This window comes from Leptidea sinapis, chromosome 15 (genome assembly GCF_905404315.1).
Source record: "Leptidea sinapis chromosome 15, ilLepSina1.1, whole genome shotgun sequence".
NCBI classification, from domain to species: Eukaryota; Metazoa; Arthropoda; class Insecta; order Lepidoptera; family Pieridae; genus Leptidea; species Leptidea sinapis.
In genome coordinates this window covers 12290617-12362705 of record NC_066279.1, presented here as the reverse complement: position 1 = coordinate 12362705, position 72089 = coordinate 12290617, and the positions used below count along the sequence as shown (strand labels likewise).

The following is a 72089-nucleotide window of genomic DNA, read 5'->3' as shown; positions in this document are numbered from 1 at the left end:
TTCTAAATTGCAATAGGGCTCCATATCGAAGGATTGAAGAATAGGCTTAGTTCTGCAGCATATGTGGTTAAGAAAATTAGACGGTTAACTGAGATAGATATGGCGTGACTAGTATACTTTAGTTATTTTCATAGTATTATGTTGTATGGTATATTGTTATGGGGCAGTGCGGTCGATATTAATATGATCTTTGTCCTGCAGAAGAGGGCTATTTGCACGATTTATAACCTAGGTCCTAAAGAATCATTAAGAGAAAAATTTAAAGAAATAAACATTTTGACTGTTGCTTCTCAATACATTTTTGATAATGTTCTGTATGCTCAAAAGCACATTGAGGAATTTTCTAGAAACTGTAACATTCATAATAATATCACGGGGAACAAACATAAACTTGTTATGCCTACTACTTGGTTGGGTCGAGTTAGTAAGTCTTTTGTTGGGCGATGTATATGCTTCTACAATATGAACCCAGAAAATGTGCAAAACAAATGAGTTACAAAATTTAATAGAATTGTTAAAAAATGTTTGTGTGGGAAAGGTTACTATAGCATAAACAATTTTCTTAATGACACCACGGACTGGGAATAAAGCGAACACCCTCAGGCTCTTTAATTATAAATGTTTATTGTAAGATATCACATTGTAATCCATATTTTATATTAAAAAAAAGCCCACTGAGTTTCTTGCGCCCATTCTTCTCAGGTGTGAGGTAGTCTCTTTTGAATGGGTGGTAGTTTTTGATGTTCAATAAGTAATTATACATCCTATTTGCAGTAAAAATATTTGAATTTGAATTATGCTTGTCACTTTGAGACATAAGATGTCAAGTGATGACTCCTTGATGGTTTTCTTTTTCCAAGAATGTGAACTCCAAGTAGGTAGGAATGCTGGCTGCAAAGTGGAAAGCACTGCATTAATGTTGAACATACTATTTTATTTGTTAATATTTGTTTTATTCTACTACTTACACAAAAACTGAACTTGTCTTTTAGCATTTTGGCATCCTTAGTATTCATAACATTATAATTTAAACTAAACATACAAAGGTGTGATATATTATTTGTAGAATGAAAACACAATATCATGACGTTTGCCACTTTTTTTTTTTTTATGTAATAGGAGGTCAAATGAACGTACGGGTCACCTGGTGTTAAATGATCACCGCCGCCCACATTCTCTTGCAACACCAGAGGAAACACAGGAGCATTGCCAACCTTTAAGGCAGGTGTACGCGCATTTTTTGAAGTTACCCATGTCATATCGTCCCGGAAACACCGCACAAGGAAGCTCATAACCTACATAATACTTTGTAGACAGAAGGAATACCTGCACTATTGCCTAGACTAGCTTAAACAATTATGACTTACTAATTATCAATGACAGCCCCATCTGCAGAGGCTGTCTGGTTGCGGATAAAAAAAATTGATGAGTGGCTGAGCAAAAATCATCAAAAATAAGATGTCACTCTGAGAAAGATTGTGAACATCACAGGAATGTTTTAAACTTCTGGATGGAGCTGGTTTGGTTGAAGTGATATGCCTACCATACATGCAAAATGTAGTCAATCGGGAAGTCTTATTACAAATGTGGGAGCCTCATACCATAATCAAAAAAATTTGTATCCCTATGTCAATTTGGCGAATGGTGTTCTAAGGTTAAGTTTGTGGTATGGTAGCTGACGCAGCAAATGTTGTATTATACAAATAATTTAAAAAAATGGGAAAATTTTTTTTTGGGCTATAAAACAATATATGTTGGCTGATTCACAGTCCTACCCAATATGCACACAAAATTTCATACATATATTTCATATATCACATACAGGAGTTTGGTAACATACACCAAAACACAAGAAGTTTATATAATAGATTTACAATAATGTTTTTCACAGGGTGACATGCACAGATGTGCTGCAAAATGTTGTGACGATCCACAAACCTCTCTTGAAAGAGTACATGGTTGCATAGAAAATTGTACAACATCATTGAATCAAGCCAATAATTATGTACAGGTAACTGAGAAAGCAAATATTTTGTTTCTTATTTATTTTGCCATCTTCAATCAGCAACATCTGCTGTATGCAGATTATTTTTGGACATTTAATAAAGCAAATGATACTTATTTTTGTATGCATGTTGCTGTTGTAATCACTTTGACATTTAAAAATTATATATATTATATAAAAAGAGACCAAATGAGAATGTAGGTCAATTTTTTGCCCTGTGCTGCCTCGGGGCGTAAAAAGAATAGGGTAGTCCCAGGTCCAAGGGTGTCGTAAGAGGCGACTACGGGCTTTTTGAAAGTGGGAGAGTCACGCTGCTGTCTTATGACGTCAGCACAATCGGGCCAGACTCGTCCGGGTTACTTACCACACTCGCACAGAATACCGGCGTGAAGTAGCGGTCTAGTGCCGCTATGTTTCGCATAGGTTAGTGTCGAGGACCGGAGGCCATTCCCCCCCCCCCCCCCCCCCCCCCCAACAAAATATGAGAGCGGTCCTAAAAAATAAATTACCCCAGGAGGGTACCGGCTCTTGTAGAGCCGGAGAATCCCTCCCCGAGCATTCGCGCTCGGGCTGCCCCTCGTATTCTGGGGAGGGCACAGTACCGCGTATGTCACAGGACAAACAGGGCAGCACCACGGCACCCCGCTCCACGCTTAATGTGGACTTTTGTAACATCCGGGGAATTCACTCCAACTTAAACGCCGTCCACCACCACCTTGAGACGGCGCAGCCGGCCTTGTGTTTCCTTACGGAGACGCAGATATCTCGACCTAGCGATACGTCATATTTAACGTACCCCGGGTACAAAATTGAGCATAATTTCATGCCTCATGCCGGGGTATGTGTGTACGTTAGGGAGGATATCTGCTGTCGCCGTCTCGGCAATTTTGAGGGTAGGGGCAGTTCTACTCTCTGGCTCCGCGTAGATTTAGAGGACCGCGTCCGCATCTATGCGTGTGTCTACAGGTCCCATAGTGGTAACGCAGAAACGGATCACCTCATGGGCTACGTTCAAGCGGTATTTGATGACGTGCTTGCTCAGATCCCCTCCGCTGAAATCGTAGTCTTGGGTGATTTCAACGGGCACAATGCCGAATGGCTTGGATCACGTACCACAGACTACGCAGGGCGATCTGTGCATAATTTTGCAATGGCGTATGGTCTGTCCCAATTGGTTGAGTCGCCGACGCGGCTCCCGGATGTGGATAGCCACATGCCGTCCTTATTAGATCTTCTGCTGACTACACATCCCGATGGTTACCAGGTCTCTGTCGACGCCCCTCTCGGAACGTCCGACCATTGCCTGGTCGGGAGTGTAGTGCCTATCCGACGCCAACGTCGCAGACCACCAGCGACCCGCCGCGTTTGGCACTACAAGTCAGCAGATTGGGATAGGATGCGTTCCTTTTTTGCATCCTACCCTTGGGGCAGGGTTTGTTTCCTTTCAGATGATCCTAGTGCCTGCGCCGTTGCAGTAGCCGATGTGGTACTGCAGGGCATGGATATTTTTATACCAAGCTCTGTAGTACCGATCGGTCGCAGATCACAGCCCTGGTTCGATGCGTCAGTTAAAGCAGCATCTGACTGCAAAAAACAGGCGTATCGAACTTGGGTTGCGGCGCTGGGCTCAAAGGATCCGAACTGCAAAGTTCTGAAGAGGAAATATAACCGTGCCTCCAGATTTTTTAAGCGGCAAATCGCCCGTGCGAAATCGAAGCACGTCGTCAAAATTGGCGAGCAGCTTTCCAGTTACCCGACCGGAACACGCAAGTTCTGGTCGTTGTCGAAAGCTGCTCTTGGTAACTTCAACCAGCCGTCCATGCCGCCGTTGCACATGAGGAATGACACCCTGGCCCATACGGCAAAAGAGAAAGTCGACCTTCTGTGCGCTCTTTTTGCCTCCAACTCGACTCTTGACAACAACGTAAAAACACCGCCAACCAACCCGCGGTGAAAGAGCTCTATGCCTGAAGTACAGTTCAGAGAGAAAACTGTTTGGCGAGCTCTGTTTTCGTTGGACGTCAGGAAGTCGAGCGGGCCGGATGGCATTTCTCCAATCGTGCTTAGAACGTGTGCCCCTGAGTTGACGCCGGTGCTAACGCGTTTATTCCGGCACTCTTATTCAAAAGGCGTAGTCCCTGATTCATGGAAGTCAGCCCTTGTCCATCCGATCCCAAAAAAAGGAGACAGTTCGGATCCGGCAAACTACAGGCCTATTGCTATTACCTCCCTACTCTCCAAAATTATGGAGAGCATAATTAACCGCCAGCTCTTGGTATACCTTGAGGGTCACCAGTTGATCAACGACCGGCAGTACGGCTTTCGCCATGGTCGGTCGACTGGCGATCTTCTGGTATACCTAACACACAGATGGGCGGCGGCTATTGAAAGCAAGGGGGAAGGCCTGGCAGTTGGTCTGGATATAGCGAAGGCCTTTGATCGTGTATGGCACAAGGCGCTCCTCGCAAAACTTCCATCATTTGGGCTTCCCGAGAGCTTATGCAAGTGGACCTCCAGCTTCCTCACTGGGCGCAGCATACAGGTCGTTATCGACGGTTATTGCTCGAATCCCAAGCCCGTGAACGCTGGAGTGCCCCAAGGCTGTGTGCTATCTCCCACGCTGTTTCTTCTGCATATCAATGATATGTTGGACACCGCCAACATGCATTGCTATGCAGACGACAGCACTGGTGATGCCGTATACACGGGCCATGCAGGTCTCTCTCGGGAAAACGTCGACCAGTGCCGGGTGAAACTTGTGTCTTCTATCGAGTCCTCTCTCGAGAAGGTCGCGGAATGGGGTAAGTTGAACCTTGTCCAATTTAACCCCCAGAAGACTCAAGTTTGCGCGTTTACCACTAAAAAAACCCCATTTGCCGTATCACCGCTCTTCGAGAACACTTCCCTTAAAGCCTCGCCTAGTATCGGAATACTGGGTCTCGAAATCTCGAGCAATTGCCAATTCCGTGGCCATCTGGAGGGCAAAGCCAAACTGGCTTCAAAGAAACTGGGCGTCATAAATAGAGCACGGCAATACTTCAAGCCGGCCCACATTCTAGCGCTCTACAAAGCGCAGGTCCGGCCTCACATGGAGTATTGCTGTCATCTCTGGTCTGGCGCACCCCAGTATCAGCTCGATCCATTTGACCGCGTGCAACGCAGAGCAGCTCGAATTGTCGGGGACCCAGTACTCTGTGAACGGCTGGATCACTTGGCGTTACGTAGAGACGTCGCTTCATTGTGTGTCTTCTACCGCATTTATCACGGGGAGTGTTCCGAAGAGCTGTTCAACCTGATTCCTGCCGCCGAATTTCACCTTCGCACGACACGCCACAAGTTACGATATCATCCCCACCATCTGGATGTGTGGCGGTCCTCCACAGTGCGGTTTTCAAGGAGCTTTCTTCCTCGTACCACGAAGCTGTGGAATGAGCTTCCTTGTGCGGTGTTTCCGGGACGATACGACATGGGTACCTTCAAGAAAAGCGCGTACACCTTCCTTAAAGGCCGGCAACGCTCTTGTGATTCCTCTGGTGTTGCAGGAGAGTGTGGGCGGCGGTGATCACTTAACACCAGGTGACCCGTACGCTCGTTTGTCCTCCTATTCCATAAAAAAAAAAAAAAAAATATTGTGTGTTGGCCTCCTCAATGTAACATGAGCGAAATTCACAGTCTGACATCTCTCCAACAACCCCTTGCTGGGCCCCTGTTTCATATAAAGTTAAGTTTCCATGCAATAAAATTTGTGAATAATTTAAGTTAACATAGTCCTGCAAAATTGTTTGGACAGTTTGTCTGCAGGATCAAGTCTTTAATCAAGAATTTATATGAGTGTAATCAACAATAATATTGATAACAATATAATAAAAAATCTTATTTGAAGAAAAAAATAAACTTAAGAAATACTGTCAACACTGCGTTGACAGTATTTCTTAAGTTTATTTTTAAATTTTCTCTTATTGAGTTCTAGTCGGATGTCCTCAGGCAAGCTGTTTGATAAATATAGTTGGCGTTTTTTCAAAGTTCTAGTACTGTGCTACCGTAGTCGTTAATAATTCTAGGTACCTCAAACTAACCAGTGATATAGACCGAGTATAGTGATTGTGCATAATTTGGTTATGTTCTTGATTGCCATGATTGTTAATAGCTACTAAGTACTCGATTTTTTTTTTTTTGAAATTATAATAGGAAATACTATTTCATTATAAAACAATTATACCACAATCAGTGTATCATAAGGGCATCATTAATAATAATCAAGTTTAATTCTTCTGCATCAAATTTGAAACATTTTTTTTATAGGCATTGTGAGTTATGTATAGTTAATTGTTTGCATTATTGACAACACCAGGAAAAAAGAATCATAAATGTCAGAAAAAATAGTATTAACAATGTATATAAGACAATATCAACCTGCTAACTAGTTTTTCATATTAATAACAATGATGCAAGCTGTGGTGCTTTAAAATTATAAACGACCTATTAAGTTTTGGTTTTTAATTATGTATATTTATTAGTAGCAGGTAAGGCAGTAAGTTACCGATAGTTAAACATCTTGTATATTGACAACTAACATAAATTGTATCTCTCCACAGAATGAAATCAATCACTTACAAAATAGATTGCAGAGGTGTGTGATGGACTGTAACGATTCAGCGAGGGACAGACTTGGACCGGATCCTAGTCAGGAGACAGTAAGACTCATGATTTATAAAATAGAAATGCATTGATTTGAGAGTTCCAATTTTAAGAGTAGGTTTTTTTTCAATATCATCATCATGATCTCTGCTGGAAGACATCCATTGCTGGCTAAAGGCCTCTCCCAAAGATGACAATCAGTCCCGCGCTGCTCTCACCCGACATATTCCGGCAATCTTGACCAGATCATCTGTCCATCTTGTGAGGTCCCTACCAACACTACATTTTCCAGTACTTGGTCGCCATTTGAGGACTTTTCTGCCCCAACAGAATAGTATGGTGTTGCACCAGAATAGCACCACCCCATCTCGCGTGTGTGTCATAAGAATCTTCCAACCATGGTGATTTTGGCATAACCCCCCAAATAATAAACATGACATACAATTTTTTAATGTAAGAAAAGGCAAATGGGTACCATCATGATGGAAAGTGAAAAACCAACCACCATGGACATACTCTTCAATACAGGTCAAGAGTTTTGTTGCCGTTTATTCTGAACTTATATATTCTCTACATGCCACATGTCCTCTTCATTTCATTCTTAGTATTTCCATTTCCGAACCATTCACATTTCAATAGTATGTTTAAGTTCGCATATTGTTTAAGTTTTCTAGCACCTACCAACCTATAGCCTGCCTTATATAATCACCCAGGCTAGATTATAGAATTTTTGTGAAACTCCATAAAATTAAGTATTATAATTCAAGTCAAGCCAAACTGTAGCTGTAATTTGTATGGCCTTATTATAGGGGTAAAAAAATCATGTAGTTCTTGTAATGAGAAGTGGAATGCTGCATATACAGCAGTTGACAGAATATTTCATTAAGTGGCTGTGTGAGACAAAAAGTTTCCTGTATATTTGATGTGATGTTTTGGTAGGTTCGGTTGACAGCTTTTCAATATCAGATAATGAACAAACATTTTTAACAAATTCTAATTAACTGTTACTGTTCGGTAACTGACAGGAATATATCTTAATAGTAATAATATATTTATTTGCTTACAGATTGATAAATGCACTATAGACTTCGAGAAATGTGCAGTAAAGTGTGTTGACAAACATATTGGATTACTACCTGGAATGATGAAGAGTATGAAGAAAGTGTTGGCCAGCGGAAAACCCCCTCCAGTCTCAAACGAATAATCTATCTAGTACCTGCATCTGTTATAGTCATCACTCTCAATGTTAGAGCGGTATTGCCGATCGTGCGCTCTTCCTCGCTCTGTTAGGTTATACAAAACATATTGATTTGAAGGTACTGTTAATACGTATTATAATAATGTAAATGTTTTCACTCACAGAAATGAAGTTAAGCTTACCAATATCTTATTTCGTGATGCGAAGATACCTTTCTTTAGAAGAATGTTGTATCACATGGGGCAGTGTGACTTTTGTAATCATTGTGAAAGTTTACATACAGACAAAGTGCAGAAATCAAAATAAAAGAAAAACTTGTTTGACATGAGAACCTATTTTTATTATAATAGCAATGAATATAAAATTTTCTGTATTTCTAGAATTCTAGAGAAAGTATACCTACAGTTAAACTTTACGTTAATAGCGTCTGTAGCTTAACTGTCGAACTTTATAACCAGCGTCGCATATCGTTCCAAGTACTGTGGTACGGGGAACGCAGGTGTTGTCAAGCACAAGACCACGTTACAACAACAATACGCGTTTATGAAACCTTTTCATTATATTTTTATCCTTTGCATTTTTGTATGATATATTGTATCATACCTACACTGATAAGTAATTTTTTATTGTGAAATCTTGGCACTATTCTATTCTTCTTCTGACCAAGGGGCACCACATGTCAGCCGCTGTCACCTTTAATTTTTTTTTAATTAGATGATAATGGACAAACACAGATCACATAAATAAAACAGTAAAGTCCGTTGTAATTGATTTAAATTCAGATACATTGTATTATTAGCCTGTGCTGCATATCATATGTTTTGAGTAATAAATGAAAGTATATTATAAAGTTCTTCGTAATGTCGATAGATTATTGTAAATAATATAAATTATTGATTCTGAAAATAATATTTTTCAATAAAATGGCAATTCTTCATAATTTTTTCCTTGACAGTACCTAACCTGATTATAATATATTTTTTATCCACCTGTGTCGGATAATATATTTTTATAATCGAACTATAATTATTAGTACATACAATTAGGGCGAATCAACATGACAACTGGCTCGAATGACGCTTGTGCAAAGTACAGTGTGCAAAAAACTTTTTTCCATTTAAATTTCTCATATGAAAACAAATTATAGGTATATTTTTTCAACTTTTATATAATGTATATTATTAAATTGCATAGATGTACCTGTTTTAGGTAGTAACTTATAGTTGTCATTCTATTTATATGGAAATAAAACAAATAATAAATACTTATTCGTGTTTTTGGTTCGGATTTAATTATTTACTTTAAAACTTTATATTTTTACTTTTACGCTGAATCGCCACTTTTTTTTTAAATTCTGCAATCAGTCCCCAAACTATGAGCAAATGTGTTGAAATTTTGTGGTAAGAGTGGTCTCCATCGAACTTTTTTCCCTTTATCTTAAGTCCAATTCGACAATGCTATTTTGCTTGAGTCTCTTTGGATGCTTTAAAGTTAGTAACTTCACTGCCAATGGGGTTGGATGAATTGCTAACGTTCTTTGTAATTTGAAGATAAGATAAGATATTATTTTAAATTTAAGTTCTTCATGAAGTTCATTGTTTTTTAGGAACAATGGGGCATTCGATATTTCTAAGGATGCCATTTTGGGCTCTCTGTATTATTGCAATGTTGGAGTTGCATGCTGATCCCCAGAGCTGGATACCGTAAGTCCAGATTGGCCTTAGAACTACCTTGTATATAAGGATTTTGTTATCTAGACTTAGGACTGAGTTTCTTCCGAGCAACCATTGTAATCCTCGATACTTATGGTTGAGTTGCTCTCATTACTTTTGAAGATGTGCTTTCCAAGTAAGCCTTCGATCCAGGTGCATACCCAGGTACTTAACAGACTCATTGTGTGGCGTCTCCTAGGTGAACAGGTGGACAGTCTCCTGGTCTGGAGCGACAGTAACGTAACCCACGTTACGAGACTTAGATGTACCAGCTTTAATTCGCCATTTTTTGAGCCAGTCTTCAATTTTGTCTAGTCCACACTGGAGCTTTTGTGAAGCGTGGTTGCAATTATTATTATTATTGCTTGTTATTACTTGCAAGGATAGCGGTGTCGTCGGCGAACGTAGCGGTTACTACATCAGGTGTTTCTGGCCGGTGACATGTGTAGATTGTGTACAGTACCGGACCCAGAATCGATCCCTGGGGTACTCCTGCCTTAATATCATAGAACCTAGTTGTGTATTCCACCGTCTTTGACTTGGAATATTCTTTCTGAGATGTATGATCTAAGCAACCCATAGAAAGGGTTTGGCAAAAGGCTGCCAGGCAGTATTCTCTTTTCTCTAATGACTTCCTAATTTGGTAAATAACTCTATGTACTTGCTCGATAGTGCCATGCTCTTGTCTGAACCCAAATTGGTGATCTGGGATTATGGATCCTTTTTTTAAGATTGTTATCATCCTTGAAAATACAATTTTTTCGAAGAGCTTAGACATTACAGGTAGGAGGCTAATCGGTCTATATGAGACAACTTCATTGATAGGTCGTAGAGGTATGAATCGCCACTTTCATTAATTTCTTCTATTCCAGATATGGTATATCGCTACAATGGTCATCTTTTTCACTTTCTGAAGAGCTTTTTCTACTCTAAGAGATTTTTAATTATTATCTGCATGGTATTTTTTCGAACTCGAAAATTTATCCTTTATCCTTTCTCGCGTTCAAAAAAAATACCTTGAGTAAAATATATTGACTGTGTATCGTTTTTTCTACCATTTTATTAGAAAAAGAATAGGTATTTCAAGAAAAATGCCCAAACGTAACAATGACAACAAAAATTTAAAAAGACACGTGTAACTGTAACTGAGATGCTATCGCTACTGGCCTTGCAAGGCGACTGAGGGGCGCCGCGCAGGGAAGCGGGGGATGCGTCGAGTTCGAGCCAGGTGTCATGTTAATTCGCTCGGCTGGTATGTATATGTATAAAAGTTTGTACTATTTTCAATACCTACAATTAAAACTATGAATAAGCATGTATTCTTGATAAATAGTATATTGTAATTATCGGAAGATAGTGTGCCAGATATTTGTTGATTGCTATACACAGGTCGTAGAAACAATGGGAGAGTGTAAACATCGACCCTATAATCCACACTCCTATTAACTAAATATTCGCAATGCAAACAAATCAGAAATTAAACCGAGGTGAGCGGGTCTAAGAAACTGAATGCTCATTGGTCAGATGTGTATGCGGTTGACTTCTGAAATTGTTCGCCCTTTACTAGGCGTGTATTTGTTATAGGGCCGATGAGTATATGTACAAATATCAATACCTCAGTTCCAAAGAGTTAATAATTTTGAAATTGGTTGTCAAATCAAATTCAAAAAAACAACTCGAAATGTTACGGAATATAACGAAAATATCCTAGACTTATGAATAAATATTGGAAGTAATAATAAACTGGATTCACTTATCGGCTTGTTTTTCTGTGGTAATGGTCGGTTATCGTTTATGGAACAATTTCTGGTAATGGCAATCTTACTGAATTTCAGACTTGTTGCACTTTGGAATTGAGGTAACGTTATGTTTATAATAATTGGACGTAGTTCCTGAAAAACGTTCCAAGCCACAAAAACATCACATTTTAAGGAATTTGTGTTTAAAGTTTAATAAATATTAGTGTATTCCATATATGTGGGTTGGGCTACTAAATCATGATGTCATTTAAAGAGTGTATGGCTGCCATTTTTTGTCAGTCCGTTAATGTGAATTACGTGACCAGTTTTGTGTTCTTAACTCAATGTCGACAAGATTGTGGTTGTGTTTTTCTGAAATTACGTCCAATTGAGCTTGTTAGAAATAAGCGTTTTGTAAATACTGCATTTTTGGTGAATGTTATATAAAATCATTAAAGTTATATAATTATTAAAAAGTTTTATTTTACCTTTATGTGGTGACGGTGAACGTTAATAGACAACAGAAAAATATGACGACCTGCATATCCGAGTGGTAAGCGATCCTACCTACTAAGCTAGATGTCCCGGGTTCGAATCCCGGTAGGTGCAAGCATTTATATGATGAATATGAATGTTTGTTTCCGAGTCATGGATGTTTAAATGTATGTATGTATGTTTATATGAATTTATGTATGTTTAAGTAAGTATATTGTATTAAATATATCGTTGTCTTGTAACCCATAACACAGGCTATATATGCTTAATTTGGGGCAAGATAATTTGTGTAAAAAGTGTGTCAATATTATATATTATAGTATGTAATAAGAATTTAAACCAATGTACCACCTAATTATTAGGCGTCATTAAACACATGAGCGTTGGCTTTTTCGACTCGTTTACGAAATTTTTGAAGGTACCCATGCCCAGAAAGTTATTTCCACGTTGGTTGTATGTAGTAGAAAGTTCATATATCTTTATTCAAAATAGGATATGATTTCACTTATTGAAAGAACGGGCGCGAGAAACTCAGCAGACTTCTTTTTGTTCATAAAAAATTAATATTTAATAGCTTCAGGCTGTCGCTCCATCCCCAATCTGTGGTATCATTAAAAAAGTCATTAATGTAATAGTAAACCTTTACCACATTTGTGATTTGTGTAATTAATTCCAGAAGTGAGGGTTATCACTTTAAAAAAACAACAAATTGTGTAGATTTGCAAGAGCGACATCTTAAGATGATGACTTAAGTCAATTTCCTGATATGCAAACATTAGGGTTGAGCAGGTTATCAACTGTAAAGTAGATCCTATAGATGAAGCCACAAATTGATAGGTATTTTCCTAGAAGTGATCACCTTAAAAAAAACATAAAAAAATGTTTAAATTCTGCCACCACCACTTCGAAATTTGTACTCAAAGGAATGTTTTAAGAACTTGCAAAAACTAAATTAAATACATCAATTGTAGTGAGGATGGGTATCATAATGGATATATTTCATCTATATTATATTAAATTACTCATGCATTTTTTATATATATTTTTATTATATACTTGTGTAGCTAGTGGGGATGTACGTTAATGCGTGTATCCGCATCATTACGTGATAATTATATATTTTCTTTTTAGATTTATAAATTTATTAAGTTCTGAGCTTTGTTTGTTAGATATAGGATACGATAAATATTTAAATATTATAATTATTTTATCACACATTACTGCCTAAATAGCTTGCACGGAAAAAAATATATAGGAAGTTCATAATATCAGTGTTAGGAAAATACGTCCTAACGTTTGCTGAGAACTTTCCTTTTTGCGAATCGCGCTGCTGCCTCGTTTGTTATCATTCTAGTTATTAAATAATCCTTACATGTTTTAAAGTATTAATATCTCTTTTTTTATTGTTTTTTAACATTTGTATTGTTATTTTTTATTTTCTTTATACAATGTTAATTTTTCATATCTATTGTACTTGTAAAAAATTTGGTGGCAGTTTTTCGCAAATAAAACATTATTATTATTAAATTCCTTTGAACTTCGTAATACATTTGCTATGAACATTTTCTGGGATCTTGTTGTAAAAGCATATCTATCGCCCCACAAAAGACTTACAAACTCGACTCAGCCTAGTAGGGGGCATTATAATTTTATGTTTGTTCCTGGGGTTAACATTGAGAACCGCTCTGTGTGGTGCGAGGGTGGAATTCGGGCGCCAGGAATCAGGTCCAACAGCTTTTCGGAAAACTCCCCGTGATAAATTCTGTTGAAGACAACGAAGCGAAGTCTCTACGTAGGTGCCAAATGCTCGAGCCGTTCATTTCAATTTCAAGTTCAATTACTAGATTTTTCTCCGACTATTCGAGTAGCTGAGCATTTAATCATCTTAAATCGCTGTGTGTGAACCCACTGTTATACGATATATCTACCTAACATATAGGTTTGTGAGAGTACGCAGTATATGCGTACTCTCACAAACCTACAAAAAAAAAGTGCTCAGCGCGTTAACAAGTGGTTACACCATTCTAAAAGGCTAACATACGTGTCAATATTAAGTAATTTCTAGACCGAATTCTTTGAATTGATTGTTACCTAATTATTGTTTTGCTTATAAATTTAGTTTTGTAATTGTTACTTTTATACCTGGGACAAAACTGCCACTGCAACATGTATTTTGTAATAGTGCTATTGCTCTGTGGTTATGTGAGTATGGAAGATCATAAACTTTTTTATGGTTAACGATTTAAATCTCCGCCCGGCGTGTTAAGGATATCCTTGGAATCCATATTGCATTAATAGAGGAATTCTTAGATTTTCAAAAGTTGTAGGCTGAAATTCCTAGAGACGGGGCTGTAGGTACCTATATAGAAATCCTAATAAAATGCTTCTAGAAGATTGTTTGATGTGACTTTTGTGGAAGTAACGGTTAGTAAGAGATGTAAAGTCCCATAACGATTACTCTAACGAAATAAAAGATACAAATCGATTTTAACCAGTATTAACCATATAGTAACAGTTTGTATTCATTAATTCTATCAGAAATAGATTTTCAAAAGACCAAAAAGTAAGGCACAAGAATGCTAAGTAATGTAATACCTAATATTTTAAACGATTTGCCAGATAACCTATAAAATTTATATAAATTGAAAGGAAAATGTTCAGACTTAATAAAAAAACATATTTAGAACAACAACCATATTTATGTGTAGACTAATGTAGATATTAAAATACCACTATTTAATTATTGTAATGTAACGCTGAAATCGCGAGCGACAACTTACCCAGATAAACCCTTTAGGGTTTTTCGTGGTATTTTGATGTAGAGAATTTATTGTATGCTTTGTTTTGAACAATAAATGAAAAAAATAGGTGCCTTAAAGGTCGGGTAGATACACCCAACTATCTAAAATGTTGGCAACGCTCCTGTGATTCCTCTGGCGTTGCAAAAGAATGTGGCCAGTGGTGATCACTTAACATTAGGTTACGTGTCAACTTAAGATGTTGTAGTTCTTTATTAGTCGCCCTGCCTACTGAGCTAGAGGTCCTGGGTTCGAATCCCGGTAGGTGCAAAAATTTATATGATGAATATAGCTGTCTGTTTCCGAGTCATGGATGTTTATATGTATTTATCGTTGTCTTGTACCCACAGTACAGTCTATGCCTAGTTTTTGGCAAGATAATTTGTAAGTATAAATGTGTGTCAATATTATTATAATTTCTATGTTTAATATATTATTTATCCTTACAGGCACAAGCTCAAGCAACTCTCTGCGGCAGTTCATATAACAATTGTCAATGTCAAATACCATGCCAGTCCAAACTAAGCCGTTTGCCATACGGCTTGGCGCAATCCGGCTGTGCTAATCAAGTATTTGACAGCTACGAATACATAACAAACCCATACCTAGCGTTTGAAACTCTTGAAAAGCCATGTGCATTACCCATTGACTGTTTAGGAGCATTTCCAGTTGAATATTCAATTGTAGACACTTCCTGCGGATGTCAATGCCCGGGCGGAAACGGATATCTAAATAGCGGATGCGGATGTCAGAGTATTCCGCCATTGGCGCCGGTTATAGGCTGTGGGAAGTATTTACGTCAAATAACATTGCAGCCGCCGTTTTTATGACAATTATTCTTCTATATGTTGTTGTTTTATTGAAGAATTAAATGTTTCTCACTTAATATTGTTTTTATTAAATGTTTTATCTGTTAAAAATGTTATTTCTTCGTAATTTTAAATTTAAGAAGGTTATCTTTGGGGGAGGCATTTATCCAGCAGTGGACGTGTGCCGGCTGAAACAACGTTGATGAAGATAAAAAAAACTTACATTGGGTACTACAGAGCTCGTTAAATTTTATTAATCGTACGCAGAAGAGTGCTTGTGGATGTCTTGCGAGATTATTAATTTAAATTTTCGAACAAACAAATTATATATTTAGAAAAAAAAATATCACCCTTACGTGGGCGCTACTCATCTACGAATTCTGATGGCTACATCTCAGCGTGTGTACCTACGCTAGCTCGCGGCTACTAGATTACTTACAGTATGATACGAAAAGATATTATGGAAAATTGATTTATTTAGGTGCATTATGTATTTTTATTTTTGAATTTGTTTTTTTATGATTATGGTTAATTAACTCTGCCTTGGACGACAAACGATTCAGGAGCATGAAAAAGGCGCCTCATAAGCCTTTGCATAAATATGTAGGATCTATATACTAGTGGGAGGCTCCTTTGCACAGGATTCCAGCTATATTATGGGTACCACAACGGCGCCTTTTTTTGCGGTGAAGCAGTAACGTGTAAGCATTACTGTGTTTCGGTCTGAAGCGTGCCGTAGCTAGTGAAATTACTGGGCAAATGAGACTGAACATCTTATAACTAAAGGTGATGAGCACAATTGTAATACCGCTCAGAATGTTTGGGTTTTACAAGAATCCTGAACGGCACTGCATTGTGATAGGCAAGGTGTATCAATTACCATCAGCTAAAGGACATGCTCGTCTCGTCCGTTATTGTCATAAAGAAATCTAATTAAATAACTTTTTTTAATAAATACAGTTTTGTTATAAATTAATCTTTAATAAATAATTACTTTAATAACTTATAATGTAGGTGGTGGTATTGGTATTTTTCGTAGAAAATGATTTCTAGACTGACTTGGTATTACTGGCGGAAGAAAATTGGATGTCGGAGGGGCATAAGCGGATACTGGTGAAGCCGCAGGTAAGAAAGGACTGAATAGTGGTGTGGAAATTGCAGCACACGGTTCCCGGACTGGCACAGAAATTGGCATCTGTAAAAGTTCAGGTGTCGTAGGAATTGGCAATGTTTCCAATCTCTGGCATGGACAAGCCGGTTGGCATTGATTTCGTATCGTCATCGGCTTTGGCATGGCATTCGTGGTCAACACTTCTTGCATCAATGGACGATGTTTGGCCAGTTTGATCATTTGCATTGCTCTCTCTGTGTTTGCGGGGGATATAATGTTTTGTATAGCCGCCATCATAGCTTGCTGACTTTGAGGCCGTTTTGGGCATTTTGCTTTTGATTTCTGCAGTGCTATTACAACTATTAATATGGTGCATATCTTCATATTCATCTGAAACAATAAACTCTTCATTAGTATTTCATCTGAGAAGTTTTTAACCTCGCACATTACTCAGCTGTCTTTTGAATCAACTGAGCATGTAAAGTTTTACAATGACCTTCCAAAACACACTACGGAATTGGATTGGATTTGATTTAGGATTGAAATAGATTCTTTGATAATATAAATTTAACTTTTATGCAAAAATCTAATGTAAAAGCACAGTTAAAATTACACGCGTCTTAACCTTCCACGATCAGCAATTAGTGCCCCCGCGCCGCGGTATGCCATAGATCGGCGCCATTCAATATTGGGGCCTTTGGCATAAAAAGGCCTTTATTTTCTCAAAATTGATTCCTTTAGAATTCTTTTTGAAAAAAACTCTTCAAATCTTTACAAATGGCGCTCTGAGAGAAAAGAAGCGGCGCAAGAAACTCTCCTAGCATTCTGTTTTTGCGCACTTTTCAATAAAAATATACAATATTGTACAGTAATTTCTATCGCTGTAAAATAATCACAATCTAGTCCCAGGCTGTCTGATCATTTGGATATTCAGCTGTGGAGTAAAAGGATTTACGACAGAGCCATTTTTTTTATAAGACATTTAAATTTATTTATAGATAATGCCTGAACAGTGGCTGGGACTTTTTTTTTAAAGTGTATACATTTACCCTTAAAGCTATTATGTATCTTATGAAGCCTACTAGAGTTACAAGCAATCCCTTATTTCTAGTGTAATAATAATGAAAATCACTATTAAGAGCAAAAAGGTGACGATTTTTGTGAACGTATATTAAATTAATAATATTTATTTCTTTAAATTTTTCCTTGAGAGACTGTCTATAACCAAGTTGATATATAGCACGAACAGCTCTCTTTTGCAGAACACAAACTATATCAATGTCAGCAGCATGACCCCATAGTAAAATACCGTACGTCATGATGCTGTGAAAATAACTGAAGTACACTAATCTAGCGGTCGCAACATTCGCGTACTATCTAATATTTCTAACGGCAACTCAGAGCTGAGTCTATCTGCTAGATGGGCAATATGTGGACCCCACTGAAGCTTTTTATCTAACGTGATACCCAAGAAGACCGTAGGGTCCACAAGTTCCAATCTCTGGTCATTTATAATTACGTTGGTTTATACCTCCGCTGTGTTTGGTGTAATGAACCGTAAACACTTCGTTTTTTTATTGTTTAACTGCAGATTATTCGTCTCAAACCAACGCACTATCTTTGAGAGTGCATTGTTTACCTCGTCATCAATATCTGCACGTCACTTCACTTTAAAAATAAGTGAAGTATCATCAGCAAACAATACAATCTCATGGCTATCATCTACCACAAACGGTACATCGTTTATATACATAAAAAACAAGAAAGGACCGAGAATAGAACCCTGCGGAACACCTATTCCCTCAGGTTTACCCGAAGACTTATTCTAGTCTATATAAACGAGGGGAATATGACATCACGAAATTGATAGACTAAAAGAAAATTATGATGACGTAAAATAGTGCGCTTTCTAAGATAATACACTGGCTTACAGCTGATAATTTACTACTGAATGCTAAGAAGAAGAAATGTGTAAAGTTTACAATGCCCAATGTTAGGCAGGTTGATGTTACCGTTAAATAATGAAGTAACGCAGCTCGATAATTCAACAGTATTTCTTGGCATCACTTTGGATTCTAAATTGCAATAGAGACCTTATATCGTGGCTTTGGTTGGAAGACTTAGTTCTGCTGCATTTGCAGTTAGAAAATTAAGACATCTTACTGATATGGAAACGGTGAGATTAGTTTATTTCAGCTATTGTCATGTCGTATGGCCTGCTATTGTGGGGATCGCGGTCGATAATAAAACAATTTTTGATTGCAAAAAAGAGCTATTCGTGCTATATATACAACCTCGAACCGCATGGCTTACTACGAGAATAATCAATTATTCTATAATACTTAATAATGACTAGACAAGCTATGCTCATGACTCTAGCAAAAACTGCGAAAAAATTAAGTTACTCAAAATTCCACTTTATGCTGAATATACCATTATAATTGTTAATAGTTTCTCAAATCTTTGAATAGTAAAATTAATCTTACCTTTGTTGAATATGAAATATCTAATACTGATGTGAAATAGATTTAAAAATCAATATATAAAGGTAGGTTATCGTAACGTAAAGTAATCGCAAAATAATGAAATTATTTTCTGATTATATTAAGTCATAATTACTATCAACTGTTATAGAAAGTACTGTTATCTATAGACCGTTCTGTTGTAAGCTTCTGTGGTTTTATGACCTAATATTATCACTGATGTATTGTTAAAGATTTTATTAATCAATCTTTAGACTTGATCTATATTGTTCTGTGATCACTTACTACTGAGTAAGTACTTTACTTCAAGCCACCGCCTGCATATAAAGCAAATGGAATATAACTGTCTAATACGATTTATTTATTTACTTTATTAGAACCAATAAACAGTAACACAATAATATTTAACAATAACTGATACATATAAACCTTAATTATTAATTTTGAAACCAACTACATTAGCCACAGATAAATTATATGACTTCTGTATAGGTTCAATACTATGAACATACTTTTCATAAAAAGGATTCCATATAGAGACTGCGTATTCTAGCTGACAACTTATCAACGTATTATATAGATAAAAGTAAGTAGTACTTGGTTTTTTAAACTGCTTACTCGATCTTATAACAAGGCCATTCATCTTAAAAGATTTATTACAAACATTATTAATGTGAGTATTTAGGGTCAGTATACAGTCTCTAACAATGTCTGCTTTTTTCAGAACTGAAGCATTAAGTTTGTAGCAATAGTCTGACTGACTGATTTTCCTGGTAAAGACAATATTTATTTTTATTTATTTATTACACTTTTTTGACACCACATTAACAAAATATAACTTAACTACTAACAAACATATGGTACAAATGGCGGACTTATCACTATATAGTGATCTCTTCCAGGCAACCATTTGTAATACAATACATTTGAATTTGTTTATACTGAGTTCAAGTTTATTCAATTCACAATAAATAGAAAGCCGATCGAGATCTTCTTGTAAACGTTGGTGATCTTCAAAGCTGTCAATAATTTGGTATATTTTGAGGTCGTCAGCGTACAAAAGAAGTTTGTGAACTTAAAACATGAGTGAATGTCATTAATAAACAGGATAAACAGAAGCGGCCCTAGAATTGAGCCCTGGGGTACACCATATTTTCAAAAAGGTCAGTCACACAGGTAAATTGAGTTATATACTAGTCTTTCGAAAAGTTTAGACAAAGTGGAAAGAATTGAAATAGGACGATAATTTTCAACGTCCTTTTTAGGGCCCCATTTGTGTAGAGGAACTATGCGGGATATTTTTCCAGATATCGGGGAAAACAGATTCACTTTAACATTTATTATAAACAATATACAAAGGTTGACAGATTGCATTTGCTGTGTACTTCAAGAATATGGGGGGTATGTTATCATTACCTGAGTCTTTAGAAATATCCAGCCTTGGTAACTCATTTAGTATGTTGTCTTTGGTTACTTTAATATCGCATAGGTTTACTACGGAATTATTTAGGACCTCTGTATTAATCATATATATTTTAAAGTCAAATGTTAGAGTTAATGGTCCGAAAACAGATTGGAAAAATTGCGAAAATAAAATATATACGTCGGTAGGAGATTCAGCTGTAACATTATCGTAAATTACTGAATTTGGAATACCAGCTGATTTTTTTTGTTCAAAACGTAAATCAAGAAGTGTATAACATTAGTTTTGATACTGTCTTCTACAGCGTTTATATATTTGTTATATGCCTTATCAATTTCTATCTTTAGAATTTCTCTAAACGATGAAAATGGTGCCTTATTTTGATCTAGCTTTCTGATCGCTAATTCTACGTCCTGTTTCGAAAAACCATTTATTGGGGGATCTAACTGATGTGTTTCTTTTAGAAGTTTAGTTACTGATACAGTCTGAGTAGATCCGTGATCAGGGTTGGGTTAATAATATTTGTCCCATGACGAGATAAATATTAGTTTTTACTTTTTAGATACTTCGTATTAAAGTACTTGTATTGATTGCAGGGTGGGTGGGTGTGTACAATTATTTGCAGAATTCTCCAAGGTCTCATGCTGGCAATACAAACAATATTTGCTAAATGGGCACCACTCCTAGAGCGGGGATGACTTACAGCATTTGCTTACGGAGGTAGCTATTTTTGCTTGAAAGTTTATGCTATATTATTACTTTTATACCACTGCTCCTTGGATTGGCACATTCGAGTGGTCACATAAAATATCGTTTACGTTTCATTAATCACGTCTCATCTATTTTATTTTTATTGATGGCTGTCCTAGTTCTTGTGAACTTCGACAACACCTAGTACCTCGCCAAGTATTCCTGCAAGTGCAAGTGCAAGTTTTCGTCAACAGTGAGAACGGTGACAACGGTGACAAAGGTGACAAAAGTGACAACGGTGACAACCGTGACAGCAGTGACAACCGTGACAACGGTGACAACAGTGACAACGTTGACAACAGTGACAACGGTGACAAAAGTGACAACGGTCATAACAGTGACAACAGTGACAACGGTGACAACTGTGACAACAGACACAACAGTGACAACGGTGACAGCAGTGACAGAAGTGACAGCAGTGACAAAAGTGAGAGCAGTGACAATAGTGAAAATATTGACAACAATGAAAACAGTGTACTTGTCCAAAAATTTGGCGAAGTATTGGTCAAGATTCGATGAGCTCTGATCCAAGCTCCAATGATCCAAGCGCCAATAGCAAACATTAATTAAAAACCTCTATTTGCTGTTCAAATGAATGTACCACATTAATTGGACGTTCCAAATTGAACCAGCTGATATGATGATTTATCAGCTGATATGATGATAAATCATCATATCTCTATCAGCTGGAAGACATCCACTGCCTGTTAAAGGGCTCCCCGAAGGGAGGTTTTCCATTATTGCCGCGGTTGACAGGCGGGTTGGCAACCGCAGTATATGATGCTGCTTTCCTGGAAGATGCTGCTGCCCATCCTCCGTTCTTTGTATCGTTTAGTCGCCTCTTACGACACCCACGGCAGGAGATGGGGTGGTGCTATTCTGGTGCGACACCACACGAACAATTTAACGTTATAAATGTCCAATAATATAATACCTATGCGTGTAGACCATTTCAAAAAATAGATATTACGAAATATATAAACCAACTAGTTATGTAAATAATTTGATAACGACACAACAGCCTACATAAGTAGGCGTTTATATCCAAAACACAAACATCAAAATGTCTCCACTGCTGTTTATCTTACCAATTTTGTCATGCGTAAGTAATGTTTTTATTGAATAATTTTGTTTTACAACGTCAAATAAGTATTCTAATTAAATTATGTATATGTCTAGATAGACTGTGACAGCTGTGAAAACGTCGAAAAAAATTGTTTTCATCGGTTGTCTAGTAGCAAAAGACTCTTATCTTTACGTATAAATTATTTATAGGTATATTATGCTTAGGTAAGCATATATGGAAGATGCGGGATTCGAACCCGCGCCTTCGGGTCACGGATATACCAGCTAAGCCAATCATACGCATACCGCATGATCCGTAAATCTTGGCATGTTTGTTCAACTCTCAGGTTGTGGCTCCATCTACAAAACCCAACCCTACTAAATGCATATTTGGGAATTGACTTGAGATGTCGCTCTTTCAAAGCAAAACAGTTTGTTATTTTTTTTAAAGTGATATCCCTCAATTGTAGGAATAAATATAAAAATTAAATATTAGATTGAATTTCGGTATAAGTTAATAACGTGATTGCTAAGTTTAAAGCCACCTTAAGGAAAGACCTGGGGGCTTACTCCTAAAATCGATATTCGATATATTGTGGCATTAGTCGTGGCATTAATCCTACTCTTAGTTACATCGTATTCAATGTCGAAACGATGATTGAACGAATGTCCTAACCCTACTTTTAGTTGAAAATGTCAGAGACGAATATTCGAATTTGACAAATAATCAAACGTCACTGTTACGATAATCTCAACGACACCTCCTAGGCTGTCGTTTATTAATTTATTTATTTTATTTTATTTGGGAAACAAACAGTACAACTTAATACACTTAAAAAATAAAACTTAAAATATAAATCACTGACCAATAAAAGATTCCACAATTAAATAGTACATAGAAAAATGCGAGCAAATTAATTACAATTTAAAAGTGCCTATTTGTAATGAAAATAATAAATATTAATTAACTATATTGAATTGAAAATAACAAAATATTTATAGAAAATTATAGATGATTTTAGTAATAATATTAATAATAATAGCATACTTTTTTAAGTTAATAAAGAGATGCAATATTATTTAATACTAATGAGAATAAATTAAAACTATGACATTTTCTTAATTTGTTTAATCAACTTCTGTATCGACCCTGAAAAGTAATCAATTGAACAGAATTCTTTGTTGTTACATACTAAACAAGAAAGATGAATGAAGGCATTTCGTGCATAGTTAGTGCGTGTAGTATGTAAATTAAATAAAGATTTAATTCGCGAAGATTGTCTTGGACATCGGAAATTAAGACAATTAAGAAGAAGTGGAGGGTCAATCATATTATGAAGTAATTTTAGCAGAAATGTTTGATCCTTTGCCTTACGTCGTTGCTATTATCGCTTCAAGTTGTATTATTATATTTGCCATACAATATACATACTTAATAAATATTATTAAAATAATTATATGAGATTTATTATTCAACAGGATGTTTTACTTCCAAGTAATTTAAGTCATTTTCTTGATTGTTTAGGCGTAGAAAGTAATGCAAATGGCCGCCTGAGAAAAAGGAAGTCGACGAGAAGGGTTGAGTTAATTTTTTTTTAAATTTTATTATCTGCAAGGCATTTTTGAATATTTACATTTTGTGTAAATGATGCAAATTGGTGGTGCAGAGTCTGGCATGGTCCTTAGCGCTTAAGCCAAGCCTAAGCTATGTTTTGACTTTTGACACTTAACAGCGACATAGCACAGATAATATTTAGTTTTTCAAGGTTTGCGCATAATTCATTCACTCTAACATCGAAAAAAAATCAAAATTAGTCTATGGTAACGATGTGGTTACGATAAACGAAAAGGAATACGAACATTTGTTAGAGTAGGGTATGTGCGATATATTCGGAGTATTATCGTATCGTTGCGAATGTATCGTTGTCGATTTTGCAAGTAGACCTCCAGGCCAATCAAAGTGTCAAACGACAGCTTAAATTCGCCCAAACTTCACCGACTTTACAAAAAAGGATAACAGCTGTCACTGGCTGACACATTGTACACACACACGTAATAGACAAACACCCTCCTCATTACGGCGAGACTAAATTTAAATGTTCATGTGTGCTAGTTTTATAGATGTGTTTGTGAGTTAGTGAAGTGTGTAGTATTTTGCTTTTGGTTGCAATCCCTTTGGCAATTGATAAACGGCGTCATTTTCACGTATACAATATTTTATTTTCTTACGCATATTTTATAAAATTCATATAATCTTTAGTAAATAGAGTGTTTACTGCGTATATAAAATGTAATATTTAGTATGGTAGTGCAAATTCAGCTGTGTATAATACCCTAAAAATTATCTGTTATTTTTTTCATATTTAATATCCTAATATTGTAACAGCGCAAAGATATAACGTTTTTCCATCAATATTACACAGGCCAGCGGTCAGTGCCTGCCTTTCGCACCCAACAGATGCTCAGCAACATGTACGGTATTGCCAGCAACGTGCCCAACAGTATTGCCAGCAACATGTGCCGCAGGTATGCCAGCAACATTCCCTATGTTACAAGGATTATCACTGGAATGTCTTCAACCGACTCTTACACCGCTTGGTACTATTACTGAAGTCCCATTACGAATGCCAGCGTGTAGCCCAGTGTTGCCAGCGTGTAGCCCAATGTTGCCAGCGTCTTCACCGATATCTGCGTTGGCGCCGCCATTTTTGCCGTCGCTTCCCCCCGCGCTAACGTTATCGAGTTGCCACTTTTTAAAGAAAGTGCCAATCCCGCCGCCTTTTATTTAAAAACATGGAAATCTGTTACTTATTTTTAATAAATAATTTGATTACTTGTTTACTGTTTTATTAAATCCTGCTGAATTATTTTATAAACTGACAACTTTCTTTAGTATAATGTAGATATATAGTTTGTATTACTCATGCGGGAAAAGTTCGCTGTTGTGGTTGAAAAAGAGCCGTTTGCCCCTTTTAAAATTGAGTGTGAAAAGTTTACTTGTTATATTTATACAAATTATACTTGGCCCACGCGAATTTCTAAAAATCAAAACTGAATTGAGGTTGACGCGTCTGACAGTTTACTTTTATTAATAAAATTATAATTTAAGTTACAAAAGCTTAAAAACGAATATGGAGTCGGAAATAATACATAAATCGTCGCATTTGTTATACAAAATAGTAAAATAATAATAATATTGACACACATTTTACACAAATTATTTTTCCCCATGTGTTATGCGTTGCAAGACAACAATATATTTAATACAATATACTTACTTAAACATACATAAATACATACATCTTATATATAAAATTCTCCTGTCACAATGTTCGTTCCCGTACTCCACCGAAACGGCTTGACCGATTCTCATGAAATTTTGTGAGCATATTGGGTAGGTCTGAGAATCGGCCAACATCTATTTTTCATCCCCCTAAATGTTAAGGGTGGTCCACACGATTTTTTTTTAAATTTTTTTTTCAAATTTGTTTGATTATGAGTCAGCAGTTACTTTTGTATCGCGATTTTAATATCGGCAATACAACGTTTGCTGGGTCAGCTAGTATAAATAAAAAACATCCATGACTCGGAAACAAACATCCATATTCATCATATAAATGCTTGCACCTACCCGGATTTGAACCCAGGACCTCTAGCTTAGTAGATAGGATCGCTAACCACTTGGCTATACAGGTCGTAGTATGTGCAACTCGTGCAACGTTGTCGATTATCCACTTCGACAATCGAAAACTTGTTGCAAATATACTATTAAACATGTATTTCCATTTTTTTATGGAACAATAGTACAAACGATCGTACGGGTAACCTGATGTTAAGTAATCACCGCCGCCTAAGCTCTCCTACAACACCAGAGAAATCATAAGAATGTTGCCGACCAATAGGTAGGAAGGTGTACCTATGCGCTTTTCATAAGACGCCTCAAGCTACATTCAAGGTAGATTCAGTAATTTAAAAATAATTAATAGAAATATTAACAGTGACGATTGGAAAGCGATTAGTTTAAGCCTAATTGAATAAAGATTGTTTGACTTTGAAGATGTAGCAATGTATTTATATATATTATTTATACAGCTCATTCGGAAGGCAGATTTTCTTAGAGAAGAACGAGCAAGAAACTCTAAGGGCCTACGCGCACTTATTCAGCTCCATTCACGTTTCGCAGAATGATTTTGGTCATACTTATACAGCTCTGCTTCTATCAGCCGCGTACGGAACTTTAAATCACGTCTGCACTCTTTATTCTTTGCGTGCATAATGATTACGTAAAATCAATGCAGGAACAATACAGGTCGCAACTTGTAGACAAGGAGTCGCGAACCATCCCTGTAAAGAGCTGTTCCGCCGCATTCGATGGCGAACAGCGCTGTACGCGGCGGAACAACACCGAACGCTCTCTATAGCATTCGCATAATAAAAACACATTTATCCTCATTTTATGCTGGTTTGCCGCGAAAGCAGAATGGACGCGGAAAGCTGAATCGACGCGTACACGTCTCCATACAAAATTGTTGTTTTCTATGGACAAAAGCTGAAAAGAGCTCCTTAAGTGCGCGTAGTCCCTAAGGCTGCTCTTTTCAAAACAGAAATGGTATTACAGGTTCTTAGTTTCAATTAAATTTACTAATCATTTCAATTACAATATACGCAACGTGATGCAACAAAATACTAAATGTAACCTTACACGAGTAAGTAAAAAAAATGTAAATTAATAAGTAAAAACATAGTTATAGTTATTGAGTACATTCTTAAAGTACAATACAGTAGATGTATTAATCCACACATACCGTTGATAAAATAAGATAGTGCCTTTATATGCCATAAGCGAGCTTCGAGTTCGAGCTGATGCTGAAGAGCACCAGACCAGAAATAAGAATACTTACTACTACTACATAGTGGTATTTCTTTACAGCATCACCGCCGCCCACATTCTCTTGCAATAACAGAGGAATCACAGGAACTTTGTCGGCCTTTTAGAAAAGTTTACAAATTTAATTTATTAGTTTTTTTTTTATGAAATGGGACGAGACGAGCAGGACGTTCAGCTTATGATAATTGATGCGCCCTGCCCATTACAATACAGTGCCGCTCTGTATTCTTAAAAAAAAAACCAAAAGTCCTGAAGGCACTACAACTGCGCTCGTCACCTTGAGGCAAAACATATTAAGTCTCATTTGCCCAGTAATTTCATTAGCTACATTACTGTTTCACGGCAGAAATAGGCACCGTTGTGGTACCCATCATAATCTAGCCGGCATCCTGTGCAAACGAGCCTCCCTCTGGTAGTTCCAGAAGTGAGGGAAATCAAAATGATGAGTTGATTTTAAAATATATCTTAGCCTCAATTCTACTTGACTGAAACCACAGGGCAAAGCTAGTAAGGAATATTTATAAACTCACGTCTCGGATTGAGTGTTTTCACATTAATTATGCAACAATATATCACCAATTACATAATGAAAAGATTTGTGTAGATAACAGCGTTTTTTGAGATAATATTAAGATATAAACGAGAATTATACAGTATTGTATTATTTATATCTTAGTTTGTGCATCATGGGTATTCGTTTAATATTTTTCGCACTGTTTATTTATAGTATTAATGTAAGTAGCTCGGGGTTAATTAAAAACATTTAAATGGACGTTATATTGCAGAATCCATAATTATCTTAATGTTATCTATTTTGGCGTTTATTTCCGCCGTGAGGCAGTAATGTGTAAACATTACTGTGTTTCGGTCTGAAGGGCGCCGTAGCTTGTGAAATTATTGGGCAAATGAGACAACATCTTATGTCTCAAGGTGACAAGCGCAATTGTAGTGCCGCTTACAATTTTTGGGTTTTTCAAGAATCCTGAGCGGCACTGCATTGTAATGGGTAGGCGTATCAATTACCATCAGCTGAACGTTCTGCTCGTCCCGTCTCTTATTTTCATAAAAAAAACCTAAAGTGTTAAACCGATAAGATTTGTTAGTCTACGTACAGAGTGTAGCTAACGCGCGCCCGCGCGACTTAGAGTGAGGGGTTATACGCGTCCTCGAGGGACGTGACTCTCGTTCCAGAGTATGGCGAGACTTCTGAGCAGACAGTCAACTGTCTGCAGCAGAGTTTTACATTGCCGATTAACTCGGTTGTTCGGCCGGGGGTTCAGTTTCGGCCGATTCTTCGGTGGAAGACGCAAATGATATATAAAAGAATAGGGAAGCCCCAAGCACAAGGATGTCGTAAGATGCAACAAGCATTTACCAGTGGGAGGCTTCTTTGCATAGGCTTAGGCTAGATTTTGGATACCATAACGGCACCTTTTTCTGGAAAAAAGCAGTAACGTGTAAGCATTATTATGTTTCGGTCTAGTATTACTGGGCAAATGAGACTTAAAATGTTTTGTCTCAAGGTGACGAGCGAAATTGTAGAACCGCTCAGAATTTTTGGGATTTTCAGGAATCCTGAGTGGCGCTGCGTGGGTAATGGAGAGGGCGTTTCAATTAACATCATCTGAACGTCCTGCTTGTCTCGTCCCTTAATGACTGAAATGAAAAACATGACAGCCAGATAAAAAGCAAAGAAATCCTTTAGGGATTTTAGCTTTAACGATCATACAATGAAGTTAATATCTACAAATTACCTAATCCTAATAATTTTCTTTCAGAATGCTTCATCTCAATACATACCATCAGAACTCAAACTAAAGACCATAACACCAATATCCCACATACAAGATGTCAATATCCAGACAATTATGCCATCCACAGGTAGAATGGCAGGACTCCCAGGAACAGGAACGCCCAGAATGCATTTAGTATCCCAAAGACATCGCACCGTCATTAGAAAAACGCCAAGAAATCCCAGATTAACTAAACGGCAACACTTAGCCGAGCTTTTCAAACAATCAGCTATTAAAAATGTAAAGAGGGCTGCCATTTTGAACCAAGAAAAGGTTGCCACTTATGGCGCAGATACCATTAGAAAAACCTTACCAGTTACAAACGATATTGCTAATTATCACACGGTTACATATTTACGCTGATTTATAATTTTATTTATATGAGAGTTACTAAAAAGGCTAAATTCAGAGTCCTATCTACATGATTTAGCATTAAGGGCACTCAGTAAAGATTTATTGAAATTTGAGGGGCGTGGCTTATCCGCGTGGTACCCTTTCACCGTAGTACCCGATAAAATAGATAGCCTTTACGTAAATCAGTTTAGCAATTTACGTAAGCTTAATCAATATTTTTTTTAATTTCTGTTAATAATTACAACAAGATCCAGTTCATCGGTATCAAACTTTTAAATGATTAAACTGATAAATAAATATGTATTCAAATAATAATATGTTAAAAACCTGGCACAAACCACATGAGGAAAGAAACAGAAAAATAAAATTCATTTTCATGAACAGAGGCCCGGCCCATAAGCATGTAATTTATACGACATGGCATGTCTTGATATGACTCTTTGATAGTTAATTAAGATTAAGTATTTATTTGATAATTTATTAAATAAAATGTTTTTTATATAAATACATATTTTTTTTTTCTCCTGTTATATTTTATATACATAAGCCTTTGCTGATTTTGTATAGTTACACCTTATTTTATTCTTAAATGTTATTTATTTAAATATTTGGAAGATTAAGATAATAATTCAACTTATGCATCGAAAATAAAAGATTGGATATACTTTTTCTAGATATACATATACTTATTCTGGCCATAAATACTGTTACAATTAAAAATAATCAAAATACAAGTATTACATTTGAATTCTGAATCTGTCATTTTTATATGATTGTTCATTGATTTTTCTCATTTTGGCGCCAATACATTGTACAATATTTTGCGATATTAAAATGGAGTGGGGTGATAAAGGGAACTGAATCGTTGTGATTGCATTACACAAAGTAGGTATGGAGCCAAATGCAATTTTTTAAAACTTTCCATACGCTTGGTATTAGTAAAATGTTTGTGTAGCGGGCTATTAATAAGTACAATGAGACCTCCTCTGTTTGTGATAGAAGAAGATCCGTAAACGTAGTTCGTACGAAAAAGGTGGTCAAAGGAGTAAGGGAAAGAATTCGGGAAAATCCTGTCCGAAAGCAAAAGATTTTATCTCGGGAGATGAAGATGGCACCTAGAACCATGTTGCATCTTAAAAGATGACCCAGGACTTGCAGCCTATAAGAGACGTACTGGTTATTTCGTAACTGACAATTTAAAAAAGAATGGGGTGGTAAAATTGAAACAACTACTGAAGCGGTACGCAAAGGGCGGTCGTAGATTTTTTTATTACGGATAAGATTTTTTTACAATTGAGCAACAGTTTAACAAATATAATAACCGGATTTATGCTCAAAGCTCTAAGGAAGCTTTCGGCATTATCCGATTTCAGTGCAGATGGTTTGGTGGGGTATTAGCTATAAAGGACTGAGCCATACTTTTATGAAAAAGGTATCAAAACATCGGCACAAGTGTATCAAAATACCATTCGTCAGAAGGTAGTGAGGCCCCTTAACAACACCATGTTTAATAAACAAGAATGGTCTTTCCAGCAAGGCTCAGCACCGGGACATAAAGCACGGTCTACGCAGTCTTCGTTAGGTACGAACGTTTCGGACTTCACCAGAGCTGAAGACTGGCCGTCGTCTAGTCCCGATCATATTCCGCTGGATTATGATTTATGGTCACCTTTAGATAGTATGGCTTGCTCTAAATGCCATGATAATTTGGAGTCCATTATGGCAAGACTAGGTATATTCTTATCAAAACAGAGCTTTACTTTTTTTTTTATTTGAGGTAATTTCAGAAAAACGTTCCAAACCACAATCATGTCGAAATTGAGTTAAGAACACAAAACTGGTCACATGATTCATATTAACGGACTGATAAAAAATGGCAGTCCTACTGTCACTCTATGACGTCATGACATGTATGAAATACACTAATATTTATTAAACTTTAAACACGAATTCCTTAAAATATGATGCTTGTGGCTTGGAACGTTTTTCAGGGACAACATCCAAATATTCGGGAAAAGCACAGCTAGTTAACAATGATAAGTATACTATTATTTACTACTATTTTATGCACTTATTATATATAAAAAAATATATTGATGGCTACTTGAAAGTTTCCACATATATATAAAACTATTTTTAGGATACAATTTTACGCTTTAAGACTAACTTAACTGCAATGATTTACTCTTGAAGAACTTATTAACGCTTTATTAAATTTTAACGTTCTTTTTCGGTTGGTGCTAGATGTAGAAATATCAAAGTATCAAAGTCTACTTCATTTCACAAGTCGATGTAAGTTCTACATAATCTAGTGATGTATTACAAGCTGGAAAATTGACATTTGCCATAGTAACGGTATTCTATATATGCATTTTGCAGTGCACAGAATTTTTTGACAACGTTGCAGTATTTATTGCAAACGAGTTATGTTTGCACGTTTGAAGCCTTACCTTGTCACAATTATGCACAAAACAAACCTACGTAGTAAATATTGACTTCAGAATACGGTATTTAGCACGTATCAATTTTTTTTTGAATTTCTTATACAAATAAACTATTTCTTTATTTTTATGGAAATGGATGTGACACTATTTGAATGATAATTAATGTAATTCACCAGTGGGAGTTTCCTTTGCAAAGGATGCTGGCTCGTTTATGGACACCACAAGGGCGGCTATTTCTACCGTGAAGCAGTAATGTGTAAGCATTACTGTGTTTTGGTGTGAAGGGCGCCGTAGCTAGTGAAATTACTGGGCAAATGAGACTTAACATCTTATGTCTCAAGGTGACAAGCGCAGTTGTAGTGCCACTCAGAATTTTTGGGATTTTCAAGAATCCTGACCGGCGCTGCATTGTAATGGGCAGGGCGTATCAATTACCATCAGCTGTACGTTCTGCTCGTCTCATCCCTTATTTTCATAAAAAAACCTAGATTAAACAGGAAATGCGGTTAAAATTAGACAAATAACTGACATAGATACGGCGCGACTAGTTTACTCTAGTTATCTTCATAATATTATATATGACCTGTGGTATATTATTATGGGGCAGTGCAGCTGATATTAATACTATATTTACATACAAAAGAGAGCTATTTTATAATAAACAGCGTTTTCCCATGCAAACCACACAAAAAGGACATGGCATTCCATAAGCGGTCAGGAGATAGATTATATTACACTTTCGAATCAACCAACATATTATATTACGAAATTTGATATATTTAAAAACCTTAACTACACTTTAACCTTTACCACAGTATGATACGATCTGAAATATAAAGACAAAATACAAAACCCATTGACTACGCAAGACAACTATAGACTCTGCAAAAAATGCAGCTATTGGGAAAAAAATAATGGAAGCTGTCAATACATCTACAAAAGCAAAAATTCAATGCAACAAGTTCAAAAGTACAGGGAGTTTTTGGATCGGTTGTTACGAAAAAGGAACATAGTTACATCTTATCAATGAGAAAACAAGACTTCTTTTAAAACAGATAAAAAATTATATAAACCAAAAAAAATAACACGTAGAAGTAAAATCATGAAATGATAGCAGAGCAACGACACAATAAATTCAAAAAAATTATAAGTACAACAGGGGTCTTTGAAATACTTATAAAGAATTGCACCTTATGAATGGACATATAAAGTAGCATTTTCATTTTATGATTATCAGATAAAAATAGTAAGGAAAACTTCTTAAGACAAAAATAGCAGATATACTGCGGAGAAGTCTATTCTTGGACCTTTCCTCTTGCTTATCTAAATAAATTGTCTTCTTAAACTTATAGAAAAAAATAATAATAAGTGTGTGTGTCAGCTCCAACGCACTACTGGAGTTTACTGCTCAAGAACGATTGTCTTTGAACAGGTACTAAACAAAATCAAGTCCAATGGAGTCGGTTACAATCATATATACAGCAGAAGCTAATAAAAGCGTATTTATTTAAAAAAAATTATAGATATTAAAAAAATAAAATAATAGGTTAGGTTAAAAATTGTCTATTTGGCGTGAAATGCGCGATATATACTCTCCATATTAAATTAAACATTTAATTACGTGTATAGCTCATATAAATTTGTATCAACTATATTAATAATTCAATATTAAATAAATACAAAGCACACATGTTTATATATATAATACATGTCATATTAATGTATGAATTATAACAGACTTAGTACCCACGTGCTTATCAGATTTGCCTGCACTAGTATTTACACCACTTTCTTCCATAATTTGTAGAATTTTCACTTAACTTTATGAAAGTATAATAATAAATCAATTTCAATAATAATATAATAAAGCTTCAAAATACAAACAAGTGAAGCGTGCGCGAGAAATGATGTGCACCAAAAACGTTACTATGACATTTTGATGAGCAGATTTTACTGTCCATATTTTTCTCATACCGGGCGCCTTATATGAAAATCGATTCCAAAAAACAAATAAACAAATCTCAAAAAATTGCATTTCACTGATATTATGGGTTAAAGTATGAAATTGCTGAATTGTACTGAAAAATAATTGAAATTCGTTTTTTTTAATATAACATATTTATTTATTCAAAATAGTTAACATTATTACCTATACATTGCTGCCATATTATAGGAAGGTCATTAATGCCTTTGCGATAGAACTGTGGTGATAGAGATTCGACAAACTGCGTGAAAGCCTATAATTATGTACTGTCTCCTAAGAAGAAAACATTTTATCATGTAGAAAATTGTCCAAATATCAAAAAATGGTAGTACGTTGGAGCAAGGTAAGTCGAATACGAAGGGTGTCGAATGGTTGCCAATTGCAGTTCCTGGGGAGTTAAAACCGTTTCTAAGTACGTGACATGCCTAAATACGAGTACCGATTTGCAATTGAATGAACCGGTACGAACGCAGATGGCGCGGACAAGAGGGGCAGTCTGTTCTCTTTTGTTCCCTGACCTGATTGGTAATCTGTACAGGGACTGAGTTAAGTCACTATTTATGTTTTATTATACTATTCTATTGGGTACAGTCTTGCGTGCTTTTACGCGTCACGTGACTAGGCTTACTGTTTGCATCTACGGAACCCAAAATAGGCCTTTTCCTTATCAATATCGATAATGCACGTTTGTGATAACAGCTATATATATAATATCTATAAGATCATGATTGTCTTCATTCAGTTGTGTTTATACTTACGTAATTATTATTTAACAGTAATAATTATAATGTCAAGAAAATATTTATATATATTATATTGTGTGTGTGTGGAGGTAATATTTTAAAATTTTAGGCGTAGTATCTTAAGCAAAGAGCTAAATTATCATGAAGGTCATTTGTAATTTTACTTTGCGTAATAGATGGGTTCAATATCATATCCGAGATTTTCTCTAGGAAAACTAGATCATTGCAGCCGAGGGGTATGACGAGGTTGTATTTTTGTTCTTCTCCGATCATGGAGTGCCTTTAAATTGCAGCGAGGGTCGAGATATTATCTGGTACCAGAAGCTGGCGGTGACTTTTGAGGGTGCTAAAAATCAAACATCAGAGGTCGAGATCTAAATAGAATTCGAAATTCAAATTAAAAAATTATGTGGCCAGGATCACACCGGCGCTTCCCGGATGAGAGGCAACAGCCGTAGTCATTGAATTATTGAGAAAATTTGACAAATTATTGAGTTAAATTCGTAATAATTATCTTTTTCAGCCTATCTACAGCCAACATATTCCATTTGGAACAAACTTATGGAACGCGCAATCGATGCCATTAGGGAACTTGGAATGGGCCAGACCAGCTTTGCCATTCATCAACGGAGCTCAATACCAAACAAATCCCTTATCGTATAACTTGGGATACAATAATTATATTATGCCAAAGATAACACAGATGCCAAACTACTCAATTTACGATAGGAATCCGTTTGGCATGCCAAACGTGCCGGTATTAAGCCAAAAGCAAGTTCTATCGTTGAATAAACTTCTGGGGAATATACCTTACCGTCACATTGGCTTTGTCGATAAACAAACTCATTTAGCTGGCTTTGCTGTACCTTCAATAAATACTATTATTGCTGGTCATCTACCTGAAAATTACCCCGTCGATTTTAATATTAATAATGTCGGGAGGTATGGCATGCCAAGTGTAAATTTGCCAATGACCAGCACTTCAGCGATAAATTTACTATCTAACATGTTAAGTAATAGAAATACTGTGTTGCCTTATTTTTAAGCGATTTCTTCGAAATGGATTTAAAGAGATTTCGAACGATCAACACGTAAAATATAATCGTAGAATTTTATTATTATAGGACCCAGTGGCGTTCCCTTTCATGCGCAGAAATGAAATGCATGAAAATTGATATTTGTTGATTGCAAAAAAAAACTAATTTCCATTCCTGTTTGTGTAATAAATTATTATAAAAAATTGTAAAGTTTTTTACTTTAATATTTTTTAACAAGTATCACATAAAACACCTTTGTTGGCTCTGAACAGGGGGTCCCAGTTAGCCATCCAGAGGAAATAGTGCATTGAAGGTGCCTCTATCTTTTACTTATAAGATACACATTGTACTAGTAATATTAGTAATCAGAAAGCAATGTTTATAATTATTATTAATAATCACTAAATATTATAAATTATCCTTCGCTGCATCTGTCCGCCGCATCTGTCTGTCTGTCTGTTCAAGAAAAACTCAAAAACTCAACTGCAGTTGGCACCAATTCAAGTTATTTTCACCAATACATAGCGTGGCTTTCCAGGAAGGTATTACATACATAACAAAAGGTAAAGGTACATAATTTGTTAAGTTTTTGTATACATTTTAACAAATTGATATTAACCTTTATCGTTTTAAATAAGTTAAATATTTTAAATGAATGTATAATTTGACGGCCCATATAGTCCAGTGGTAAGTAGCTCTGACAACTGAGCTAGAGGTCTTGGGTTCAAATCCCTAGGTGCAAACATTTGATGAATATGTATCCGAGTCGATGAATATGTATCGAATCCAAGGATATTAATACGTATTTTTATATTGCAAGCTATTTCTAGTTTGGAGAAAGATAATTTATGTATAATTTGTTATGTTTTATTGAAAAAAATAATTATTATTTCTGTGTGAAAGTCGACATGGTGACTTTCGAGAGTGATTTTATTAAAAACCAGTCCGTATCTGTCGCGCGTGTATATGTCGCAGGGAATAAAAACAGAGATTTGGTCAATTCCCTAAGTGATTTGATCAAATCACGGAAGATGTTAAAATAACAACAGAATTTTATCATTTCTCTAAACAAATCAAGTGATTTGATCAAATACTTTGAATTGGTTCCGTAAATGACAAAACATCTTTTCTTTGGTATATTTTAAAAGAATTATATGGTAAGACTACAGAATTTTTATCATTAAAGCAGCGATGTAGATTATGCGGACAACCAACTTCCAGGAAAAATTTTAATGCTTCGATTACTACTTCAGCCGCTCTTTTTGAAATTATCATCAATATAAGCATGAAAGACTAATTGTTCACTTTTTTACTATTCAAATTCAAATATTTTAATTAAAAAAAAAGGATATAGAATCACTTAGTGAAAGTTTAAAACTACTATCCATATGGAAATGAATGCCTCAGACCTGAGAAGAATGGGCGCAAGTAACTCAGCGAACATCATTTTTTTTGAAAATTCGATACAATCTAATTCATAATTTAAATAGGCTGACGGCAGTCGCTCCATTTCCAATCTGTGGTATCATTAGAAAAGTCATTTATCTAATGTGTATAGGAAGAAGTCTTTACCACATATTTTGTAATGAGTCCGAGGGTACGAGAGTCCCGGATCATCCATCTTTTAACAATTATTTTTAATTTAATTATATAACATTTTATTTGAACGTTTTCAGTGATCTTGTTGTTAAGGCACATACAATGCCCCACAAAAGACATATAAACTCGACTTAGCCGAGTAGTAGGCATAATAATAAATAAATAAAAGTAGTTGTCAAAGGTACTTTTGCCATTGAATAAGTTTGGCAATTCAAAGAGGCAGCGTTGCCAGCTTTTTGGGTACCTTACCTGCAATATGCTTTATTGAAAACTGTAAATTTAGATCGTTATTATGTTGTATTTTAATTCCTATTTTAAATAAAATACTAGGCAACAATATTAAATTATATTGCAAAAAAATCATAATCTAGGATCTTTTTTTTTATAAAAGTGCGCATTTCATAGTGATCTGCAAACAGCGCGCCAAGAAGCTCTTTCTAGAGTACAAGGAACACCCCATTACTACGAATGAGTACTAGATAATCGACGATTCAAGCAGCTCTGCGTTGCACCTGTAATGGTTCGAGATGATGCTGGTGTGCACCAGACCAGAGATGAGAGAGACTCTTTTGTGTAATAATATTAGTTTAATATAATATTATATATAAAAGGATATATATGTATACCGATGAGCAGGCAGTTACCTCGAAAGAATTAGTCTAGCTATTCAAAGGGGGACCGCTGCCAGTATCTTCGGAACCTTACCTAAAGGGACTTCTTTTAATAATATATTTTAGTTATTATTTTATATTTTTTAAGGTTTTTTTTAGTCTTAGGTTCATTGTTCTAGTATATAATATATAATCTATATAATGTGCAGCAGCGTAAAACCGGATAAGTTTTTTTTTAATTTATTTAACTATAAAGGTATGCACAGTTGGTACTTAAATTTTACATCTCGCCAAACTGTTGCAACAGTTTGTTGGCGAGTATTTAAATATTGAAATTATTTAAGCTAGTACCATAACACGAAACGTAATTTTGTTGTGCCTCTCGTTTTTGTTCTCCTAGTCTATGGATAACGCAAAAACAAATAAATTATGGGGACGTACACTGTACCCGAAAATTAACCCTGATGCATAAATGAAGAAGACTTTTCTTAATCTAAGGCAAGGTGGCATTCGATTCTCGGCTACTTAACCTTTGAGTCCATTTAGCCTTTGCCAATTTTTGATTAACAGCGATTTCGCTAGTGCGTCGGACGTAGTGCGAAAGCGCTCTAACTCTGAATTTTTAACGACAAGCGCGGACTAGCTAGCACAGAGTAAATATTCAAGAGACTTCCTTAGCTTACCTTCTCTATATTTTAATAGTCCCTTTTTCGTTGTATGGCTTAAGGATCTAGCTAAATCAATAAGTAATTAAAGGTGAAGGAAAACCAGTGAATCAATAATTTATCATTTTAATGAAATAAACAATTATAACAACCCTTAATACTAACTAAAATATTCATTGGCACATTGTGAAACAACATCAATTACCTTATTGCCAAAGGATTGATCAACAACTGCTGTGCCATACGATGGGACATTGCCATCCACAGCGATCATGCCATACACAGGGAAACAGCCACACACTTTAATAGTGCCACCTATTGGCAAGTCTCCTGTCATTGAAATGTCACCGCACTGCAAAGATGGCACGACTTCTGATATATATGGCGTAACTTGCAGGTTATTTATGGCTGGGTTTGGTACATTTATTTCAGCTGCCATATTTCTTGCCAAATTATTAGACAGAATGGCATCGTTAGTCAATTCTGCCAAATTGACGTTTCCTTTAGGAAACGCGTTTGGCACGTATGAGCTTCTGAACATTTCATTTGTTTTTGCATTTAAAATTGCTTCATTTGACATAACTGGGTGGTTGTTGCATCCATTAGGGTTAAGTCGACTGGTTAATGCTTGATTAGGGAATGGATTCGCTCCAATATTTTGTGGTACGTTACCAGTACCAGGGTTAGGCAAAATTGGTCCTGGATTTGGGCGGCACATGGATTCCTGAAAAAAGACAACAGTATTTTTTTTTTAATCTTTTAAATGTTCATTTATTAGTTTAAATTTGAAACATTTGCAATGTATTTAAATAAATTCTCTCATAATAAATATGTAAAATATGTTTTGAAATGTAAATTTTTCGCTTGCAGAAAATTATTGTCTTGTTTATATTACAATTCTTTAGATTCAAAACAATATAATTGATATATATTATTTGATAAATAGAGCATAGTTATTAAGAAAATTGAAAAGATAAGATAAGATAAAGAAAATTTAAAGATGAAAATTGAAAAGATTAAAGTTAATGTAGCTAATATTTTTAAGTTGATGTTTTTATAGATTTTTAAAATTCGCAAAGCACTGACTTCTGATGAACCTAAAAGAGACTCTCTTCAAAAACTAGGTAAATTAATAGAAACTACTAACTCTGAAGAAAAATAACTGAACACAAACTAATATAAAACTCTTCATTGTAAATACTTATTAAGCGGCGCAGGATTATACATTAATTTATATAAGCAATGTGCTATCAACAATTGTTAAAAATTATGTAATTATATCGATGTAAATAATTTGTTTCATAAACAATTTCAAAAGTAATTTATCGAACTGTGTCATAATTTCACCATTACTTAACCTAATGCCTTACAATCGTATTTCGCGTCAACGTCAAGCTAATGAAAATATTTTTCATTATCATACACAATTTATAAGAACATATTATCATTCGCAGTCTGATAACGGAACGGCAAGTGTGCTTAAAGACACTGTGAACACATTTTTCTCCTAAGTTGTGTGTCAACTGTCACTGTCCGATTCTGAACTGAATAAATGTTTTACATTGCTGCTTTTCGACCAAGAATATTTTAAACATCTGGAGTAAATTCGTCAATGTATAAATATAGCAGATTTGTGGAATGTTCCATATTTCGGCTTTGTTTTTATACGACGGGATGTGTTTATGTGTATAGAACGTCATTTACTCTAGGTTAAAGATAATGCTCTTGCTGGAACTAGCGACACTAAAATTATTCCTCTTCTTTTATTTTTACTATTACTTCGTCCATGTCTCGACATGGAAAAAACAACTCGTTTTTTGAAAGATGCACAAAGGAGGTATTCAAATCAATACAAAATCACTTTATTCACCTTTAAAAGCTATAAGACCATGTATAAATTATTCATATTGTGTTTTTTATTTTATATTATTTTACACACACGACACAAAGTTGAAAAACAACAAAAACAATTGTTTTTACTTAATGCTAATGCGTTTATGGATTTATAACCAAATTTGTATGTTTTTTATTTTGTGCTGCTGCTTATGCTTTAATATTAATAATTTGAGATATTCGTTTCGAAAGCCTAAGAAGGATACCTTGACCTTGATCGACCTTCAAGTGTGAGATCGCTTGTGTATGTTATAAAGTGTAACAGTTGCTTGTTGGTTAAAGTTAACCCTCCAGAACTGTTATGAACTACCAGTTTTCTTTGCAGTTAAACAAGTTTTTTCGTCGGCATGATGCATTTGTTTAGTATACTACTCTCATAAAAGTTGTTTTTATAGCTTTTACTTTTTTTGTGTAGGTACATTTATTAAGATTAGTAATCAATAATGAGGATTGTAAGCAATTAAACTGTTTGCGCCTGTTAAAATTACAACTAGTAACATTTTCGACGCAAGAATTTCTAAAATATTGGCTTTGTTACATAGGAGCCGTGAACTCATATCGCTGAAGGTCGCCGTCATTTAGTGTCGCCTTAACAAAACGCTTGCATCTCTATTTTTGACATTTGGTACGATACATTTTTTATACCGAGGCAAGCCCTAGACTGGAACCCTTAATGAAAACGCAAACTGTCATTAAAGAGAGATGCTTAGGACCTATCGCGACGGAGATGTCCCAGCTAGGGGATACAGGAATTTAAATCAATAAGTGACAAATAAAATTTGAAAAATATTATGAACGATGCGGGACTCGAACCCACGACCTCCGGCGTTCCGTGCCGGTGCTCTAACTATCTGAGCCAACCGTTCGAGTAACGCCTCGTTATAAAATCTTGTTTCAATATATGATATGATTTAAATGACGACCCCAGTGGTTATTGACCGTGCCTACTGAGCTAGAGGTCCCGGGTTCGGTAGGTGCAAACATTTATATGATGAATATGAATGTTTGTTTCCGAGTCATGGATTTATGTATTTTTAATTAAGTATATTGTATTAAATATATCGTTTTTTTGTACCCCTAGTACAGACTATGCCTATTTTGGGGCAAGATAATTTGTGTAAAAGTATTCATTGCGAAAACTTTACTACAACTGCGCTCATCACCTTGAGACATCCGATGTTAAGTCTCATTTACCCAGTAATCTCAGCGCTCTACAGACCGAAACACAGTAATGTTTACACATTTAGCCGGCTTCCTGTGCAAAGGAGCCTCCCACTTAAAGTTACGTAAAGTTTGTGTTTTATCACACTCCGGTAAGTTTTACTTAGGTAAAGTCTGAGCATAGTCTAAGTACGCTCTATAGATCGCATCTTTAGACAGAGCATGTGTTGATATATCTATCGATACTACGATATACGACTAGTACCGAGTCTTTAATATATCTTGAAAATACCAACGGCCTCATACCAACTTGTGCAAGGGTATCACTGTAATTCTGTTTTCTTTAACACCCAATTCTATTATTGTGGTTTAAATCCAATGGCGGGAAATGAGCGATGTTCCTGACAATTATGATACCCTTTATTAAAACGTCTTCCTTTGATTTCAAAAATTTAAATTAGAATGGGCACTGAAAACGACATGCTTGTGACGTTAACTGTCTTCAGCAATCGAAGCAGTAGCCCCAGCACTACTTAAAGTAACTTAGACATGAGTAAGAGTCAGTGTGTCAATACCAGCGCTCTGCCCCGTCTCCAAGCCACCAAGGTTATGCGATCGGGGCAGGTAGCACCACTTTGATCTAAAAAAAAACTCTAATAAGTTATAACACATACGAAATTCGTATTACTCTTAGACTCTATCTAACCTGCGCCAAAAAGATCATCTTGTCCGAGTAATTTGAATGAAAACGTCGTTGTTATTTGGTTTTACACCAATGTTTCATTAATTAGTAGCACCATTTAAAAGCTTAAATTTAATTAATCCATAATTGAAAATTTTGGATTGCGAGCGTGAGGCAAAGTGATTTAAATTTCGCACCCCACGTGACCATACATCCGCGTATAACTCCGCATTACAAAAATAAACAAAGCGATCCGGTGCGTTCCGAAACTCATTTTAGCCTAGCGTATTATCTCACTGTCACAAAAATTTATATGCTACTTTTCCAAATTTAGATTTATAAAATTTACATGACTGAATATTTAAAATTAATACTAGTAAATAACTATTCTCTAACCTATATCTATAACACTTTTCTCGCTTGTCGAGGTGAAAAGTTGTATGTTTCACACGAGAGTGAATTTTTTTTTTTGTCTCGTGCCTTTAAATCACGAATTGGCGAAGTAGTCTAGAGTCACGAGCGTAGCAAGTGATTCAATTCAGCACTCGCTGTTATTTTAATCGATTAAATATTCATTCGATTAAATTTTAATCGAATTTCTTTATTTTAATATTTTTTCGATTTGTAGATTATAAAATGAGCTAGTTTTTTGTATTTTACATCAGATAAATATACCCTTTTTTCTAAAGTATATTTCAACTTGTTAACATCAGGCCCAAATATCCCATTCTCCTTTATATATTATTATGTCCTAAGGTACTTTGCAGTCTCGTTTTTTAGTCCGCCAGACTCTAAGGTAAAAATACTACCACAAAACTTGCAAAATAATTATGAAACATGTATTATTAGAACACGTAACTGTGATAAAGAGTATATGATATTATATTACTTACATATATATGTGTCACTAATTATAAGCTTACGTAAGAAATTTCGTATAAAAACAAAACGTAACGCAAAAGGATTCATTCAATTTAACATCATGTTTTCAAAGACTCACGGTTTTTTCTTGGCGATAGTAATTCAGGTATTTTTTATCTCTTTAATTAAACTAGCACTTATGATATAAAATATGAAACAATAATTGAAGTACATCGGAAACATATCCAAGAGTAGATTATACAAATTAAAATAGTATACCTCAGACCCGAGAAGAACGGGCGCGAAAAACTCAGCTGGCTTTTTTTCTTAATTTAGTTACAATAAAATATGTAGAATCGAACATTACAATTTAAAATTAGCCTGAAGGTGTTCGTTCTAGTCTGTGGTATATTTAAGAAAACGATTTACACACACGATTTTTAACGTTTCTTTTGTATATTATGGTAACACATATTTTGTTTTGTACATTTTCTGGGATCATGTTGTAAAAGCATATACATCGCCCAACTTACTCACTCGACTCGACTACAATGTACAAACATTTTGCAGGTTATCGCCGGACAGAGCATAGGCTGTGCCTATAATGCCGCGATGCTTGGAAACATGGCTGCGGGTGGTCTGGCCGCTGCAGAATCTGCGGCTCTAAATGCTAACGTATTGCCATACGGACCTTACTCACCTGCACTAGCGTACGAAGAAGCGAGGATAATCGGCCCTGGTTTGACGTATGGACTATCTCTATCAGATTTAGTGGCATCTAATGGCTGTGGACTACGCGTCTCAAGTTCTTCTCCTATCTCACCAAATGGCGTTAAGGTTCAGTCAGATAACATGGCTATTGAAGGTCCGTTAGCGATTTCGGGACAATTGCCTTTCCTTGGCGTTGTCGGCTTGGAAGGACCATTACCCGCCGCTGGTCAAGGTGCAGTAGCTTATGGCGTTGGCAATGGCAATATTGGTATGGTGAGTGAAGGTGGCGAGGGTATTGCTAACAATGTAGCCAGTTCGCTAGGTAATCCTGGCATTTATGGAGCAGGATTAAATGGCTTAGCTGGATATGGCATGCAAGCTGGGTATGGAATGGCGCCGTTTGGCGGTCCTGGTTGTGGAGGAGCTTACTAGAAAATTTGTTATTTTTGTTACTTGTTCTTTAAGTAAATAAATATTTTGATTTTTAACTAATTTTGCCAATGTTTTTTTTTCCTTTTTTATAAGAAGTCATGACACCACACAGCCACTCTGTGAAACATTTTCCAACTACAGTTTGTTCGGTTCTTATTCCAACGAAATTGTTTTATGCAAAAAAAAACTATATTTATTGACAAAATGGATACATAAAAAACAACAATATTAGCAGCGCTTTCCGCACTATCATATGTTGCCTGTCATATACCTATACTTACTTATATAGCGTAGTACACTACAACTTTTGCACATAATTTTATGAAATTTGGCATGTTGATACCTTATATTGCCGGTCAATATTTTAAATACTTTTCATCCCAGGAAATTAAAGAGTCTCCCCGTGGGATAGTTAAAAAGCTAAAGTAACTAATATTGCTTAGTGCACAATAACTTATGCACATAATTTAATAAAATTTAGCATGTTGCCGATCTTAAATTGTCGGACAACATCTTGGATACATTTCATTCAGGAAAATTAACGATTTCCCGTGGAAAAGTTCAAAATATATAGTTTCATATAGCTTATTATTATTCATAGCTTAGTACACATCAATATTAGCACCTAATTTTGTAAAATTTATCAAGTTGATACCTTCAATTCCCGGTAAAGCAATGTGTATTATAAAATAAAAGTGACGGTGAAGTTCCCGCGGGAAAGTAAAACACTACAAAAACATAGCCCAGCATAGAGTCATTCATATTAAATCAATTGTGTGTGACGGACGTTATATCCAACTGAGGCAAAGAGTGAGAACGCCAAGTCATTTAGGTCAGACATAATAAATAGGTACATTTATACATACTAAACCTAATCATAGACCCTGTGAAAATCTCAGCCCTACCTTATGGCTTTCCAAAGAAGTATCTTCTAATATTATAAAAACGAAAGTTTGTAAGAATGTATGGACGTCTGGATGTATGGTTGTATGTTTGTTGCTCTTTCACGTGAAATCTACTTAATGCATTTTATTGAATCTTTGCAATGATATAGCTTATATATCAGAATAACACTTACATAACAGATATTTATTGTAGATAAATTTGGTCAATACTACATTATTTGAACAAATATTTGAATAGTTATGACGATGACGATTAACAACCGAGTGCGCGATATGTAGTGCGAACCTGTGGCAGGCGGTGGGACGGGCATGCGGGCGATCAGACTGCAGTAGCTATCTATAACTTTTGCATTACTATCAAGTATCATATACATACATCCGTACCTATCTATCCTTACAAGCAATAGCGTTTATAATGCCTATTGGTGAAATCATATAAGAGTACAAATTAACCTACATTACACAATATAGTTGTTCGAACAACTAAATCTGGAGAACGCCTGTACTGATTTTCGTGACTTTTAATTTGTTGGATTTGCCTCCGTCCCGAATATAAAATCAATGAAAAATTTACCAAAAAAATAATAATATTCTCATTTAAAAATTATTATCAAAATTTTCTGAAGGGTAATCTTTTTTTATAGAAAAGGAGGACTAAAGAGCGTACGGGCTACCTGGTGATCTGTATCACAAGAGCATTGTCGACTTTTATCTCTGGATCTACTGAACCGATCATGAAAATTCTTTTAGCAATAGAAAGCCAATTTTTTGTGAGTGTCATATAATATATGCTTTATATTAACCCAAAAAGAGTTTTTCATAGTAATTGTATTTGTAAAATACGTCAGAGAAAAAATTGTGGAACACTTAAAATAAATTATATGGCAAAACAACGTTTGCCGGGTGAGTTAGTTTATATGGAATATATTTTTTAATCAATAAAATCTTTTATTGATAAAAAAAATAGATTCCATTCTTAAAAACAATTATTGTATATGTACTTTAGAATTGTTTGTATGTTCATTAATATTATCGTTATTTAATCCTATAAAAGTAACAATTGGTTAGAGTGAGAGAGGAGGAGCCTGACTACCGCTGCCGTATGCTTGAGAGAAAGAGAAACCAGACAGGAAAGCCGTAACGCGTTACGTTACGAAGCGACTTATCCTCCCATATGAGGTCATCACTTCAATACTCAACTTTAATATATTGATATATAGAGGCTATTCATATTTTACACATTCTTTCTTGTTATTTGGTTAAGTTTTTCTAGTAAGCTTCGTTATGCTCGCTTAAAGGACATTTCTTGTGAGGTAGTTGTTTCCTTTCCTCAAATATGGTCAAGGTTGGGACTGGTCCTCGCGTCATGATCGTGAACGAGCCCTACTTATGATAGCCAGATTATTCTGTCATCATGAATTTTGCTTCAATTTTAAAATTAATATATCTAGAGTTAATTCTATCGATACCTCATCTGCAAAGAGTATCAATTTAGAGGACCGTTCTAAAAGAAAACATCTAGTCTTTTTATGGAATAGGAGGACAATCGAGTGTACTGCTCACCTAGTGTTAAGTGATCACCGCCGCTCACATACTGTTGCAACACCAGAGTATCACAGGAGCGTTGCCAGCCTTTAAGGTAGGTAAACCCGCTTTTTAGGAAGGTACCCTTGTCGTGTCATCCCGCATTACCGCACAAGGAAGCCCATTTCACAGCTTTGTTGTACGTGAAAGAAAGTTCCTTGAAAAGGGTACTGTCACGCCACATATCCAGATGGTGGGGATGATATTAATATTTTTGTGGCGTATCGTGCGAGGTTTAAAGGGAGGTGTTGCTGAAGAGCAGTGATACGACACATTGGGTTTTTTATAGACAAACTTTAATCTTCTGGAGGTTAAATTTAACACACTTTTACACAAATTATCTTGCCCCAAACTAGGCCTAGCCTGTACTATGGGTACAAGACAACGATATATTTAATACAATATACTTACTTAAACATACATAAATACATATAAACATCCATGACTGGGAAACAAACATCCATATTCATCATAATTATAAATGATTGTACCTACCCGGATTTGAACCCGGGACCTCTAGCTTAGCAGTCAGGGTCACTAACCATTCGGCTATATGGGTCGTCATTTTACCCCATTTCGCGACCTTCTCAAAAGAGGACTCGATATAAGGAGGAGGAGTTTCTTCCGGCAATGAGAATGAGTGATCACTATCAAAACTAACACCTATTTCCAATTTAAAATACGCAATTACATGCGTTACCTGTAACTTGTTCACGTGAAATCTTTTGTTCATTTTTATGCACCTGACAACATATTGTGATCAATAATTTCACGAATCGAATTGTCAAACACTTATTCGTATTAATAAGATTGTTAGGATTTATCAAATTCAAATATTTTCATTCAAAATAGGATTTAAAAATCACTTATAAACGTCAAAAACTACCACCCATTCGATGTATGCCTTAGACCTAAGAAGAACGGTCGCAAGAAACTCACCGGTTATTTTTTTTAATTTTTCTTACAATATATGTAGTATAATTTTAGTTTCAATAATTCGAACTCATGGAAATGATTATTCAAAGTTATAATTAATTATGATAAATTTTTTTATACTTATATTATTTAAAATAGCTTTATGTTTTTTAATAAATATATTTTGATTCGTTCAGATAATATTATTTTTAATAATATTTTTATTTATAGTTTTTTTTTATTACTAACAATACAATTTGTTATTTAATAGCCTGAGGGTGTTCGCTCTGTTCCCAGTCTGTGGTAGCATTAAGAAAATCATTTATGTTATAGTACCCTTTGCCACAACAACCATAATCTATTAACATACTTTTTTGTATATATTTATTTGCAAGCAGACTTTTGTAATATTTTGCAGGTCACGTATCGAAGCATACCGTTTACTTGTATTGCAACAAGAAACGTGTGCATGTTAAGTTAATACAAATAAAAACGAAAAAGGTTTGTAATGTACAAATCAATTACAAAGTACATAACATAAAGACTTTCTTTAATAAAAATTAAATAATTTTAGGGTACTTATTACTCATCATCATCATCCCTAGGTAACACTGAATGTTTAGAAAATGATAAACGGCTTAATGTAGAAAGTTGCCAATACTTTCATTGTTTTTCGAAGTAATCTCCGTTCCTTTCTATACATCGTCGCATTCGATGGAACCACTGAGAAAAGCAGTGGGCCCATTCTTCCTTCTCTCCTTCCTTCCTTCTCGTCTCTTCTATGGCATTTACGTACGCTTTCACCGCATCTTCAGGGCTCGTAAAGTGAATACCTCGAATTTTATCTTTAGTTCTTGGGAATAAATAAAAAGGAATAAATTAATAAAAGTATGGCGGATGACTCATTATCTCGACACCTGCCATAGTAAAATATTCAACAGTCCGTTTTGCGGAGTGAGCTGAAGCATTGTCGTGGTGAAGGAGGATCCTGCTTCGAGGGTGTTGCTGTCGAATATTCTACAAGACAACAGGCAAACCGCGATTGACATACCAGTTTGCTGTAACTGTCCTTCCATCTTCTAGCACAACTGTCGCGAAATGAACTTTCCGACCAAAGAATGAGGCAATCATCTTTTTTTTTGACTCTTTCCTTTCTTTACTAAGTTAAAGCCAAGTAAGGTTGGCCGATCCTCGAAAGGAAAAACACCCAATGAGCTTATTGTCTTTTGGTTTCGGGTTTGTTGCAATATATCCAGCTTTCATCACCTGTGACGATGTCAAATACAGCATTTGAGTCACCGCCGTTGAACTGTCGGTTAAAGTATGGGGAATCCATCTGGTACAAAGCTGCCTGACGCCTAAATGTTCGTGTAATATTTTTTGAACTTGACTCATACCAATGCCGCAATCACCGCCAATTCACAAAAACAAATGACAAATGATTGCAATATAGTTCAAGTTCAATATTTTCAGTGTTACCACGTATCAGCCCGAAAACGTCCACTGTTGGACAAATATATCCCCCAAAGATCTCCACGACGATTGGTCCTACGCAGCCCTCATCCAACCTATTCCGGCGATCTTGACCAGATCATCAGCCACTACTAACACTGCGTCTTCAGGTACGTGGTCGTCATTCAAAGACTTTACTGCCCCAACGGCCATTTGTCCGTCGAGTTATTGCCACGTTTTCAGTTTCATAATCACTGGTCTATGTCGGTGACTTTGGTTCTCCTACGAATCTTCTCATTTCTGATTCTATTTCGCAGGGAAACTCCGAGCATAGCCCTCTGAGCGACCATGGGCTTTCTTATCAGGCCCACCATTCGCGACTAACATAAAAACTAACTAACTTAGTTTGATTACAGTACTCACTGTGATTGAGCCATATAGTAAAAGACTGTATTTAGTAACAAATCACTGTAATAGTAGAATTTTAAATATTATTAATCGAGATCTCGTTACCACTGAGTTTTACAACTTGATTTCCCGTCGCCATATTGTTGTTACTCGTTAACTATAAACAATTTATAGTGTTACGGCGTTACAAGTAAACTTGATAAAGTTATATCTGAGAATAAACCAAGGATATGCAAAATGTTGACGGTTAAAGTCGTGTCGAATTCATTTTTAAATTGCCCCTCTTAACTATCAAATTGCTCCCCTGTGAGGCGTGGGGCGTGGGGCCCACGTTGGGCTGCATTGACTGAGGCAGTAGATGTACTCTTGTTATTATTTTTAATTTATGTTCCATTATTAATTTATGTTGCGTATATTATTAAGTTTATTGTTTTGTTCCTAGTATTATCTCAGAAAGTGAATTTATAATTTATTTTGAGATAAATAAAGTTTCTGAAACCTGTAACCTGAAAATTATACTTTATATCTGTTACCCTAAATCATTTATATATTTTGTATTAGATCCTGAACAATTAATTAAAATTTCATAACAAAGCTGAATAAAATAACTCAGCTCTGTACAGGGTTTCGTGTTGAGACACCCAGAGTAATTTAATACATTGATGCCTGTTTGAAACCTAAATGAGGAATGGAAGGAATAAAAATAATTATTAATTGATAGTTACTAACTAAAATGAAATGAAAAATGTTATCTGAATCAGACTTTTGAAGAATGGCTGTCACGTTCGGATTAGATTTGCCTTGATAGGATTAGAACTGGCTGGGGATCTCAAACAGAGTTGCCAACGCTGCTATATAAACTTTGGCGTGGACCACCCTTAACATTTAGGGGGATGAAAAATAGACGTTGTCTGATTCTCAGACCTACCCAATATGCACTCAAAATTTCATGAGAATCGGTCAAGCCGTTTCGAACGAGTTTAACGACAAACACCGCGACATGAGAAATTTATATATTAGATTATCCTACTATTTAGTATGTCTATGTACTTTTATTTTTTAAATATAAATAGTAGGAGGAACTACTTTTATCAGCATACAGAGCGCATATTTTCTCTGATGCGCAGTGGAAAGATGAGCGCAGTACAGCTACAGTATTTTATAAATTAAAATTAGATTCTCACGATAGTTACGAAGGGTTAAAATAAAAACCTACCAATAAAGCAGTAAAAACTATTAATTTCATAAATGTTTTAAAAATATATTTATATTTATTCATTCCCTGTCTACTATATTTTTTGGGTACTCAAATCAATAATACTATAGTTGTTTCTTCCCGTAAGAGTAAAATAAAAGCGTTTACTTGCTGCGCGTGCTAAATCCTCGTCCTCATTGTTGGTTGCGACCAAGCAAAATTGAGGACAGAGCACTATCAGTCTCATTAAAAAAATGGATTAAAAATGATTGTACAAGAACAAAAAAAGCGTGTCATTCATAATTTATTCGCATGAAGTATCACATTGGTCGTGTCGCATTTATCCAAAAAACATTTTGTTTCTAATATCTGCCACATCCGCAACCGGAACGGGGATAGCCAAGGGCAAGACTTTCATATGCGCCAAGTTGACTGGCGAATGGACTACCGATTGAGCCAGCGATTGAGCCACCTAATGGAGCAGCCAATGATGCACCAAACGGTCCAGCTAATGGAGCATCGACAGGGCTTCCAAATCCATAACCAGCACCATATTCGTTCATGATTCCGACATTTCCGTTTCCGCTACCATAAGCAACTGAACCAGCTCCAGCGGTTGGTAAGGCACCTTCCAAAGCAACTGTTCCTAAGAACGGTAGCTCGCCAGCGACAGCTAAGGCACCCTCAATTGCGTTTTCGGAGAACAACGAAACGCCGTTTGGAGCAATTGGTGAAGAGCTAAACACGGTAAGACCACCGCCATTAGAAGCGGCCACGGATGCAGCACCGAGACCAGATGGGTAGCCATAGCCGTATCTAGATTCAGCAAGAGCAATATTTTCCAAATTAGCTACCGCAGATTGTTCTGCCCATCTTTCGGCTGCGCATGGTGAGATCCAGGCATTGTAGGGCAGACATTGTCCGGAGATAGCCTGAAATACAATTACAGTAAATTAGTTAATCGTTCGTGAGACATTATTATATTTATTTATAAAAAGAATGAGACGAGACGTTATCGCGAACCCACTACACTCATCCTGATGAAGGACCTCTGAATGGCCTGAAACTAGTCGGTAGCAACACCGAGGAACCATGAGTTAAGCCGATTCAAATAATTAAAGACAATTACACTATTTCATAAATTTTATAGTGTTTTTTGATGATATTATGATTAACTTCACCAACTTTTCAAAAGAGTTCCGAAAAATTGGATCTATTTTAGACCATATGGACTAAAAATCTTTGTATGTGTTAATGCAAAAACATTGAATAACAATAGAAAGGCAAAAAAATACATTGAATGAATAGCTATCCTAACCTAGCCTAGCTACCCAACGCAGAAATGCTGCCAGTATTCTTGGTAAACTTCCCGGTAATGATACTGAACCTCATGTAATCATAATATTAAGAATTGTAAATATAGGAATAATCATTATATTGTTTTGAATAAATAAAATAATCAAATTAAATTATAGAATTAAAATCAGTAACTTGGTTTATTGAGAACTTCCAATTTTCTTTCTCCCTGTTATTGTAAGCAATTTTGGAAATAGGTATTAACAAATTAAGAGAATGATTTTTTTTAGAAAAGAGGGTACAAACGGGCAAGAGTGTGGGGTGATGGGAAGTGCTGAGACAACTGCCCATGGACACCAGGTGTCAAGAGATCAAGAGATAAGTTGCCAGCCTTAGAATTGCACAGAAAAGAAAAGAATAAGTAGATGATAGAGATTTAAAATGAACATAATATGCTACGTTAGTTTGAAAAAAATAAAGTTTTTGTGTCAGGTTTAATTTTATGAGATATTATACAAAAATAACTAACACAAACAAAACAAATTATTTTCAAATATAATATTAGCTACAATAACTAATTCTTCCCCTAGATCTGTGACCCACTAATCGACTTCTTAAACAATTTATTTTGCAAAGTATAAAATATTACCTGAATGAAAAAGGCTTGACAGCACAAAAGAACGATTTTTGCTGACATATTGATGAATTCTCGGAAATCGAATGATGTTACAAATCAAATATACCTATTTATATATGGCATTGACACAATAAACTAAATTATGTAATATAGAGGCATGACGCTGCAGTACATTCGCATCCTTGCGAAATATTGATAACCCTTGCTCTATATAACGGTTGGTAGGAATTTTACAAATCATTCAGTTTTCCAAACATGTATTCCTTCGCATTCGCTTTCTTGTGTATCCAAGCTTGCTTGGTGCAGGTAAATTATCTTTCATAGTATATTTATTATAACAAAAAGATATAGAAATTCAGCAAAAGATTAGTGATACGGCACATTTAGATCTAGATATGTGATGTACAAAGTAGTTAAATATATCCTTGAATTGTCACGTCGTCTTAACATAAGCGTTTGATCACGTTTTGCAAAATATTGTAAGATACTGAAGGCATATGAGTGAAATTTAATAATTCACAATAATATGTTCACTCTTAACAAATAATAAAACTTTAAATTGTCATTTCTAATGAGTATTTTAAGGATATGGATAAGATTACTTACAAGAAATTTTGTTGTGTCTTTTGAATTATAATTACAATATAATAATCGGTGACATTTTTAAAATCATAGATATTATAAGCTATATACCATTCAAAGAAATAAATCATGAAAATCCAAAAATGTTAAAATATAATCATTTTAAGGTATCATAATCAGAGATTTATAATGAAACGTAATAAATTTGAAAAGTGAGCGCTTAGGGATAAGTACCTTAAGTGCCTATTCTTAAATAAAACTGGTGTACCTCATTTGAGATTTATATTAGTTATAGATAGTTAGATTATATTTCTAAATTTTGTTTTTCAGAATGTTTTCTCTTACTGCACTGGTGCATCACTGGAGCAGGCTGCGCTAGCCCAAGGATTGGCTGCTGGCTATGCAAGCCAAGCTCCTTGTGGATCACCTTTCGGACTTGCTCCGGGACTGTCTGGGTATGCCCCAGGTTTGGCTGGACTTGCCCCCGGTCTCTCTGGACTTGCCCCAGGTCTATCCGCCCTTGCCCCAGGTTACGGCCCAGCTGCTTTCCCCGGCGCTTACAATGGAGCATACGGTGGTGAAGGTATCGGCGAGGTGACAGTACTTGGTGAGATGCCAGTCGCTGGTACCACCATGATTAACGGACAAGTGCCAATCCTCGGTGCTGTGAGATTCGCTGGTGACCTGCCGGCTGGTGGTATCGTGTCCATCGCTGGTTCCAGTGGATGCGGTTCATCTCAATATATCTACTGAGTTTTTTATGATAAACTTTAATAAACGATGTGACAGTGAATTTTATTTTTTTTTGTACTTGTTATTAAGCAATTAGTCTTCAGACAATTAGAAAATCTCAAGAATTTATGTTCTTCAGATAGAGTAGCTTCCTTCTAAAGTATTAACTTTGTGAACAGTTAAGGGACGAGAGGAACAAAATTTGTGTACCTAGTTACGCTGTAAAATTTGCCAGCCACAGAATTAATCACGATTAAACTATTGGTCCCTACACTTAAGGTAGTGACTGTTGCGTGTGGAGTAATATTTATATTCAAATTTGAATTCACATATTTTATATAAAGTAGGATTTAAAATCCTACCACCCATTTGAAATGGTATGCCACAGAGATGAGAAGAACGAGCGCAAGAAACTCAGCGGGCTTTTCATTTTGTTCTTCATAATTTTGTTACAATATACAGTATAGATTACATATATATGAAATAATTGAAAATACATGTCAAACTGGTCCACACAAGTATGGTATATTTAATTGAAATCCCTAAATTATAGAACTGAAGTTTTGTTATAATTAGAAAAAAGAAAACAGTCTATTTAGACAACGTAGCACACAAGCACCAAATCGGCTATTACTTCTCTTCTCGTAAACAAGCTCATAACAATTAGCGAAGAAATGAAAATTGATTTAAACATTTCACTTGAACTTTTAGAAAGTTAAATTAATAAATAGAGCCAATCACTTGAAACAATCGCACACACATAACCCGGAAGCTCATGCTAAACTGAATTAACAATCACTCAAAATGGGGAAAATAATAAAGCTGTAAATACCCCACAATTCTAGTTTATCGATACTTTTTTACACTTACGTAGCAACAACCTTATCAAGGCATTAAAATCTAGTATTTTTGTCCTATTCGAATGTTTTAATATTTAATAAATATTACAATTAATAAATTATTGATTGGATTATAATTTTTGTAAAACAGAGTTTATTTTTGTAAGTTTGATACTTACGAAACCACTGTCTTCTTAGTGATTTCTTGAGCAGAGAAAGAGTTAGTTGGTACGATTTTTGATAGATTCCTTTCAAATTAAGTAACATGTGAAACAAGTAATGAATTGTTATTGCTTAGTTCTTCCTTATTCACAGTTATTATCTACTGCTACTACTTCACAATTTATAAAGAAAACGTACCGACGAATTGAGAACCTCTTTTGAAGTTGGTTGTAAATAAACTTAACCCTCCGAAATCGGCAAGTGTGGGGCACTAGATTTTTACGCCCTGACCAAGTTCTGAACCTTATTTTGTTTATAAGATGTTTTATTTTCCATGATCTTATACATTGTTTCAATAGCTTTCTGATTCATTCGCTCAAATCATCCTAATTATAAGCTATTGGTGATTGAATAACTGACAATGCCGCGATTTGATCAAATATTCAAGTTCATCGAATCACTGACTCAGTGACAAAATTCTACAGTACGTTCAAATTTGCTCAAAATGAAAAGTGTACTTTTTGACAACGTTACCTTGTTGTTTGTTACCTACATTTATTTCATATATGCAAGATCCATACTGTACTATTGCACACTATAATTAAATAGCCTGAGAGCGTTCGCTCCATTCCTAGTCTGGGGTATCATTTAGAAAATTATTACGTGAAAGTAGCCTAAAGGCGGTAAAGCGCCAATTATTTTGAACAATTCTTTTGAATTTTTCATTTTCAACACATTTCATTTGTACATTTTTTGTGATCATGTTGTAAAAGCATACTATACATAGCCCAATAGAACACTTTCTAACTCGACTTAACCGAGTAGTAAGCATAAGAAGCCTATGTTATTCCTCGTGTTAACATTATTGCATTATAATATCGCAGTTTCTAGAAAATTCGTCAATGTACTTATGAACATAAACAACATTATCAAGAATATTAATAGAAAAAGTCAAAATGTTTATTTCCGTAAATTATTCTCTTGATGACCCCCTGAACCTATGTTATAAATAGGGCGAATATTTATACCATATATGTGCTGCAGTCCTCTGCATATAGTAGTTATATCAGCTGCAATGCCCCACAATAGCCCCAATGCCCCATAGGAGATAATACTGTAAAAATAACTAAAGTAATCTAGTCGCGCCGTATCTACGTTGGTTAGTTGTCTTATCTTTTAACCGTGTATGCTGTAGAACTAAGTCTATTCGCAAATCCTTCAATAGGGGAGCCCAATTGCAATTTGGAATCCAAAGTAGTACCAAGAAATATAGCAGATTACACCGCTGTTATCACCTCTCCGTTTAACAAAACATTCGCATCTACATGGGAGCATGGGGCGGTGTCAGCCTTAAACAATTCACTCTCGTTCACTGAGTCAACAGGAGGATATCTCTTGTAGAGGCGAAACACTTGTCGAATTGGATTCAGCAGGGCTTTAAGTTACCAGCTAACACGGTCAGCGGGGGCTGATTTATTTGTTATTTAAGTGTGGACTACGAAAACTTCTTAGCGGATTCAGATCTAAAGATTTATTCATAACATTAAAATATTCATAGATTTCCGCAAAATAACACTTGATTCAATCAATTTTCCGCGAGGGCATATATGAAAGATCTGATGCTAATGAATAAATTATGAGAATTATAACAGGACTCTGGCAAACAGAATCCCGCAGCGACGGAGTATCAGTTGTTGTAAAGTCTTGAGTAAAGCGACGAATAGTTGCATAGTTTGACTGGGCTGTTTACACACTTGGCTTCTTTATTGGGTCGTTCTGTATCTGCAATCGTCTTCTTACTCCAACCAGTCCAAACCATCCCAGAAGTCTAGCAGTATTAGTAGTTTTTTTACAGGCATCAGAAAGTGATGCTGGAGATCTGAGGATTTGTGCCCGTTGTTCGGCTACACTCCTGCATGACTTCTGGCGTTTCTTTTGCCTCCGTGCATCCTCTGCATAAAGGGCTGTCTGTCATACCTACACCTGCGTAATCTAATCAGGTTGCGGGCAAACCTTCATGGTAACGCCGGAAATGCATTTTTTGTTTGCCTGCATCCTTCACGTACTGGAAGACGCAGTGTTAGTAGGCCCCTCACAAGATGGACCGACGATCTGGTCCAAATCCAGCAGTGGACGTCTTCCAGTTGATGATGATAATGATAATCTTTCACAATCTCTCCCTTCTATAAGGTTAAAGCGAGGAATCCAAACCTTGGATTATGACAGACAGGTTGTTTGACTATGACAGACATTATCACTAATTTACACATGCATGCATGCAATGGTAAGTGAGTTTGTCCTTCTACTTTTTTATAGTTACTGCTTAACATATGGCATGACATTGTACACCTTTAAAATTAAATGGGAAATTATTAAACCAGGTACGAGGTAGTAAAAACACTATCCACTGTGTTGTAACCTGCCAAAATATCTGCTCTAATCTTGTGCTTGACTTTCAATCCTTAATACCATAATTAAATATTATTTTGGATACCCTGATCTGTGCTAAAAGTATATATAACATTTTATTGATAAGACTAATATTAGTTTTATCAAAAAAAAAACACCTCTAGAATCGAGCAGTTGGATTTTGTACGATGATAATATGTCACTTTTTAACTTAGATTACGCAAAGGCATACGTTAGTGCAATACATTCTGTAGTCTATGTTAAAGTCAGTGTTACTGTTAACGTTTAATTTATCTTTCACCTTAACTATAACAGCTAATATGAGACCAGCTGTATATTGGGTGGTATATTTTAACGTTGATTAAGAGAGGTCTGTACTTACTAATAAATGGAGAGCCGTATTTTTCCTTTGATAGCCAAAAACTACTGAACCTATCGGAATAATACTTTTTTATAACTATAAGTGACGAGACAAGCAGGACGTTCAGCTGATGGTAATTGATTCGCCCTGCCCATTACAATGAAGTGCAGCTCAGGATTCTTGAAATACCCAGAAATTCTGAGCAGCACTTCAATTATTGCGCTTGTCACCTTGAGACACAAGATGTTAACTCTCATTTGCCCACTAATATCACTAGCTACTGCGCCCTTCAGACCGAAACACAATACTAATGCTGACACATTACTGCTTCACAGCAGAAATAGGCACCGTTGTGGTACCGTCATCCGTCAATCTAGCCGTCATCCTGTGCAAAGGAGCCTCCCACTGGAGCCTTCCACGTATACCATAAGATGCAGCGTGTATATAATTTATGCTGAATACTTCTCAGGAAACTATACTTTTTTACTTAGAAATACCTATATTTTTTGCAATACAAATATTTTGGTCCATGACATTTCATATAATGAGCGGTCTGTGATACGCGTGCAACGCTGAGCATCTCGAATTCTCCGAGACCCAGTACTCTGAGACGTCGCTACTTTGTGTGTCTTCATCGCATTTATCACGGGGAGTGTTCCGAAGAGCTGTTTCACCTGATTTATGCCGCCGAATTCCAACTTCGCCACGACACGCCACAAATTTGGATATCATCCCCACCATCTGGATGTGTGACGTTCCTCCACAGTGCGGTTTTCAAGGAACTTACACAACGTAAAACCAAGCTATGGAATGAGCTTCCTTTTGCGGTGTTTCCGGGACGATAGGACATAATTTACTTTCAAAAAAAATGCGTAGACCTTCCTTAAGGGCCGGCAACATCCTGTGATTCCTCTGGTGTTGCAAAAGAGCGACAGTGATCACTTAACACTAGGTAACCCATACGCTACGTTTGTCCTCCCTTTCCATAAAATAAATAAATATATATTGTGAATTTCAGATACCGATTACTGTTTATAAATCTGAAAAATATAACGCTATTCTCATTTGCTCTAGTTACACAAATAAAAAATGAATTTGTTTGCTTTACTTAGATAAGCTGAGAATGTAATTTTAAATGCACAATTACTTTCATTAGTTATAAACATCACGTAGGTGTTGTGAAATAAGTTGCTTGCAATATTTAATAATTTACTTAACATTTACATGATTTGGCGTAATTATTATTATCTTGAGTTACATATTTGCAATATGAAATTATATCATTGATTGGATTTTATTGCAAATCACCCTCAAATTACTCATATTATATTCTAATTATAGGGGTTAAAGTATGAAATTGCATTTTATTGTAATAGGTTCTTCGAATTGACATAGAACCTTCATGGTTTGAGATTTTTGAGTAAAACTCTTTTCACATGGTACCTAAGTAGTTCTTCTTTTATAATAATTTAAAATTCGATTATCGACTTTCAGCTGTTTTTTTTTTCAGCTTAGACAAGAAAGATGGATACTTCCATACTTCGATTTTGATTTAAACGCTTTCGTGATGAAAACTTTGAATTGTAGAACAAACCGCGTGGAAGACCGCCCACACAGGTGAATAACAATGAATTGAAAGAGATGGTGGAAGCCGATCCGGACCAAACTACCTAGGAATTAGCGGCATGGCTTAACGTTACCTTACCAACAATATTGACTCATTTGCGTCAAATCAATGAAATAAAAAAATATGAAAAATGAGTGCCTCATGATTTGACTAATTTGCAGAAAGAAATGCATGTTCAGACTTGTGTTACCTTGTTGAATCGATACAGAAATGAAGGAATATTGAATCGAATTGTAACATGCGATGAAAAATGGATTCTGTACGATAACCATAAGCGAAAAATGTAATGGCTGACCCCAGGTCAAATGCCGCCACAGTGTCCTAAAGCAAAGCTTAAAAATAAAAAGGTAACTGTTTGGTGGTTTCAGCATGGTGTTATTCACTAGCTTTCTCCGATCTGGTCAAGCAATAACGGTGCCAAACTCCGAACAATGATAGCAAAACTAGCAGTGAAACAGCCCCGACTCATTAATCAATCATCACCATTATTGCTCCATGATAACGCAAGACCTCATACAGCACGAGAAACCGTTTTTATCCGACTTCAAAAAGGAGGAGGTTATCAATTCGATCGGATTTTTTATGTATGTACACTGATAACTGTGACATTTATCATCCGATTTACGTAATTTTAGTTCGATGCAGAATAGATGCGATTTGGTCCCATAAAAATTTTTTACAGTAGTTTTCATTTTATGAAAATTTTTCTTTACCTCGATGATATAATTGTTTTTTGTGTACGGCTTTTTAGGAGTTTTCATTCAGGTTGATTATATATTATAATTATTAACTGACACTAAAAAGTAAAAAATAAAAAATAAACTACGTTTAAAAAAACCGACTTCAAAAACTGAAAAGTATCAATTAACTAAAAATTTTATTTAACACACCTTTACCTTTAATATTAATAAAATACTATGATTTGTATGTGCTACATATTGATAGCTTTGAAGTCGGTGCCAATCCAAATAGTAAGTACCTACACTCGCCACGCGTGACTTTGGGCGGGATAACCACGTCTAGAACAAAACAACCAAACGGACAAACACGCTTGGCCAGACAACCTTAATAATAACAGTAAGTAAGCTGATTATAATATTAATTTTTATTTTGTTTAGGGCTTTTATTAATATTTTATTAATATCAAAGGATATTTTCCAGTTTTTGAAGTGGGGTTTTTTTTAACTCTACAGGAACTAGAATTTAGGAACCATTCGTCGCTAGACCTTGCTCCAACTGAATATATTTTTGAGATTTGGGCAATCTTCTACCTGATAACAAGTATTCTTCTCAGTCAGTACAAAATTATTTCACACAGTTTGTCGAATCTAGATCACCACAGTTCTATCGCAAGGTCATTAATGAACGTCCTATTAGATGGCAGCATTATATAGACAATAATGGTAAATATTTTGTTTAAATAAATATGTTAATTTAAAAAAAAAACCGAATTTAAATTTTTCAGTATAAATCGACTTCATACTTTAACCCCTAATTTTAATCAGCTATGTCCTGAGATACCAACAGAGTAAAAATTTCCGCGTTACTTAACTTTATGTGATTGTCTGTAAGAAATATGTATCACCTTTATAAAATCTTGGAGTTGTTATATGTACTTACAAAAATACGAAACGTAAATATTAATAAATTTAATCACTGAACATTATAAACCCTTTATTCTTATTCCTTAATTCCGTTAATCCATAATCTTTGTAGGAAAAAAATCATAACGCGGCATTATCTGACGATAACAATATCAAATTTAAAAAACAACAAGGTACATATGACGATGTAAGCAGTGGTTAAGACCACCGATAGCGGATACTGTGTATTGGCTTAGAATAAGGTGTTGTTAAATAGCAAAAAAAAAATATCATTACAATTCGCCGTGCCAACGTGCGCATAAGAGGGGACGCAAGTAGCGTTATTCCATACAAACGTATTCCTTTTTTCTCCCTGGATGATCAAAATGCTAAAGTCTCTATGAACCTACTTTTTTTCAATCAACTTACGACATAGTAAAATATGACTCTTCCATTTTTATACCGCCCTATTCAGACAAACACGATAAAAAGTATAATCTCCTACATTTTTCGCTCTTAGATGGGGCAACCACATTTGAAAAGATTTGACAATTAACTGACACATATTATATAGCTTGCCTAGTTTACTTTTAATGGCATTATGTCCATTGGTATATTATCATGGGGCAATGCAGCAGATATTAATACCTTCTTTGTGCTTTTAATGTAAATTCTATATATCGTGTATGTAGACGCAGGCACACCTCTTGGAATAGGTGGTTTATTAACAAGTTCAATAAGTTATTTAAAAACAATAATCGTTCAATAAATGATTTCAAATCCTATTTAGAATATAAAGATTTACATTTATTTTAAGCATACAATAATACAAGCACGCTTGTCTCACAGACACTTAACAGACTTCCACTTATCACGGCCCTAACATACTTGCTTGACTTCTTCTACAAGCATCAAAGGTTTCATACATCCCCAATGTACAGCGTAATGTATGCCTGGATTATATTTTTCCAACACTTTCATTACGTCTTATGTAGTGGCAGTTCTATCCCATACAAAGACTGCAATTATAGTTAGATAAACTGCTACTTTGGAAATAGGTGTAGTGACATTTATATTCCCGATCAATGGTATAGATAAAGAATCATTGAGAGCAAAATTCAAAGAGATTAACATCTTGACATTTGCTTCTCAATATATTCTTGATAATGTAGTGTATGTTCATAAGCAGATAAGTGAATTTGCCAGAAACTGTCATAACCATAATGTTAACACCAGGAACAGACATAAACTTATGATGCCTACTACTCGGCTAAGTCGAGTTAGTAAGTCTTTTGGGGGCGATGTATATGCTTTTACAACAGGATCCCAGAAAATGTTCAAAACAAAAGTATAACGTTATTCAAAAGAATTGTTAAAAAACGTTTGTGTGGTAAAGTTTACAATAACATAAATGACTTTCTTAATGATACCACAGATTGGGAATAGAATGATCGCCCTCAGGCTATTAAATAATAAGTTTAATTGTAAAATATTACTTTGTAAACATATTTTTTCGATGAAAAAAAAAGGCCCGCTGAGTTTGTTGCGCCCATTCTTCTCAGGTCTAAGGCATTCATTTTGGAAAGGGTGGTAGTGTTTTGACTTTCAATAAGTGACGTCACATCCTATTTTGAATAAAAATATTTGAATTTGAATTTGAATGACTGTACATACAGTTTGTTATACTTCTACTTTGGAAATAGGTGTGGTGGCATATCCTAGGGAAAGACTGAACAGACAATCTGTTCGTGATGTATGTTCTTGAAAGCAACTATTATAGTATGAAATAAAAAACTTGAATAAATCATCAGAAAGCGAGAATTTTAATTATTTGTTCACTTAGCAGCCGTAGCCATATCCACGTCCCATAGCTCCATAGCCATAACCTAACTCTGCAGCATTATATCCACCATAGCCATAACCGAACTCAGGAGCACCTTCGGCCAAGATACCAACGTTTCCATTTCCGCTGCCATATGCCACTGAACCGGCACCAGCAGTTGGTAGAGCACCTTCCAGAGCAACTGTTCCCAAGAAGGGTAGCCTACCAGCTACTCCAAGAACACCTTCGATGGCGTTCTCTGAGAGAAGCGACACGCCGTTTGGTGAGATTGGGGAGGAACTGGCTACAGGGAGGGGTCCACCTCTGGAAGCAGCAGGAGACATTTGGCCGAAAGCGCCGTATTCGTAAGCAGCGGGGTATTCGTATGCAGCACCATATCCAAGGCCGTTGTACCAGTTGGAAGCATAAGCGTCAGTAGCAATACGATCAGCGGCATAACGTTCTGTCGCTACAATATCAGCAGCATAACGATCGGCAGCGTATCTATCAGCAGCCAAAGCGCCAGCTTCATAGCCGTAGGGAGAACCTGCCCAGCGCCCAGCGCAGGTGCATGATATGGCCTGTAAAAAACAATATAAGTTAATGCTATGCATTTAACCCTGGAGGTGTTTCAAAGAGCCGTTACTGATTCATACCGTGGAATCCCACTATAGAACTACACCTCACTAATCATCATTTAAAACACCGTTCTAACATCTGTAAGACCAACTACGTAATAAGCGTCCTTGTCCAAAGTGTCTAGTTTACTACGACATGAGAACTGTATAAAAATTGCGAACGCCTACTTAGGAAGACATTGCTTTTTTGATAAATCTGTTGTTACAAAGTCGTACACTTGTTTGTCCTCTAATTTCATTAAGGTCCTTTCTTTTTTGATTAATATTTTATGTATTTAAGAGGAGAATTATCACCACAAATATTAGAACCCTTTATTTCTCTTACTATAGAAAGATCTTGGGAAATCCAAGCTTTTAAAATGGATTGCACTGCATTTGCTTCTTACAATGTTGAAAATATACTGATGGCAGTACAGATTGTATGATTATTCGGTTTAGCCCCATTTGCCCTTCCCCAAATCCGGCCCTGCATGCAGGGTGTAAAATAGATCTCGACTGATTTTAAGTGCTACATTCCCCAATTAATAATAATAATAGCCCATTTATAGGAGATTTATAGGAGAGATAAGAGTATTATGTTGTTATTAAATTATCTTGGAATCTGATCCTAATTTCTAGATAAATATAATGTTAAAGTTACCTGTACAGAAAGAGCCACAACGCAGATAGAAAGAATGATTTTTGAAGCCATTTTGATGATTTAACTTGAATGTGACATACATAAAATAAATCGACCTATTTATACGAAAATTGTGTGAGTTTCGATGACGAGTTGCGTTTGTTTCGAAATATATTTCGTTATTTGTAAATTACTGTTTGTATTGTGTTTGATAAGAGTTATGCGTGAGTAATTTAATTGTTCAAAAGTTGTCGAAATTAATTTTACAAACGTAACAGACACCGATTCTATATTGATTTATTATAACACTCTTTGCTATAAGTACATATCAGTTGCAATACGTGCAAATATCACGAAAAGTAGTTTGTTTTCTAACTTATTTCTGTATTATACTTACACTTGCAATAAAATATTATGCTATGTGTGTACGTAGGCACATAAGTGAATTTGCTAGAAACTGTCATAACCGTTATGTTAAAACTAGGAATAGACATAAACTTATAATGCCAACTACTCGGCTAAGTCGAGTTGGTAAGTCTATTGGGGGGCGATGTTGCTTTTACAACAAGATCCCAGAAAATGTTCAAAACGAATGTATTACGAAATTCAAAAGAATTGTTAAAAACCGTTTGAGTGGTAAAGGTTACAATAGCATAAATGACTTTCTTGATGACACCACAGATTGGGAATGGAGCGACCGCTCTCAGGCTATTCAATAATAAGTTTAATTGTACGATATTACTTTGAAACCATATTTTTATGAAAAAAGAAGCCCGCAGAGTTTGTTGCGCCCTTTCTTCTCAGGTCTGAGGCATTCTTTTTGGAATGGGCTACCACCCATTTTTGACTTTCAATAAGTGGTATCAAATCTTATTTTGAATAAAAATATTTGAATTTAAATTTGAATGCTCTCTGGTTTTGTTTTTGTCACAGTAGTAGTCTGGTCTCTATAAGATGTTATTTTTACAAATAAAAAAAACACTTTAAACTAAAGTGGAGGGCATTGTAGTTGAAAAGTAACATAGTATTTCAAATTCTAATTCAAAAAAACTTTATTCACTGTAAAACCTTATAAGTTATTTTGTGCAAGTCAGGACCAAGTACAAAAGTTACTTAAAAAAATAGCATTCAAATGAGTATAACAATTTGCATTAAAAATAAATTTAGAAATATTAGTCCCAACTTTCTTTACCATTCAAATAATCTTTCATATTATAAATACACTACTTAATTTAAAAATAAAATTATGAGCGATGGGGGACTCGAACCCGCGATCTCTCGCGTTCCGTGTGAGCGCTCTTCCAATGACCCAAGCATTCGAGTGACGTATCGTCATAAAATGTTGTATGCTTTTTTCAACTCTCAAACGCATGTATAGCAAAATTGCTTATGTCATGATAAAATAAGCCAAAATACTGTAATATTTTACAAAGTATTACTCAAGGTCATCCAAAGGACAATGTAAGAGGCTTGTCTTGTGCTTATATTTATAAAATATAATGTCGTGATATTATAAAGATACGTTATAGAAAATATGTAGTAATCACCTTAAAAAATAACATAAAAATCATGTTTCATCTTTGATCCCGCAATTCGTAGCAAACGTCAAAACTGAACAATTTAAACTTTACTTAATTATTCCACGGCCCACTAACATCAAACAAAGTTATGCGAAACAGAATGTGTCAATACAATTTAGTGAATCCCTAATTAACAAAAAAAACGTCCCTACACGTGTAAATTATTGTATGCGCCAGCGCATACCGAAACCATTTTGCTTAGGGCGTTTACGAACTAACAATTTAACAGATTAAGGTCTATACTCCAGAATACGTATCAATAATAAATTATACAGAGATTTCTAAATTTTATTTATAATACATTTTCGATACTAAATTATTATAGGTATAAATAATATTAATTATTGGAAATTCAATTGAATTTTTATTCAAGACCGTTTCTGTAGTGTGATAGGAGTGTGTTTTTTAGAGTAACGAATTCCATTTATTATCAATTAACTATCGTATTTAGATATTATATTGAAATAGAAATATTATTAATATTAAAAGAAATATTATGTTGAAATAGTGAAATATAATTATTCTGTTTAATTTATAAAATTTGCATAACAGGTAACTATATGAATATAAACTTTGTTTTTAATCGTTTTGTTCGTAATCCATGATTAAGTGTAGTGTAACACTTTTTGGGATAGAGACATAACTATGCCTCTCATTTTTATGACTAAATAAAATAATTCACCGATAATTTGCTAACAATAAGTCAGCACGGACTATATTTAAAGTGTTTTAAACTGGTTTTTGCTAACACACGGTTCTTGTCCTGTAGCAACATATTTTCGATATAAAATATGTCAGTGTCGCATATCATACATACCATACATACATACATAAAATCACGCCTCTTTCCCGTAGGGGTAGGCAGAGACCACTTCTTTCCACTTGCTACGATCCTTACATACTTGTTTTGTTTCGCTACGTCCACTTTCATTATTCCTTTCATACATGCTCTCCGGCTTAGGATACTCTTGACCTGGCCTTTTTTCAAGACGTCCCTGATTTGATCTTGAAACGTCCGCCTAGTATCCCTTCCAACACTTTCATTCACAATGGCCTTATACACTTTCTTCATCACATACCAATACAAGATTTCTTCTTTTAAATATAATACTATATGAAATTGAAGTTGCAATATTGTACAATCGATGTAGAGAAGTATTTCGTGTGTAACAACCCTTATTACAGGTTAAAATACCATAGTGAAGTATGCGGATACGCGTCAGTGAGTTGTCAATTAATACATATTATAGTTTTTTTTTTATAATTTATTTGCTTCCTAGTTCATTCGTAAGTCATGAAAAGCCGTTCTTTCGTTATAAGAATTTCTACTGAAGAGTTTTTGGTCGAATGTGAGAGTCTTCTTATAGCTTGCGCTGTAATCTCGGAAGAGTTTTTTTTTTAATTTGGAGAATAAACGAGCTGTTATTAAGTGTCCGCCGCTTTTCATTTCTTACCACACCATAGGAATTATCTTTTGCGAGTTACTACATATTATTTGGAAGTTCCCAGGAAAAACTGCGCAAGGAATTGATGAAGCTGCCCATCTGTTTGTACCTACCTTCTGTGAAAATAAATACTTTCTAAAGTCATATTTACACAAGACACTTTTTTATGACAATAAGGGACGAGACGAGCAGGACGTTCAGCTGATGGTAATTGATACGCCCTGTCCATTACAGTGCAGTGCCGCTCAGAATTCTTGAAAAACCTTAAATTCTGAGCGGCACTACAACTGCGCTCGTCTCCTTCAGACAAGATGTTAAGTCTCGTTTGCCCAGTAATTTCACTAGCTACGGCGCCCTTCTGTCCGCAACACAATACTGGCACTTACACATTACTGCTTCACGGCAGAAATAGGCGCCGTTGTGGTAACCCATAATCTAGCCGGCATACTGTGCAAAGGGGCCTCCCAATTATTACACAAAACAAAATGGGTTTGAAAAATTTCAATGTTCTGATATACGAGTACAAACATTCGAAAAAAAAAGAATGTAGTTTTCATCAAAAACTAATTATTTTAAGTTATTATAAAACTCAATGAAACAATTTCACCAAAATCTGTTCAGAGGGTTAGGAGGAGTATATACAAGGATGTATAGATAGGGTTTAGAGCATAACAAACACAAAGAATGAAAAATTTTACGTTGCCAACGAAAATTGAACCCTCAGGCCTGTTCCTCACGAGAACACAGACCATTCGATCTATGGACTGGTAGATGTGAAAGGAATTTTATTTTGAGCTTCGCTGTCGCCTCATTTAAAAAGAGACAAAAAACTAAGCGCCATGCACCGTTCTAATTATGACGAAATATGTCGGTGTTCTGTAACGGAATATCGTAAACGTTGATATATTACTTTGAACGGAACTTCCAAATATTATGTTTTGTATTTATAACTTATGTCCGAGAATCATTAAGAGTTCCACTATATTAACATAATTCTAACTTTAAAATAAACAGAGGAAAAAGTATTTTTGATTTAATGTATAAAATGGTAATAAAATCTCTTTAGTTGTCTATTTGTGTCTGAGATAATATTAATTAAAAAAAAGGTTAATAAAAAAATCTATCATTCTTGTCTAAGCTGAATAAAAAAAAACAGCTGAAGGTCGATAATCGAATGTTGCACATCTTTTAAAAGAAGAACTACATAGGTACCATGTGAAAAAAGTTTCACTCAAAAATCTCAAACCATGAAGGTTCTATGTCAATTCCAAGAACCTATTACAATAAAACGGCAATTTCATACTTTAACCCCTATTATAAGTAAATAGGTATAATGCTTTACTTATTCATAAAATAAAAATATAATTTAATAAAATAACTTTTTCAAATAACTCTTCTTCATACTAGAGCGCCCGAATTGACGCACGCACACATACACACGACTTACATGGCCAATAAGCAATCTTGGGGTGACAAATCTATTGAGTGCCACGCCGTACGACACCGAGACTGGTCGCTGTGCGAGCTAAATTATCTGGGCTACGCTATTCGCGTCGTCAATTTGGTACATAGCGGACTGTCCAGAAGTATATTTGTATATATATATATATATATATATACATATATATATATATATACAAATATATATATATATATATATATATATATATATATATACAACGGCACTTTTTGGTAATAGTATATTTAATATGGCTCCTCAACTATATAATAAACTACCAGCATCATCAGAGGACCTAAACTTAAATATTATCTCTTTTAAAAATAAAATTAAGGAATTTTTAATGGTGAAGAAATATTATTCAGTTAAAGAGTATTTAACAGACATGAATATAGTCATTAGAATAAGTTAATTCAGATATTTCAAATTAACATTTTTACTATTTGTTATGTTTTTAAAGTGATAACCCTCACTTCTAGGAATAATACACAAATAAAATTTGAAAAACTAAATTTTATGAACGATGCGGGATTCGAACCCACGACCTCCGGCGTTCCGTGCCTGTGCTCTAAACCACTGAGCTAACCGTTCGATTACCGCCTCGTTATAAAATTCTGTTTGCTTTGTTCAACTCTCAGGTTGTGGCTTCATCTACAGGATCTACTTTACAGTTGATAACCTGCTCAACCCCAATACTACTAAAGGGACCATATCAGTACATACAAGATGACAAAAAGTCATCGAATAAAATGGCATATAATGTATTATCATCATCATCATCATCAGCCGGAAGACGTCCACTGCTGGACAAAGGCCTCCCGTAAAGATTTCTACGACGATCGTACCTGCGCTGCCCTCATCCAACGTATTCCGGCGAACATGATCAGATTGATGTCGGTCCATCTTGTGGGGGACCTACCAACATTGCGTTTTCCGGTACGTGGGCGCCATTTGAGGAATTTAGTGTCCCAACGGCCATCTGTTAGTCGAACTATGTGCCCTGCCCACTGCCACTTCAGTTTCGCAATCACTTAGGCTATGTCGGTAACTTTGGTTCTACTACTCCATTGCCCACTGAGCGACCATGAGCTTTCTCATAAGGTCCATAGTTAGTGACTACATATATAATATATACTGTAATTAAATTGAGATAAAATTGTAAACTTTGAAATAAAAAAATATCGGTTGAGTTTACATATAAAGTTAGAGGAAACTTTTTCCCCAATCTGTTATTATAAATGAGAATGTATGTTTGTTATGCTTTCACGCCTACACAAGCATTCAGCAATATTATTGTGTCCTAAAAATTTTTTTGGGTACAATTGGGTGGTTTACAGTTTACAATTTAAATATGTATGAGTAAAGCACGGTATTGGACACCATATAATAAATTATTATCTAACTTGATGATAAAATACTTTAATATGCTAATATCTCTGTTTGTGTCTTCCTACTAAAAAAATATGCAGTTTTTGTTATATGAATAAAATTCCCTGTACTACTATATAGCTACTTACTTATAAACCACAGAACCTTATTTTTCTTATGAAAATACGGGACGATACGAACAGGACAGCTGGTGGATGGTAATTGAGATTGCCCATTACAATGCAGTGCCGTTCAGGTTTCTTGAAAGGCCCAAAAATTCTGAGCGGCACTACAATTGCGCTCGTCACCTTGCCCAGTAACTTTACTAGCTACGGCACCCTTCAGACCGAAACACAGTAAAGTTTACACATTACTGCTCTACGGCAGAAATAGGCGCCGTTGTGGTACCCATAATCTAGCCGGCATCCTGTGCAAAGGAGCCTCCCACTGGTAAAACCTTATCTACGCCAGTAGTTAGTTTTAGAATTAGCAGTTAATAATAACGCCAGATGATCTATCCGCTCACAGAGCACTGGATCTCTGAAATGCGGCCAGCTCTGAGTTGCAAGCGGTCAACTGGTTCAAGCTAATACTGGGGTGCGCCAGACCAGAGATGACAGCAATACTCCATATGTGGCTGGAACTGCGCTTTGTAGAGCGCTATGCTAATGTGGGCCGGCTTGAAGTATTACCGTGCTCTCTCTATATATTATAATAGGTACTTATAATAAAACTTGCCCCAAATCTTGTGCGGTAAAGGTGACGGGCCTAAAGGAGAATGACCTGTATAGAGCTTATATAGAGCTTCGGCCACGTACAAATATTTTTGTGTCTCGATAAATGTTAGCATAAAATAAAGCTTGATAATTCTCTTTTCATTCACAAAAATATTTTTCTGGTTGTAATCCCAAATTCAGAGAAAATCAATTTTAAAGAATGTCAGGTTAGGTTAGTTTGTTAGGAAGGTAGCGCTCGTTTGCATGAACATTTTCTGCCTATGGTGGGTACCTACCTACAGAGTTATTCTACTCTGAACCAATTCACCATTTAACCACCTGGATGTGTGGTGGTCCTCCACAGTGCGGTTTTCAAGGAGCTTTCTTCCACGTACTACAAAGCTGTGGAATGAGCTTCCTTGTGCGGTATTTCCGGGACGATACGACATGAGTACCTTCAAAAAAAGCGCGTACACCTTCCTTAAAGGCCGGCAACGCTCTTGTGATTCCTCCAGTGTTGCAAGAGAATGTGGGCGGCGATGATCACTTAACACCAGGTGACCCGTACGCTCGTTTGTCCTCCTATTCCATAATATAAAAATATGATGTAAAGAGTGCTGTAAAAGCCACGTATACCTTTAAATAGGTGACTAATCGTTTATAAAAGTAAGTAGCTACAATACTTCGTACTACGAAGTTAATTCATAATAAATAACACTCACTGGCATAGTTTCAGCATATATGGAGGAAATATAATTAGTATCTCAACTCGACGTATAAAAAAACACAAAAGAATGGCATGGGATAAAATAAAATTCAAATATTTACTGTTGCTAATTACGTGTAGGTATTTAGTTTAAGGTATTACTTAAAGTACTCTCTATTAGTAAAAATGACACTGAATGAAACGATAGACCCACCACACGACGAGTTGTTTCGATTAAATTTTAATTGTTTTATGAGATTTATTCCAAAAAATAATCGATCTTTTTAAATGTACTATGAAGATGCCCTTCTCAAACGATTATGATTAAATTAATAGCGTTAGATAAAGTATCTACTTCTAAAATACTGGGAATAGGTCCACTTAATTTTTGGTCCAAAATTGTAAAAATGTAATTTAAATTATCAAGTATATTTTTGTCTGACACAACCATGGCACACAATAAAGCACACCATCTACTGCGATTGCCAAACTGCCTGCCAAGCGTGGCGATTATGGCAAAACCCCACAAACATGACAAACACTGGAAATCTTTGCGGGAGGCCTTTGGCCAGCAGTGGATGTCTTCCAGGTGATGATGATGATGATGATGGTAAACCATGGCGCATGTATGGTCCGTCTCCTTTGCCGTGTTTTCTTCCAGTTGTATGAAACATTTCATGCAAATTTCCTTCCTCGAAATTTGCTTTTAAATTTGTGCAGTAAATCTACTGTAATCTAGGCTATAAGATGGATCATCTTGTTGTTTGTTTTGGCAGGTAACCTTGTCAAATCCACCTAGACACTACACCATAGTTCGACCTTAAATTACTAGCTTACCACTTACTGACACTGCATCAAAAACAATTAAAACATCAACTTATCATTGATAGTCCAAGAAAACCAACAGGAACAACTATTCTTACTTAATTATACTATCATTCAATCAACTTGTTTAAAACTAATTC

General features: G+C 35.6%; 4 protein-coding genes across 4 annotated transcripts in view; 2 read left to right on the top strand and 2 right to left on the bottom strand.

The window, feature by feature from the left end:
- Positions 1 to 11768, top strand: part of LOC126968359 (protein FAM136A-like) — a 12422-nt gene extending 654 nt beyond the window's left edge. The window contains exons 2-4 of the mRNA XM_050813349.1: positions 1892 to 2011; positions 6601 to 6699; positions 7710 to 11768. Coding sequence (XP_050669306.1) covers positions 1892 to 2011; positions 6601 to 6699; positions 7710 to 7847 — 357 coding nt within the window. The 3' untranslated portion in view covers positions 7848 to 11768. The remainder of the gene's footprint in view (positions 1 to 1891; positions 2012 to 6600; positions 6700 to 7709) is intronic.
- A 37756-nt stretch (positions 11769 to 49524) lies between these two features.
- On the bottom strand, positions 49525 to 52536 carry LOC126968202 (chorion class B protein M2410-like). The gene is made up of 3 exons (XM_050813059.1): positions 52489 to 52536; positions 51088 to 51475; positions 49525 to 49559 (listed from the first exon to the last, which is right to left on the bottom strand). Exons 1-3 carry the CDS (start codon positions 52534 to 52536, stop codon positions 49525 to 49527), a joined length of 471 nt encoding a protein of 156 aa, XP_050669016.1.
- A 195-nt stretch (positions 52537 to 52731) lies between these two features.
- LOC126968201 (chorion class CA protein ERA.1-like) lies at positions 52732 to 53811 on the top strand. The gene is made up of 3 exons (XM_050813058.1): positions 52732 to 52782; positions 53389 to 53414; positions 53514 to 53811. The coding sequence occupies exons 1-3, from the start codon at positions 52732 to 52734 to the stop codon at positions 53809 to 53811; spliced, it is 375 nt and encodes a 124-aa protein (XP_050669015.1).
- Positions 53812 to 62610: 8799 nt separating this feature from the next.
- On the bottom strand, positions 62611 to 63922 carry LOC126968200 (chorion class B protein M2410-like). The gene is made up of 2 exons (XM_050813057.1): positions 63872 to 63922; positions 62611 to 63174 (listed from the first exon to the last, which is right to left on the bottom strand). The coding sequence occupies exons 1-2, from the start codon at positions 63920 to 63922 to the stop codon at positions 62611 to 62613; spliced, it is 615 nt and encodes a 204-aa protein (XP_050669014.1).
- Between the last annotated feature and the right edge of the window lie 8167 nt (positions 63923 to 72089).

Bases quoted from the DNA above. Each gene is read 5' to 3' on its own strand.
- LOC126968202 (XM_050813059.1), bottom strand. From the start codon at position 52,536: ATGTCAGCAAAAATCGTTCTTTTGTGCTGTCAAGCCTTTTTCATTCAG. The intron at 51,476-52,488 runs GTAATATTTTAT...ATTGTATTTCAG, and splicing joins GTCAAGCCTTTTTCATTCAG to GCTATCTCCGGACAATGTCT. The intron at 49,560-51,087 runs GTTATGGATTTG...GTTTATTCTCAG, and splicing joins CATGAACGAATATGGTGCTG to ATATAACTTTATCAAGTTTA.
- LOC126968201 (XM_050813058.1), top strand. From the start codon at position 52,732: ATGTATTCCTTCGCATTCGCTTTCTTGTGTATCCAAGCTTGCTTGGTG. The intron at 52,783-53,388 runs GTAAATTATCTT...TTTGTTTTTCAG, and splicing joins TCCAAGCTTGCTTGGTGCAG to AATGTTTTCTCTTACTGCAC. The intron at 53,415-53,513 runs ATCACTGGAGCA...GGGACTGTCTGG, and splicing joins TTCTCTTACTGCACTGGTGC to GTATGCCCCAGGTTTGGCTG.
- LOC126968200 (XM_050813057.1), bottom strand. From the start codon at position 63,922: ATGGCTTCAAAAATCATTCTTTCTATCTGCGTTGTGGCTCTTTCTGTA. The intron at 63,175-63,871 runs GTAACTTTAACA...TGTTTTTTACAG, and splicing joins TTGTGGCTCTTTCTGTACAG to GCCATATCATGCACCTGCGC.